General features: G+C 40.7%; 2 protein-coding genes and 3 long non-coding RNA genes across 5 annotated transcripts; all 5 read left to right on the forward strand.

Moving 5' to 3' along the window:
• Positions 1 to 20,279: 20,279 nt before the first annotated feature.
• Positions 20,280 to 22,322, forward strand: LOC146960034 (uncharacterized; the record flags this gene model as incomplete). The annotated part of the gene is made up of 5 exons (XM_085772685.1): positions 20,280 to 20,431; positions 20,517 to 20,789; positions 21,803 to 21,896; positions 22,065 to 22,132; positions 22,224 to 22,322. Coding segments are annotated over exons 1-5 (561 nt in total), but the record flags the coding sequence as incomplete, so codon positions are not given.
• Positions 22,323 to 22,327: 5 nt separating this feature from the next.
• LOC146960035 (uncharacterized) lies at positions 22,328 to 23,133 on the forward strand. Its single transcript, XR_015035536.1, has 3 exons — positions 22,328 to 22,616; positions 22,725 to 22,853; positions 23,081 to 23,133. It is a non-coding gene; the product is annotated as an uncharacterized LOC146960035 (long non-coding RNA).
• A 137-nt stretch (positions 23,134 to 23,270) lies between these two features.
• On the forward strand, positions 23,271 to 31,827 carry LOC146960036 (uncharacterized). The gene is made up of 7 exons (XM_085772686.1): positions 23,271 to 23,367; positions 23,551 to 23,618; positions 23,706 to 23,783; positions 23,866 to 23,949; positions 24,677 to 24,763; positions 29,522 to 30,923; positions 31,268 to 31,827. The coding sequence occupies exons 1-7, from the start codon at positions 23,271 to 23,273 to the stop codon at positions 31,825 to 31,827; spliced, it is 2,376 nt and encodes a 791-aa protein (XP_085628812.1).
• Positions 31,828 to 39,218: 7,391 nt separating this feature from the next.
• On the forward strand, positions 39,219 to 39,995 carry LOC146960037 (uncharacterized). Its single transcript, XR_015035538.1, has 3 exons — positions 39,219 to 39,375; positions 39,472 to 39,542; positions 39,852 to 39,995. It is a non-coding gene; the product is annotated as an uncharacterized LOC146960037 (long non-coding RNA).
• Positions 39,996 to 70,256: 30,261 nt separating this feature from the next.
• Positions 70,257 to 71,964, forward strand: LOC146960038 (uncharacterized). Its single transcript, XR_015035535.1, has 3 exons — positions 70,257 to 70,297; positions 70,429 to 70,467; positions 71,698 to 71,964. It is a non-coding gene; the product is annotated as an uncharacterized LOC146960038 (long non-coding RNA).
• The last annotated feature ends 125 nt before the right edge of the window (positions 71,965 to 72,089 follow it).

Raw genomic sequence — 72,089 nt, forward strand, 5'->3', positions numbered from 1 at the left:
AGAATGATATTTCGCTCATTATCTACTCACCCTCATGTTGACTAAGGGCTGGAAGAATTCTCAGAGTCCACCGTCCCTTCTCTGAGTTACAGGGGGTCTTGGCGTAGCAGTGCATGTCCATATAACGGTTGCAAAGGGACACCAGAGCTCTTCGTAAAAAAACACACACAAAAAAACATCCTGGTCCGTCCAAATCTCGCGTGATTCGCAGTAACCGCACTGACGCTGGCGCAAATCACGCGAGATTTGGACGGACCAGGAAGAGGAGCTTCGAGAAGCTTCCGCTACAAACAAGCTTAAAATATAGACTTATTTAATTTTTTTCGGGACAATTACGCAATTTGGGGCTTCAGCACAAGACGGACATTACATACGAGCATCATGGAGGTATTTGGATGTTTTTTTGTGTGTGTTTTTTTTACGAAGAGCTCTGGTGTCCCTTTGCAACCGTTATATGGACATGCACTGCTACGCCAAGACCCCCTGTAACTCAGAGAAGGGACGGAGGACTCTGAAACTTCTTCCAGCCCTTAGTCAACATGAGGGTGAGTAGATAATGAGCGAAATATCATTCTAGGGTGAACTATCCCTTTAACAGTTTTACTTTCTGCACATGTACACGCAGACAGAGAGACCGTCAGACTCACACACACACACACACACACACAGGTTTTCAGCTCAAATTCATCAGGCTCTCAATTATTTTATACTTTTGATGTAAACATCTCCAACAATTTATATTTTTCTCATGAATTTAAGTTCAGACGTTTAGTCTTTCCAACTCTATTAATAGTAGTACAATTACAGGTGGAGCCTGGGACATAGGATGCAGCTTTTAACATGTGTCCTATCTATCTATCTATCTATCTATCTATCTATCTATCTATCTATCTATCTATCTATCTATCTATCTATCTATCTATCTATCTATCTATCTATCTATCTATCTATCTATACCCCTCCCTATTTTTTAACCCCTCTGTCTCCTTTCTTTCTTTCTTTCTTTCTTTCTTTCTTTCTTTCTTTCTTTCTTTCTTTCTTTCTTTCTTTCTTTCTTTCTTTCTTTCTTTCACTCCTTCATTTGTATTTTACATAACTTTTTATATCCTTCCCTCTCTATCTATCCATCCATCCATCCATCCATCCATCCATCTACCTCTTTCTATCTATCATCCCCCTCTCTCTTTTTCTTCTTTCTTTCTTTCTTTCTTTCTTTCTTTCTTTCTTTCTTTCACTCCATTTCTGTCTTTTTACTTCTTTGTTTGTTTGATTGTTTCTTTCTTTCTTTCTATTCCTTTTCTCTTCCTTTGTTTTTACTCCATTTCTTTCTTTCTTTCTTTCTTTCTTTCACTCCATTTCTGTCTTTTTACTTCTTTGTTTGTTTGATTCTTTCTTTCTTTCTACTCCTTTTCTCTTCCTTTGTTTTTACTCCATTTCTTTCTTTCTTTCTTTCTTTCTTTCTTTCTTTCTTTCTTTCTTTCTTTCTTTCTTTCTTTCTTTCTTTCTGTCCTTTTCTTTTTTCTCTCTTGTTTCAATCTTTCTTTCTTTCAACAATTTCTTCAGCTCATTCAGCATTGCTTCCAGCATTCACACCATTTCCATTCTTGGAAATGTTTTTTCTAGTTATTCTTCGTCCTCTTCCGGACTATTTTCGATTCGCTACTAGTCCTGCAACTCTTCGAGTTGCAGGACATATTATATATCAAAACGTGCGGCTTGATCGGGATCGGTGTGCTATTACTTTTCTCAACAGTTTACGAATTTTTCGCGACATAGTCGCGAAAAACTGCGCAAAATTTTTGCATGTAAGTCAATGGGACGGGCGGAAAAAAAAGACCGAAAAAGACCAATCATTAGAGTTTAACAAACGTCTACTGCTCAGGCATACTTTCACCTAGAGACTCCATTTAAACTTTAAACAGTAGACACAAGTCTTGTGTATTGTCGTATTACTCCACGTTTTGATAGGTCATATAGTTTTTGATCAATCCCTGATCAATGACCATGATCATTTTTGGAGAAATTATGAGTTTATAATGGGTGTGTATTGCATGGAATGTTCGTGTCAGAGTGCGTGACATCATCGGTTAGAGTGGGAGAGAGTGAAGAAACATTCTGTATTTTTTCTGGATAAACTGTCAGCACGGCCACAATTTACACTCTACAGACATAATTTTTTCAGAATTTGTAAGACAAACTTGTTATCTCTCATGTCATGTGCTCAAAATATCAGAGAGACTTACAGAATTGACAGAATCAGCCTCTGAGTGCGGCCACGTCTGTCTCTGCTCCTCATTGAGTCCAATACAAATATTTTCTGAGAGGAGCAGAACGGCCTGATGTTTTAAAACTGCCAGCGTCGCCAAAATATTTACTGTAGAAACACCAAATCGTACCGAAATTTTCAGTAAGTCCTTAGAGCAACGTTGATCTGTGTTTTGTTCTGATAGGAGTTACCGTTTTGTCATGCTAAGCCTAATTGTGAGACCGGTGCAGAGGCAGAAAATGGCTCTTTTTCTCCACGTTTCTGTCTGTCTCAGCCTGCGGGGGCCCCTATCGCCGTGGTAACCTCTTTGATCCTCAGGCCAGAGCTCGTTAACTTCATAAACAATCCACCTGGCGCTCGTTTAAATGTTTATAAACACAGACACAGCTAAATCAGACTGACACAGGATGCAGCTACTAACTAACTATGTGTCAAGTCAGTCACACACACACACACACAGACTCTAGAGCCAGCTTCATGTGATTACAGTTACACACACACACACACACACACACACCTACACACACACACACACACCTACACACACACACACACACACACAGACTCTAGAGCCAGCTTCATGTGATTACAGTCACACACAAACACACACACACTTTCATGTGATTAAAACACAGTTAACGTGCAACAGAATTTAAACTTAAACCATGATTTAATCTGGTTTTAAAGTTAAACCTTGTTGGTGTCTCACACACACACACACACACACACACACACACACACACACACACACACACACACACACACACACACACACACAGTTAACCTAATGTGATTACAGCTCCTCCATATCAGTGCTTATAGAAAGATGATCATGTGTCTGTCTGATCAGCTCTGTCTTGCGCTTAAGATCGTGGGTTTGATTCCCATGTTGACAGAGATGGCAAAATCGGCAGTAGCCCCGCGGCCCATTCAAAATTTCCCGAGAGGAAATTTTCTAGTTATTAGTGTGACTGCTGAAGCAGTCACACTATTGTTCTTCTGTTTGGCCATTTTCTTCCGCCTTTTTACGGTCTTCTTCTAGTCCTTCATACTTTGTGCTATTTCAACAATTCATATATCAAAACGTGCAGCTTTTTTTGAACTTTATCGGCATTACTTTTCTCTTTTTAACTATTTATACTTTTTCAAATATTTAACTTTTTCACAAAAAATCTCACATTCATCAAAGTCTCAACCTCTCTTCTTCACAACTCCACTGTAGTGTAGGGGGTAGGGTAACTGCCTGCCAACCCTAAGGTCACTGGTTCGAATCCAAGGGAAGAACTCTTGTTATGTTATGTTGAATTCTGCTCTCCTCCCCCGCCTTCAATTGGTTACAGGTGTTTGTTATCTCCTTGATTACTCATACCAGTTTGCAGCACATCATCACATTACAATGAATGACAACAGTCTTGAAAGCAGTGTGCTCTCTGTAGCCGAGTGGCAGAGTAAAGGTTTAGTGATCATATGGTCATGGGTTCGATTCCTGCCTCAGTCTTTTCACTTCATTGCTTGACTTTTGATTCCAATTATTCAGCTGTCATTGGACAGTCTTTGATTCCTCATAGTATAAAGCTCATTGTAACTCAGGTTCTCTGTGGCCATATGGTTAGTGCTCAGCCTGAAATTCACAGACATTTTCATTCTAAGTCATTCAAGCTTGACTCTCAAGCTTTCTTGATGTTGACAGTGTGCAGATCATTAACAGACAACAGTCTCTGCAACTGTGTGTGCACTGTGGCCTAGAGGCAGAGTGGAAGTCTAATGACCATGAGGTTGTGGGTTCGATTCTGACCTTGGTCAAACATTTGTATGGTGATCACAGCTTGCACTATTTGCTAATTCTGCAACAGCGTTCAGTTGCTGTCAGCAGTCACACCATTTCCATTCTTGGAAATGCTTTTTCTAGTTAGTGTGACTGCTGAAGCAGTCACACTATTGTTCTTCTGTTTGGCCATTTTCTTCCGCCTTTTTACGGTCTTCTTCTAGTCCTTCATACTTTGTTCTATTTCAACAATTCATATATCAAAACGTGCAGCTTTTTTTGAACTTTATCGGCATTACTTTTCTCTTTTTAACTATTTATACTTTTTCAAATATTTAACTTTTTCACAAAAAATCTCACATTCATCAAAGTCTCAACCTCTCTTCTTCACAACTCCACTGTAGTGTAGGGGTTAGGGTAACTGCCTGCCAACCCTAAGGTCACTGGTTCGAATCCAATGGAAGAACTCTTGTTATGTTATGTTGAATTCTGCTCTCCTCCCCCGCCTTCAATTGGTTACAGGTGTTTGTTATCTCCTTGATTACTCATACCAGTTTGCAGCACATCATCACATTACAATGAATGACAACAGTTTTGAAAGCAGTGTGCTCTCTGTAGCCGAGTGGCAGAGTAAAGGTTTAGTGATCATATGGTCATGGGTTCGATTCCTGCCTCAGTCTTTTCACTTCATTGCTTGACTTTTGATTCCAATTATTCAGCTGTCATTGGACAGTCTTTGATTCCTCATAGTATAAAGCTCATTGTAACTCAGGTTCTCTGTGGCCATATGGTTAGTGCTCAGCCTGAAATTCACAGACATTTTCATTCTAAGTCATTCAAGCTTGACTCTCAAGCTTTCTTGATGTTGACAGTGTGCAGATCATTAACAGACAACAGTCTCTGCAACTGTGTGTGCACCGTGGCCTAGAGGCAGAGTGGAAGTCTAATGACCATGAGGATGTGGGTTCAATTCCGACCTTGGTCAAACATTTGTATGGTGATCACTGCTTGCACTATTTGCTAATTCTGCAACAGCGTTCAGTTGCTGTCAGCAGTCACACCATTTCCATTCTTGGAAATGCTTTTTCTAGTTATTTTTCCACTTCCGGCCAGATTTCGATTCGCTACTAGTCCTGCAACTCGAAGAGTTGCAGGACATATTATATATCAAAACGTGCGGCTTGATCGGGATCGCTGTGCTATTACTTTTCTCAACAGTGTACGAATTTTTCGCGACGTAAGTCGCGATTTACTGCGCAAAATTTTTGCATGTAAGTCAATGGGACGGGCGGAAAAAAAAGACCAATCATTGGAGTTTAACAAACGTCTACTGCTCAGGCATACTTTCACCTAGAGACTCCATTTAAACTTTAAACAGTAGACACAAGTCTTGTGTATTGTCGCATTACTCCACGTTTTGATAGGTCATATAGTTTTTGATCAATCCCTGATCAATGACCATGATCATTTTTGGAGAAATTATGAGATTATAATGGGTGTGTATTGCATAGAATGTTCGTGTCAGAGTGCGTGACATCATCGGTTAGAGTGGGAGAGAGTGAAGAAACATTCTGTATTTTTTCTGGATAAACTGTGAGCACGGCCACAATTTACACTCTACAGACATAATTTTTTCAGAATTTGTAAGACAAACTTGTTATCTCTCATGTCATGTGCTCAAAATATCAGAGAGACTTACAGAACTTACAGAATCAGCCTCTGAGTGCGGCCACGTCTGTCTCTGCTCCTCATTGAGTCCAATACAAATATTTTCTGAGAGGAGCAGAACGGCCTGATGTTTTAAAACTGCCAGCGTCGCCAAAATATTTACTGTAGAAACACCAAATCGTACCGAAATTTTCAGTAAGTCCTTAGAGCAACGCTGATCTGTGTTTTGTTCTGATAGGAGTTACCGTTTTGTCATGCTAAGCCTAATTGTGAGACCGGTTTAGAGGCAGAAAATGGCTCTTTTTGTCCACGTTTCTGTCTGTCTCAGCCTGCGGGGGCCCCTATCCCCGTGGTAACCTCTTTGATCCTCAGGCCAGAGCTCGTTAACTTCATAAACAATCCACCTGGCGCTCGTTTAAATGTTTATAAACACAGACACAGCTAAATCAGACTGACACAGGATGCAGCTACTAACTAACTATGTGTCAAGTCAGTCACACACACACACACACACACACACACACACACACACACACACACCTACACACACACACACACACACACACACACACACACACACACACAGTTAACCTAATGTGGTTACAGCTCCTCCATATCAGTGCTTATAGAAAGATGATCATGTGTCTGTCTGATCAGCTCTGTCTTGACCTTAAGATCGTGGGTTTGATTCCCATGTTGACAGAGATGGCACAACCCGCAGTAGCTCCCGTGGCCCATTCAAAATTTCCCGAGAGGAAATTTTCTAGTTATTAGGGCCGCGGGCAATCGCACCGGGCACTGGTCCCAACAGCTATGAAATAGCTGCAGGGACCAGTGCCCGGGCAAAGCCCGGGCACTACTGTTATTGTGTGGATTTTTTCTTATTATTAGTGTGAATGCTGGAAGCATTCACACTATTGTTATTCAAATCTTTATACTTATTAGTGTGACTGCTGAAGCAGTCACACTATTGTTCTTCTGTTTGGCCATTTTCTTCCGCCTTTTTACGGTCTTCTTCTAGTCCTTCATACTTTGTGCTATTTCAACAATTCATATATCAAAACGTGCAGCTTTTTTTGAACTTTATCGGCATTACTTTTCTCTTTTTAACTATTTATACTTTTTCAAATATTTAACTTTTTCTGATTTTTTTCAGCTTTACAATGAATGACAACAGTCTTGAAAGCAGTGTGCTCGCTGTAGCCGAGTGGCAGAGTAAAGGTTTAGTGATCATATGGTCATGGGTTCGATTCCTGCCTCAGTCATTTCACATCATTGCTTGACTTTTGATTCCAATTATTCAGCTGTCATTGGACAGTCTTTGATTCCTCATAGTATAAAGCTCATTGTAACTCAGGTTCTCTGTGGCCATATGGTTAGTGTGTTAGGTGTTGTGCTATTTCAACAATTCATATATCAAAACGTGCAGCTTTTTTTTTAACTTTATTGGCATTACTTTTCTCTTTTTAACTATTTATACTTTTTAAAATATTTAACTTTTTCTGCAAATTAAACTCTAGACAAATTATTTTCTCCAGTTTTGTAGCCACACTTGTCTTCTGGCTAAAATTCTGGTCAAAAATGCAAAGAGACTTAGATAATAATTTTAAATATTTTTTAAATGCAGCCAGGGAGCTCTCTGCTCTCATTCAGCCCAATGCTGAGAGTTCTCCACAACTCTGTCTGTAGTCCAGTTGGTAAAGTGGCCGCTTACCAACCCCAAGGTCACTAGTTCGAATCCAGGCTGAGCAATCTTGTTATGTGATGTTGAATTCTGCTCCCCTCCCCCACCCTCAATTGGTTACAGGTGTTCGTTAAGAGACACATTAATTGCTTCTGCCACCGTTTGCAGCACATCATCACATTACAATGGCAACATGCTTATGTCTGTGCTCTCTGTGGCGAAGTGGCAGAGTAAAGGTTTATTGATCATGAGGTCATGGGTTCGATTCCTTACTTTTTTTTTTAAGCAGAAGCCAGTGATCCTCTTATCAAAGGTTTTCTTTACCCCTCACATACTGTCTCTGTCTGTAGCCTAGTGGATAGCTTGCTGGTCTGGAGACCTGAAGGTTGCTGGTTCAAATCTTGCCTCAACAACAATTATAGTGAATTATTTTCCCAGTTGTCCTCTGTTGACTTCTGATAACTTGCTTCATGTTGAAACTGCTGCTCTCAGCCTGAAATTCACAGAAATTTTCATTCTAAGTCATTCAAGCTTGACTCTCAAGCTTTCTTGATGTTGACAGTGTGCAGATCATTAACAGACAACAGTCTTTGCAACTGTGTGTGCACTGTGGCGTAGAGGCAGAGTGGAAGTCTAATGACCATGAGGTTGTGGGTTCGATTCCGATCTTGGTCAAACATTTGTATGGTGATCACTGCTTGCGCTATTTGCTAATTCTGCAACAGCGTTCAGTTGCTATCAGCAGTCACACCATTTCCATTCTTGGAAATGCTTTTTCTAGTTATTATTATTAGTGTGAATGCTGGAAGCATTCACAGTATTGTTATTCTGTTCGGCCATTTTGTTTCTTTAAACTTATTATTATTATTCTGAGTCTTCTTCCCTTTTTCTGCGTTTAACTCGTTCTTCATACTTTGTGCTATTTCAACAATTCATATATCAAAACGTGCAGCTTTTTCAGGACATTTATGCTATTATTTTTCTCTTTCATACTATTTATACTTTTTAAAATATTTAACTTTTTGTGCAATTTTTTTCCCATAGGAATACATTGAAACAGTCTTCAAACTCTTCAAATTTTCTGCTTCATTCAGCCTCTAATAGCTTCAGCATACTTTCAGCTACAGACTTCATTCAACTTTTAAACTGTTCACAAACCTTTCAACTATTCAGCTATATCTCAGCTTATTGATATCTTCAACAGTTTCAGATATATGTATAGTTTTAAAATCATTAAAATTTCTGACAAAATTCAGATTTAACATGAAAGTCAATGGGACGGAATGTTCGGACGTTGGCAGTTGGTAGAGTGACAGAGGGTCTAAAAATCCTCTCACATTTTTCTCTCTATCCTGTCAGCACGGCCACAGATTACACTCTACACACATAATTTCGGGCATGCTTGTAGACAAGCTCATCCTCGATCTTTTCATGTGCTCAAAAAACCAGAGAGACGAACACAATTTAAACTGGGAGCCTCTGAGTGTGGCCACTTCCCTCTCTCCTCCCATTGACTCCCATTCAAAAGTAGGCGCTGATTTTCTTAACGTCCCAAAGTTTCCAACCTGCGACACAATCAACAATTTTTACTCTAGAAACACCAAAGTGACATGGACGTGTTCAGCAAGGTCTTATGGTTCGGAAAATGTAAACCTTTTGCTCGTACTAAGTACAGATTTGTCGTACATTAGATCTGTTTGAGGGTGTCACAGAGCAGTTAAAGCCTATGGTTAAAGCTGCCACCATACCTTAAAGCCACCAGCCACCAGTTACATGGTAACCTCAACATGGTAACCTCACCATGGCAACCTCACCATGGTAACCTCACCATGGCAACGTCACCATGGCAACGCACACACATTCTCTCTGTTTGACTGTCTGTCGGTCATACACACACACACACACAAATGGACACACACTAACTACCACACACACACACATCCAACACACACACACACAAATGGACACACACACACAAATGGACACACACTCACCATACACACACATCCAACACACACACACACACACACACACACAAATGGACACACACTCACCATGCATACACATCCAACACACACACACAAATGGACACACACTAACTACTACTACTACACACACACACACACCATACACACACATCCAACACACACACACACACACACAAATGGACACACACACACACACAAATGGACACACACTCACCATACACACACATCCAACACACACACACACACACACACACACAATTGGACACACACTAACTACCACACACACACACACACACACACACACACACACCCAACAAACATACAACCACTTACCAAACACATACACAATTTACACAATTACACACAAACAGACACACATGCACACACAACAAACACACACACAAATGGACACACACTAACCATACACAAACAGACACACACGTCCAACACACACACATTTCATACAGTTGTCAGGTCAGAACTTTTTGTATATCTTCCTCACTCACACACACACACACACACACACACACACACACACACACACACACACACACACACACACACACTTTTGTATATCTTCCTCACTCTCTCTCACACACACACACACACCACACACACACACACACTTTTCCTACAGTTGTCTGACTGTTTTGTATGTACCTCTCTATCTTCCTGTTGTAGTTAATGGACTCGTTGCTGTTAATTTTGTTCTTTAGCTATTTAAACTGAAAATACACATTTCCCCATTTTGGTCATGTTGAACACATTGTTTTACACCAGTGGCGGCTGGTGACTGAAAAAATTGGGGAGGACAGGAGGAAAACCAGTCCACGGTGTCATGTTATTTTAGTCAACTACCTATCTCTACTTTCTTATATTCGATTTAATTTGAGTAATAAAACAATGACGTACAAGACTTCTTTAAAAAAACATTTTATTAAATGATAAAAGTCTGTTGACATCAGGACCATGAGTGGAGGTGAGTGACTTTGACATCAGGACCATGAGAGGAGCAGAGATCCTGTTGACAACATCAGAGGTGCAGAGTGAGCAGAAATCAAACTTTGTCAGTTTCATAGTAATTGGAAAAAACACTGAGGAAAAAAATAATTGAACTATTAAGTACTCACCTTTTCTTTAGAATTTGTAAAGCCACAAGGCAGAGTGACTTTGACATCAGGACCATGAGAGGAGCAGTGACTTTGACATCAGGACCATGACACGGAGCAGAGAGCCAGGTCCGACAGTGCCAGGCTATCCCTCTCTGAAGCAGAGGAGAGGTAGGCTTCACTCCCGTCTGTCTTCACAGAGTCCACAAAGGGTTTCTGATCACAGGGTTTCCAGCGCTGCCGCCTAAACTAACGTGTTAAAAAAAAAAAAAGTAGCGATATTCGCCGCCGCCGCCCCCCTTGGGACGATCGCCTTCATTCATCTCCGCATCCTCACACACACATAGGCTACACACCACAGAGAAACGCGCATGCATAACAGCAGCGCGCGCTATAGGTGCCGGCCTTTCGTGTAAACAAAGCCTGGTCATTATATGACACCCGGCTATTAATTAAATGTTTGAAAAATAAATGCGACTTATAAACCGGGGCGACTTATATATGTTCTTTTCCTCTTCATGACGTATTTTTAGGCAGATGCGACTAATACTCAGGTGCGACATATAGTCCGGAAAATACGGTAATTAGTGGGGCTCGGACCGTCGGACAGTCACCGGCATGCCAGCCATCTGCTCTACCCACTACGCTACCGCAGCAGTTTACAAAGACTGCAGGACAGCACAGCACATCACACAACACTCATTAGTACACTCGCCCAAGACAAAGTGCGTTGCTGTTCCGTATTATGTCCCGCTGTTGTTCCGCTAAATATCTTCTCCTTCCGCGCCTCGACCCCAGGTTACCGTTGTGACAGTCAACGCGAATGCAGCTGTCAGAGTAACTACACGACAGCAGCATATCACAACAAAACAACTCCGTTGCTGCTCCGTATTGTGTCCCGGTCGTGCCGCTAACATTATGTCCTCCAACCGATTCCAATATCGCTGAAAACTCCATATTTCTTGTCCGAGCATAGCTGGTAGTGAAAGTTGTAAAATACATAGCGGTATTTCCTGTTTACAGCTGTATAAATGTGAGAATGAAATTTGGGAACTGTTATTGGACCAACCTGCTGTCAATCTTGTGTTCTGATTGCTGATTGGTACAGAAGAGCCTCCTCCGTCATGACGTCATTTTACGTGTCTTAGCCAATCACAGGTCAGGATGAAGACATCCTAAATGCATTGAGTCAATGGAAGAAGATCCCGCCCCGAGGCCAGTTAGGGAAGTAAAAATCTTGCCACCTCCGTAGAGCCCCCACCTTCCTGCTCCCTGCTCCTCACACAGCCTGCTCTGTCTCCTGAGCCTGCTGGCGGCGCAGTTGAGCCGTTTTAAGTGGATTTTCTTCCAAAAAACAAACTTTTTTTATGATAAAATACATATATAATATTTTATAAATTATACTGAGATTTGGTAATGATTTATTTCAACCAGTTACTCTTTCTTAAATAAAAAATAAATTTTCCTTTTGCCTCTCAAAAATAGAGGAGGACCAACCTCCTCTGCCTCAATGGACCAGCCTCCTCTGTTTTACACGTATCCTAAACTACTGAGGCTCTTCTCAACCATTTCACACCATTAAACCCGCTGTTTACATGTTCTACTCCTCAGCTAATGCTAATGATCTATATTCTTCAACAATGTTCTTCTGCTGTCAGTTTACAATGTATTTCAGTAGGCATTAACTTTTTTCCTAATTCAGAAATTTTTCAAACTCTTCTTTGACAATTCAAGTAATTTCCAGCCATTTCATACAAAGTCTCACATCTTCTACTTTTAAATATATTCTCAGCCATTGCTTCGGCTATGTTAGTGCTGGTTAATCAGTTGTCCTTCCTGTTAGGTTAGCTACAGATTTCAACTATTTAACCATTACATTTAAACATGCAGAATTTCAATGTTTTCTTCTCCCTTTAGCATTTCTACTGCTTTTTACCTTTAAAAAGGCATTCATCTCACACTACAAGTTATATGTTTCAGCTTTTTCCCTCCTAGGGATGAATAAAGTATTCATCTACTCTCTACTCTACTCTACTCTAGCATTAGTCTTTTCAACATTGCTTTAGCAGTTTCGTCAACTAATTTAGCATTGATTCAACAATTTCTTCAGCTCATTCAGCATTGCTTCAGCAACAGCGTTCAGCTGCTTTCAGCATTCACACGCATTTTCTGCAGGAAATGCTATCTTTTTCTAGTTATTAGTGTGAATGCTGGAAGCATTCACACTATTGTTATTCAAATCTTTATACTTATTATTATTATTATTATTATTAGGGCCACGGGCAATCGCACCGGGCACTGATCCCTACAGCTATGAAATAGCTGCAGGGACCAGTGCCCGGGCGAAGCCCGGGCACTACTGTTATTGTGTGGATTTTTTCTTCTTATTAGTGTGAATGCTGGAAGCATTCACACTATTGTTATTCAGTTCGGCCATTTTCTTTATACTTATTATTATTATTCTTACTACTTTCACCCTTTTTCAGACATCTTCTACTCCTTCATACTTTGTGCTATTTTAACCATTCATATATCAAAACGTGTGGCTTTTTCAGGACAAGGGTGCTATGACTTTTCTCTTTTATACTATTTATACTTTTTAAAATATTTAACTTTTTCTGCAAATTTTTTCCCATAGGAATGCATTGAAAACGTCTTCAAACTTTTAAAATCTTCTTACTTCTTTGAACCTCTAAAACTTCAGCATACTTTCTCCCACAGACTCCATTTGTCTTTTAAATTGTAGACAAACTTTTAATCTATTCACATATTACTCAGCTTATTGATATCTTCAACAGTTTTTAGGTATTTGGCCGTTTTAAAATCATTAAAATTTTCGACAAAACCCAACTTTATAATGGTTGTGTATTGCGCTTAACGAGCAGGGCTTAGAGTGAGTGACATCATCGTTAGAGTGAGAGGGATTGAAAAAACATTCAGGATTTTTTCTGGATAAATTGCCAGCACGGCCACAAATTAAACTCTAGACACATGATTTCCTCACCGGTTTGTAGCCACACTTGTCGTGTCTCATTTAATGTGTTCAAAACAGCAGACAGACTTACAGAATTGTCTCAATGAGCCTAATTGTGCAGCTAGACCCGCTCCAGTGGCTCATCCACTTCAATATAAAAGTAGGAGCTGATTTTTTTAGAAAAGCAGAAATGCCCCCCTTTTCTACCTTGCGACCCTGAGAAAAGTTTTTGCCCTACAAACATTTAATGCACATCAATGTGCTCAGGAAGGTCTCCTCTCCCAGTAGTCATGGCCACATTCTGATAAGAGTTACGGTTCTCTTTTACTGGGCTGTTTTGGGAAGCTGCACAGAGCTCAAATCTCTCTGCTCTGCTCTGCTCTGTGTGCAGTTGGTCCAGCTGTAGCGGCCAGCTCGTTATCATGTCTATTAATAGAACAAGTGCAGGTGCAGCCTGGCTGCTCGTTAAGATGTTTTTAAACACAGCCCCACACAGACACATGATAAACCAGACTGACAGAGGATGTCCACGCACAAACACAGGCATCACACTCACACAGACAGACACACACAGACACTCACACACACACAGTCACACATGCACAAACAGACAAACACACAAACACACAAACACAACACTGTTCCACACAGTAAAATGTAAGCATGGTCGTCGCCATGGTAACTTCTGAGGGCATGCTGCCACACAGGTGTAATCAATCAGATCATTAGGGAGAGAGGAGTTTTGTGGCACTTATCAACAGTTTTACTTTCTGCACATTTACACGCAGACAGAGAGACCGTCAGACTCACACACCCAGACACACACACACACACACACACACACACACACACACACACACACACACAGACAGGTTTTCAGCTCAAATTCATCAGGCTCTCAATTATTTTATACTTTTGATGTAAACATCTCCAACAATTTATATTTTTCTCATGAATTTAAGTTCAGACGTTTAGTCTTTCCAACTCTATTAATAGTAGTACAATTACAGGTGGAGCCTGGGATATAGGATGCAGCTTTTAACATGTGTCCTATCTATCTATCTATCTATCTATCTATCTATCTATCTATCTATCTATCTATCTATCTATCTATCTATCTATCTATACCCCTATCTATCTATACCCCTCCCTATTTTTTAACCCCTCTGATCGATCTATCTATCTATCTATCTATCTATCTATAAACCCTTTGTCTCTCTTTTTCTTTCTTTCTTTTACTCCTTCATTTGTATTTTACATAACTTCTTTCTATCTTTCCCTCCCTATCCATCCATCCATCTACCTCTTTCTATCTATCATCCCCCTCTCTCTTTTTCTTCTTTCTTTCTTTCTTTCTTTCTTTCTTTCTTTCTTTCTTTCTTTCTTTCTTTCTTTTTACTTCTTTGTTTCTTTCTGTTTTTCTTTCTACTCCTTTTCTCTTTCTATGTTTCTACCCCATTTCTTTCTTTCTTTCTACTGCTCTCTGTATATCTCTCTCTTTCATTTATCCACCCCAATATCTTTCCTTCTTTCTTACTACTCCTCTGTCTCTTTCATTCATTCTCTATTCTCTTTATGTTCTATTATTCTGCTTTTCTTACCCTTTTCTTTCTCTATCTACCCTTCTCTCTGTGTCTTCTTTCTTTCTGTCCTTTTGTTCTTTCTTTCTTTCTCCATCTACCCTTCCCATTTTCTTTCTTTCCTTCTGTCCTTTTCTTCTTTCTTTCTTTCTTTCTTCAGCTCATTCAGCTTTGTTTCAACAATTTCTTCAGCTCATTCAGCATTGCTTCCAGCATTCACACCATTTCCATTCTTGGAAATGTTTTTTCTAGTTATTTTTCCACTTCCGGCCAACTTTCGATTCGCTACTAGTCCTGCAACTCGAAGAGTTGCAGGCCAAATTATATATCAAAACGTGCGGCTTGATCGGGATCGGTGTGCTATTACTTTTCTCAACAGTGTACGAATTTTTCGCGACGTAAGTCGCGAAAAACTGCGCAAAATTTTTGCATGTAAGTCAATGGGACGGGCGGAAAAAAAAGAGCGAAAAAGACCAATCATTGGAGTTTAACAAACGTCTACTGCTCAGGCATACTTTCACCTAGAGACTCCATTTAAACTTTAAACAGTAGACACAAGTCTTGTGTATTGTCGTATTACTCCACGTTTTGATAGGTCATATAGTTTTTGATCAATCCCTGATCAATGACCATGATCATTTTTGGAGAAATTATGAGTTTATAATGGGTGTGTATTGCATGGAATGTTCGTGTCAGAGTGCGTGACATCATCGGTTAGAGTGGGAGAGAGTGAAGAAACATTCTGTATTTTTTCTGGATAAACTGTCAGCACGGCCACAATTTACACTCTACAGACATAATTTTTTCAGAATTTGTAAGACAAACTTGTTATCTCTCATGTCATGTGCTCAAAATATCAGAGAGACTTACAGAATTGACAGAATCAGCCTCTGAGTGCGGCCACGTCTGTCCCTGCTCCTCATTGAGTCCAATACAAATATTTTCTGAGAGGAGCAGAACGGCCTGATGTTTTAAAACTGCCAGCGTCGCCAAAATATTTACTGTAGAAACACCAAATCGTACCGAAATTTTCATTAAGTCCTTAGAGCAACGTTGATCTGTGTTTTGTTCTGATAGGAGTTACCGTTTTGTCATGCTAAGCCTAATTGTGAGGCCGGTTTAGAGGCAGAAAATGGCTCTTTTTCTCCACGTTTCTGTCTGTCTCAGCCTGCGGGGGCCCCTATCGCCGTGGTAACCTCTTTGATCCTCAGGCCAGGGCTCGTTAACTTCATAAACAATCCACCTGGCGCTCGTTTAAATGTTTATAAACACAGACACAGCTAAATCAGACTGACACAGGATGCAGCTACTAACTAACTATGTGTCAAGTCAGTCACACACACACACACAGACTCTAGAGCCAGCTTCATGTGATTACAGTCACACACACACACACACACACACACACACACACACACACACACACACACACACACACACACACACACACACTATTGAGCTGAGCAGAATCTGTCAATATTCATTGGAGCAGGAGCCTATTAGAATTGAAGAACATTAGGGGCTAAGGAGGAAGGAATAGGGGCTGGAGATTTTTTTTTTTTAATAATACCTAACAATATTTTTTAATTTTTTAATTTGATCAAAGCAATTTCCTTCAGACCTGTTTTTCTAGATCTTTCAGCGTTAGAAATCTACCAGCTTAATACTGGATGGGTCAATGAGATTATGGTCTGTATGCTTCAAACACATGCTAGAAAAAAATGGTGTTGTCCAAAATAGAAGCATATACCTTTAACATGATCAAACGTGCAGCCTCTCATGTAGTGAAGACTAGCTTTGCCTTTAAGCTGAAAAAGCTATGGATATCTATATTGTCCGCGTGCTTGCGCTCTAGCGCGCGCCCGGTGGAAAAGCTTTCATTGATTAGACTGGCAGCCACTGCTGCAGTGACCGGGGATCGAACCGGCGACAGTGCAGCTGATCTGATCACGTCTGTGTCGTTGTTATTTCCCCCCGCTGCTGTCATCTGATGACTCCTATTGGTTATTTTCACTGGCGCGAATTTTTCCGTACTGTTGCTAGGCAGATCTACAGCTCCCCCTCATCTGATTTGACGTGGATACAAGAGGACTCCTGATTGGTCACTTTCGTTTAGCAGGCTCATATAAAAAGCTTCTGCGCTACGGCTGTCGTCCCCTCCGACCCACATCGAAGGTAAGAGCTGTATTTTCTCTTTTTAACATGCTAGCTTGAGAGCATTAGCTTTAACAGATCAGTTGTACACAATAGTGAGATTAAGTTTGACGTTACTCTGTCGTGTTTTGGCTATGATCACCTGAAAAACATTAAAATATGTACAGTTGGTCTCTGATATGAATATTACGGACTTCTTCAACGGCGGGAAAATGTAGAACAATAGGGAACGCCTCAACTTGAACTAGGTTAGAGACTTCTAGGTTCATTTATGCTTTGTGTTTTTTATATTGGTTCAAATAGTCGTTGTATTTGCTTGAGGTGATTGTAAATATGATTTCTACACAGATAAAGTTAAATCATTTTCGATTGTGACTAATAGCTGCAGACTGAGTGATTTAAAATGGCGGTGCAGGGGAGTTGCTTGTCTGTCTGTCTGTCTCTGTCTCAGCTAAGTTAATATAATGCTTTTGTTAATGAGTGTGTTTGACAAACTGTTATTTACGGGGAACACGTCAGTGAAGCTACAGCTTTCAAGAGCTATGAGGCTATGCGTTTAAAAAAAAAACGATATCTTCACGGACCTGTGACAGTGCTTGTGACTGTGTGAGACGATCGTCTGCGTCACCGTGTCAGGTGTGTGTGTGTGTGTGTGTGTGTGTGTGTGTGTGTGTGTGTGTGTGCAGAAACTAGTGTTGTGTGTGTGTGTTGTGTGTGTGTGTGTGTGTGTGTGTGTGTGTGTGTGTGTGTGTGTGTGTGTGTGTGTGTGGCTGCGTTGTTTCACTGCTGTGAGGGAGGGAGGGAGAGGAGAGAGGGGGCTGGTGATTGATATGAGATCATTTTTTACCAAAATGTTATTGTTGTTGACTTATGGATAGTGGAATAATATTGTACTGTGGAGCTATGGTGCTATCATAGTGAGATGTTGATATCATGTTACCTTATTATACTGCAATAAATAACATGGGCTTGTTATTGAGGTATTATTGTGAGATTGTTACATCTCTATAGAGAACAAAGAGCTAAAAAAATAGTGGCATGATACAGTTAATCTACAGTAAACACTCTGATAATCAAGGATTTTATTTTTCTTTGCCGGTAAATGGTAAATGGTCTTAAATGTTAAAGGGATAGTATCTTTTTTTTTCTGTAACAGTGTGTGAGACGATCGTCTGTGTCACCGTGGCGTGTGTGTGTGTGTGGGGCTGACTTAGTGGTGTTTGTTTGCTGCTACAGAAAAAAACTGTGTGTGTGTGTGTGTGTGTGCAGAAACTAGTGTTGTGTGTGTGTGTGTGTGTGTGTGTGGCTGGCTGCGTTGTTTCACTGCTAACTTCCAAGTAGCTGTTGCTGGTGGTGTTTGCTGCTACAGAAACTAGCATTGTGTTGTGTGACAGCAGATAGAGAAGCAGGTATTTATCTAAAGTTAGACATGGGAGGTGAGCCCAGGGAGGGAGGGAGAGGAGGGAGAGGGGGCTGGTGATTGATATGAGATCATTTTTTACCAAAATGTTATTGTTGTTGACTTATGGATAGTGGAATAATATTGTACTGTGGAGCTATGGTGCTATCATAGTGAGATGTTGATATCATGTTACCTTATTATACTGCAATAAATAACATGGGCTTGTTATTGAGGTATTATTGTGAGATTTTGATATTGTTACATCTCTATAGAGAACAAAGAGCTAAAAAATAGTGGCATGATACAGTTAATCTACAGTAAACACTCTGATATTCAAGGATTTTATTTTTCTTTGCCAGTAGGGCCGTGAAATAGGTATCCACTTTTGGTAAATGGTCTTAAAGGGATAGTATCATTTTTTTTAAGTGGGGTTGTATGATCTACAAATAGCCCCTAAGTACTTTAATTGCACTAGAAGACTCTCTGCACTCTTCCCGTTAGCAATGCCAGCCCATAATAGCCCTGCCCAGAGATTTACAACATACAGTGTTGTGAACAGACCCAAAGAAACGGCCTATTTTCACGGCCACACTAAAAAAATGCTACTATCGCTTTAAAAAGACTTGAATTTAACTTGAAGAACCCTGCAGGAACCCTGTAAAAATGAACCTTCTTAGTGTGGTAAATGTAAAGATGTCTAAGATGTGTCCATAACGCCTCCAACTTGTTCTTATTGCAGGTTCTCTTTGGTCACGGTCAGAGATTTTGAAAAGCACTTTGGAGATTGTTCATCGTCATCGTCGTCGTTGAGATTCCTGGATCTTCATCTAAACACCACACACACATCTTTCTCTCTCTCTCACCTCACTTCATCTCTACTCTATCCTTCCTGTTTACATATTTACACTACACCGCACCACATCACACCACAATACATCACACTACACTACACCACATCACACTATACTACATTACACTACACCACATCACACTATACTACATTACACTACACCACATCACACTATACTACATTACAGTACACAACACTACACCACACCACACATATCACAGTACACAACACTACAAATTAACATAAGATTAGATTAAATTAGATTTGGAGTAAGTATTTCAGGTTAGGTCAGGGTCACATTAGATTTAATTTGTTTTAGATTTAATTATTTTTGTAGACAGTTGTTTTTGTGAGTTAGTTGTCTCCAGCAGGATGCCGAGGAAGGGGAGGCGTGTCCAGGCGGCCAAGCAGCGGTGGAGGAAGCCCGACCCCCCAGCCGGTGTGCCCAGAGAGGGGTCCAGGACCAGAGAGACCCAACCCCCCTGCTCCCCATCTCCAGCTAACAACGTATGTTCCCATTACAAGACACACACACACACACACTTGTTTTGAACAACACACTGTGTCAAAACTGAGACTGTCTGAGGTTTAATGTGTTTATTATTATCTGTCCTCAGACCTTTGGAACATCACTCCCAGGTGCTCGTTTCTGGAGATCGGATGATGTGCGTGTCGACTTCCGTCCACGTGAGTGTGCAGCTGTTTTATCTTCAAGTATTAAATAACTACATTAATTAATCATCTATTCATATTCTGTTTTGTTTAAAGCTTTTAAACTGCTGGTGTTTTTTTACTTAAAGAACATTTACATTTATTTTAGATGTTTGCTGTTTTCCTTCATTCATTAATTTTTTAAACCTGTATTTGTTTTGTTTATTTCTAAACAGGCCACGGTACTGGCTACCGTCACAGAGTGAAGTCATGGCCTGTTTCACCCTTCACCGGGCATCGACACCAACTGGTCATGCCACCAGAGTCTCCTGACAAGAAGGTATTATTATTCCTCCAGTTTATGAAGAAAACGGTTGATGTTGGTGAGGACTGTCATGCTAAAGAAATTATGTTTGTTGTTGCAGTTTGTTCTGATTGTCGGAGACTCCCATCTACGTGCCATTGTAGATGGTGTGGTCCGGATGCCAGAGGAACCCTTTTCCTTTGGCTTCATGTCGACCCCAGGGGCTGCTGCCTCTGCACTGCGGACCGAGGTGCTGAACGCTGTGCTTCCTCGGGTCCCTGACGCCGTGTGTCTTCTGGCGCCCTGCAACAACCTCAAAGCCAGCAGGACCATCGACGAGGCTGCCGCCGACTACGCCGAGCTCCTGCTCAGCCTTCACCGCTGCTGTCCCAACGTAAGCTTTTTTCATGTCTTGATTGCTTCTTCATTCTTAATAGTAGTAGTAGTAGTAGTAGTAGTAGTAGTACATTAGCTGGTCTAATTAGATTATATGAGCTTTCAAATAATAATGAATGTATTGTAACTAGTGCTGCACGATTTGATAAAAATGTGCGATTGCAATTATGGTGGAAAATATTGCGATTTGCGATTGCGATTACGATATTGTAAATTAATGCTGTAAGGAGTCTATTTGCTTGATTATCAAGCGCAGCACAGGAAATAACCATATTTTAGGAGTGTATTTCTCAAATAATAAGTGTTTCCTTACAGTATCTTTGTATTAAATAAAAATAGGTAACTTTTTGTGCAGTTTCATAGTCTACTGCGATGCCATCATTTATTACAATGCCTTTCTCCCCCCTCCCTCCTCTCACAGCACACAGGTACACAGGCAACACAGAGACAGACAGACACACACACACATGCACGCGCGCGCGCACACACAGAACGGAGGAGACGAGAGGAGACGGCAAATGAGTGTGGCTGTTACTGTAAAAAATAAATAAAAAAGACAGTTAAAAGAAAACCAAACACCGGAGCTTTCTGGTCGTTCGCTCCAACAGGCATATACCTCCTCGTTTTTTAAACGCACTGCACATGTTGCGGAGGAAAACACAGTTCGCTCCGTGACGCTGCAGCTCCACACCTGCTGTAACCACGGTGACGGTCCTGCAGCACACGGCCGCTGTCTGCCAGCTGGGTAGTCACGTGATCAGACCTGCTGGTCACATGACTACTGACGGAGTCTGCTATGCTGCACACATTAGCGGCTCCGCTCCACACACTACAGGAGTTAAAGTCCCGTTTACAGGCTCACGCGGTCGCACATTCATGTACTTTAAATCGCCAATCGCACTCTTTCGTGCGATTACGTAATCACACGGCGTGACATCGCGATTGCGATTGCGATTAGATTAATCGTGCAGCACTAATTGTAACCTGTATATGACTTTTTGTTTTCTGCAGGTTTTTGTTGTTGACTTCCCTCCCCGCCTGGACTGTGAGGTGTCTTACCAGAACTTCCTTCGCCAGGCATACCGCCGCGTGTCTGCGGATATGCGTACGTAAAAAAGTTCTTAGATTAAATGGAGTTACATTTTAAAATGTTATATGTTTTCTGCAAGCCGTTTGAATAAAAATGTACCTCAATATGTATTGAGGTGTAGTAATGAATAAAAGGTCACAATTACATGTATGGAGATTATAATGGCTGTTTGTTATTTTTTAGATGTGACGTACTTCTCAGCTGAGGAGTACTTCCCCCTCAACCGGCCGCAGCTGTGGGCCAGAGATGGTGTAAGTAGAATGTCCTTGTGTGAAGCTGCAGCTGCTTTTTGTGGCTAAAACTTTGTCTCTGTAAATGAATTTGGTTATGTAATTTCTGCAGATCCATCTGAGCGATGACGAGGGGATGTGGATCCTCGTCCGTGTGCTGTGGTCCGCCGCCATGCAGCAGCTGGAGACACCACCACCAGCACCCCCGGTCTCTCCAAGGCCGTCACCGCCAGCTAGGAACTTCACTCCCAAGCTGGTTGTGACGGGAGAGGTCCCTGCTCGACAGTCACCTGACCCCTTTCAGTGGCAGCAAGTCCGTCATGGCCGCAAGGTAATTGTTACAGTGTGTAATGTGTATGAGACTTTGTGAAAATTAGATTTTTTTTCTCAAGTGTTTTACAATTTGATTAATGCAATGTAATACAACTTTTCATTCCAGACGAGCCAGCCTGGTGAACCCTCCCAGTCCCCGGGTTCAGCACAGCCTGGGATGGCTCAGCAGCAGGTTTGTTACTTACTACAAATACTTTAGGATGTCCTAATTGGTTCTTAATGTATACTTTGTGTATGTGATAAGACATGTTGTCAGTGGATTTTTCTTTTTGTTTCACAGGCGGAGGAGAGCTTCTTTCCACTGAACCCAGTCTGGTTCAGCAGCGCAGCATTACATGCTATGGAGGAAGTTTCTCCTTCTGATCTGTCTTGCCCAGTGGACTACCAGCCCTCTCCAAAGCACAAGAGGGTAATTTGAGTGATTTACATTTATCTATTATTTTAAGGTTTGTTTTAACTGTAACCTGTTTCCCAACAGTCAATAATGCTAATACTTTTCAAAATAAGCATTGATACTAATAATAATGGTAGTTGAACAAACTCAAGCTATTCTCAAACATATTTGTAATTGTAATTCAGTGGGTGACTTGTATAGCTGTAGTGAGTAAAGCTTTTATGTTTTCTTTCATTGTGTAGGCGGCCTCCTCAGCGTCAGCCAGACGACCCAGGGCCACAGCTCGACCCCCCCGTCGACCCCGCCGCCACCGCTCTCCAGTGAACAATGTATGCTACTGTTTCTCACAACTACCACAGACACCATACACTTCCAGAATAGTCACTAGATACACATTACTAGACTGTCCACTCTGTCTGAGATTTGGTTTTCATGTCAACAGCTGGTTGGATCACCCCCAGCCAGAGCGTCCTGGAGTTCGGAGGAGGAGGAGGAGGCCCCTTCCAGCCCAACTTCTTTGCCTCAGATGGTATGTGTTCATCTAATCATTTAGTCTAATTTGTTTTCCAGAAGTAGCTTTCAGAACATTAACAATATTAATTGTTTTTTAATGAACTCAGCTACTGTCATTCTCAATAGTCATACATGTCCAGTGAATGCACTGTGATGACAAAGGTTCAATCGGTCCTTTTCTTTGTGAAGTCTCCGACAGTGTCCCCGGTGAGACGGCCCTGGACCGGGGAAAGGCAGCCCTCGGGCTCCCCACCTCCTGTGGACGATGTATGTTACTTTAATGTGTTTTAACTGAGACATGTCTAGATTATCCACCCTGTCTGGAGTGTAATGTTTTTTGTCATCTGTCAACAGCTGGTTGGATCACCCCCAACCAGATTTCCCTTGAGTTGGGGCGATGCAGAAACCCCCTGCTGCTCACCAGCTGCAAAGGTAAATTTCACTCCACATGAATAAAGTGCATTGTTTCATTAAAGTCTTCAGTTTCACTGAATGTGTTGTAATGTGTTCTCAGATGGCCAAGCTTAAGACACCTTCACCAGTTGCGCCATCCTGGACCATTAGAGATGCAGGCTGCGACCCTCCCTCCCCACCTAAGGTATTTTCTTCCCTCTCCAATCCACACACAAAATGTTTACACAGGGTATTCGCGGGGTCTTGAAAAGTAATAAATGGTGATAGATCAATTTTGGGAAAATTAAGACCCTTAAAAAGTATTAAAAAGTCTTTTCATAACATTATAAAGTCTTACATTTTGAAGGTATTTTTTCTGAATTAGCTGTCCAAGAGTTTGAGTCCTAAAAAACATTGTGAAAGTGTGTGAATTTATTCATTTTATTAAAAAAACTAAGATGAACCGGTACATAAAAAAGAAAAGAAGATTATTGTTTTAGTTTTTTGAGAGTGGAGCAATGTTTTTTTATATAAACTCTGCCTTTGATTTATTATCCTTGAATTATGTTGTATCATAGTGGTCTATAGTCTTTATCACAAACTAAAACTGTTAAGTTAAAAGTGTCACTGATGTAAATGTTTACAGCTTGAAGTGGTGGTGAGGTATTGAAAAATATTGAGAAGGTCTTGAAAAAGTCTTAAAAAGATATTAGAATTAACTTCAAGATTCCTGTATATACCCTGTTACAGTACAATGAGCTACATCTAAATGAAACTATGGTCCATGTTAAATCTCTGAAACCATTATCTTTCTCTGCATTTCACAAATGCCATTGGGTAATTCAAATTGATTTAGTAAACTTTTTTATATCAGCGTAGTCCAATATGTTGCCTTATGTGTAAAGATTCATTGGTATTATCTTTTGTTGTAGACGCCTCAAACACCGACTCCATCATCAGCTGCTTGGCCCTGGTTTATCTCTGATGCACCCTCCACCTCTCATACCCCAGCTAATGAAGTAAGTTTCTCTATTCCCCAGCCAACACACACTGAACATTACATTTGGGTACATCAGGGGTTAAATAAAGTGTCTTTGTGTGTGTGTGGTTTACTTCAACTCAAAAGCACAATAAACAATGAAGGATATGTTTTATCAATGGTCAGTTGAAGAGAGTGTGCAAAACCGCTGTTTAAATGTAAATGTTGAACAATAATAAAGCAAAATATTGTGATCGATAAACTTCGTAACATAATTATTAAAATGTTTTTATGATCACATTCTATTATTAATAATTAAGTAATCAAACAAAGATTTTATGAACATTATTATTTTGGCAAGTATTTCAACTGACCTTGTGTGTTTAAGTATGCAGAGTGGTTGTAAATGTATTGTTTAAAATGTTTATATATTATGTCTGGTTACATCTTTGAGAAAGCCTTTACTGTTTTTGAGTTAGTTGAAATCACATAAATTATACTGCTAGCACTACTGCTACAGCTGCTACTACTGCTGGTGGTAATAATAATAGTGATGTTAAGTAATCAGGGAAATGATAATGCAAATTAGCTAATATTCAGGGGTTTTTGACATAATCTCAGGAATTATTGAAAAATGACATAAGTACAAGTAATGGATCAAAGATTTTATGAACATAGGCCTAATATTATTACTTTTTTATATACAGTATATACCGTAAATTCCGGACTATTAAGCGCACCTGAATATAAGCCGCAGGTTTTTCATGTTGTAACATGAGACACAGAAAGACAGTACACGGAAGATGTGTGGAACTATACAAGTCCGCTCGCTTTCCCGCTGTTTTGGTTACGCTCCTAGCCATGTGCATTTGTTGACAACGAAGCCGGCGAAAAATCAATAAATGGAGCGGTGGATAACGTTACAAAACATACGATGTTGCGCGTGTGTGTTTGTGTAGTACTGTCATGAACAAAAGATTATGGGTTATGGAGCGCGTTTGTGTTGCGGTGTGCAGACGAGAGCTGGGACACGGGGCAGCGACCAGGTGCTGTAGTGATGTTACAAGGTTGGTTTTCAGCCGGGAGACGCCAGGTGAAGACAGAGAGCCTCCGTTGTCACGGTAACAAGTCATGTAGCGAGTTAAACCATCACAATTACTCCGGAGGCACCAACACGGCATCAACACAGCACCAACAGACAGTAGCTAACATGCCTGGTTAGAAAATAAAACTCTGCACCAACACTCAAAACTAGTGTCTTCTTCGGCTCATAATCTTTCCCCACATGTCTGTCTCAGTAGCGCTTCCTGCTAGAGCGCCCCCCGGAGGCCGTTAGCCAGTTAAAGTCTATAAATTAGCCGCATCATTGTACAGGCCGCAGGGTTCAAAGCTTCAGAAAAAAGTATCGGCTTATAGTCCGGAAATTACGGTATCCATATCAGTGGAGGCTGGTCCATAGAGTCAGAGGAGGTTGGTTCTCTATTTTTGACAAGGCAAGGCAAGAGGAAGATCAACATATTTTTAATAAAGAGTAACTGGTTGAAATAAACCATGACCAAATCATTTATAATATATTTTGGTAACACTTTATTTTAAGGGGTCCTTGTTCCTGTGTATCTACCTAATTAATTACAGTGTAATTACCTATGTAACCGTATGTAATAACATGTACTTACATTGTAAATACATAGTGTATTTTGGTGTACTTACAGGTCCTTGTTACACTTGTAATAAGAAATGCTTGTGCAAAGAGAGAGGCCACTTTGGCATTTCTTATTACAAGTGTAACAAGGACCTGTAAGTACACCAAAATACACTATGTATTTACAATGTAAGTACATGTTATTACATACGGTTACATAGGTAATTACACTGTAATTAATTAGGTAGATGCACAGGAACAAGGACCCCTTAAAATAAAGTGTTACCAAAATTTTGTAATCTCTTTTATGGAAGAAAATCCACTAAATCCACTTAACACAGTTCAACAGCGACAGCTGCAGGCGGAGGAGACAGAGCAGTCTGTGTGAGGAGCAGTGAGTGGGAAGGGGGGGGGGGGGGTTAGAGGAGGACGGGGGGCTTCTGTCCTCCGGGGGCAGGATCTCTACCAATCAGCAACCATAACACAATATTAACATCAGGTCGGTCCAATGACAATTCTCCAATCCCCCCTTGGTTACTGTTGCTATGTACACCAAACTTTTACTCCCAGCCGTGCTGCTCATGCTGCTCATAGCTTAAGAAATAGTTAATAGTACAGAGTTTTCAGTGATATTGGCATCGATTGTAAAGGAAATATCAGCAGATTTCTGGATCAAGGAGATCCTGCCCCCGGAGGACAGAAGCCCTCCGTCATCCTCTAGCCCCCCCCCCTTCCTGCTCCCTGCTCTTCTGTCTCCTCCACCTGCAGCTGTCGCTGTTGAACCGTTAAGTGGATTTAGTGGATTTTCTTCCAAAAAAGAGATTAAAAATATATTATAAATGATTTGGTAAAGGTTTATTCAACCAGCTACTCTTTATTAAAACCCTAACCCTTAAGTGTCAATGTGGTGAAGGTAGGTTTTTCAGGGGTTTGTCAACTTTGATCAAGAAGACTTGAATGGATGTCACACAGAAAACTGAAACCAATGTCAGGAACACATTTTAATGATATAAAACATACAGTACAGGCCAAAAGTTTGGACACACTCAATGCATTTCCTTTATTTGCATGACTATTTACATTGTAGATTCTCACTGAAATTCCACTAATGAACCTGACAAGGCTTCACACCACCTGTGAAGTGAAAACCATTTCAGGTCAGGTTCACCTCTTGAAGCTCATCAAGAGAATGCCAAGAGTGTGCAAAGCAGTAATCAGAGCAAAGGGGGGCTACTTTAAAGAAACTAGAATTGGTGGGGGCAGAGATAGAGGAGGAGGAGGAAGAAGGAGAGGAAGAAGAAAAGAAGAAAGAGAAGACAAAGAAGAAAATACATGTTTTCAGTTATTTCACACTTTTTTGTTAATTCCACATGTGTTCATTCATAGTTTTGGTGCCTTCAGTGAGAATAAAGGAAACACATTGAATGAGAAGGTGTGTCCAAAATTTTGGCCTGTACTGTATGTAATAATTTCACATTGATAGGTTATAGTCAAGTATGCAGTGTCAATTCTACTGGTGGTACTACTACTACTAATAATAATAATAATAACAATAATCATCATTGTGTGGAAGGTTCCTTTATGTAATTATCTTCAAATGACACAGATGTGTGTTTAAGCAAAGTAATTGTCAAATATGATGTTAAATATACATTTTAAAGTGATAGTTAAGCTTTTTTGAAGTGGGGTTGGATGAGGTATAAATTGCCATCAAGTGTAATATCTGGCCCCCGACTGAGAAGCACTGGTGCATCATGCTGCACCAAGACACAGGTAGTAACTGTTGTGAATGAGGGACAATTAATCAGCATGTTTTTCACTGCATACGATAAGTCTCAAAACATACAACAGTGTAAGAGTATCGTATAAAGTAAAAAATTCCAATGCATCAGCTGGTTGGATTTTTTTTTTTTTTGTATTTGAAACTAGCCATCTCACCTGCAACTCACTCAGTACTCACTCCAATGAGTGATACAGCTCATTGTGGAGCCTGCCTGTGTGTAGGAGTACTGAGTGAGTTGCAGGTGAGATGGCTAGTTTCAAATACAACAACAACAAAAAAAAAAATTCTGATGCATTGCAATTTTTGTACTTCAGATCGTACTCCTGAACAGGTGTAATATTTTGAGACAGGACTTCTCATAGGTGGCGAAAAATATGCTGATTAATTGTGCAACATTCATAGTACTGCCTGTTAGAGGCTGACACGGGAGTGTTTTTTCAATCCCCTGCCGTCCCGCTCCCGCAAAAAAATTCCAGTCCCGTCCCGGTCCCGCGACAAAGTAAAAAAAAAATCCTGTCCCGTTCAAATCCCGAATAAATCACTCCCGATCCCGTCCTGTTCCCGTTTTTTTCTATTAACACAGTCATCATGTAAACGATTGTGTTGACAGGTACGGATCTGCAGGGCAGGCTGAGTGACAGACAAAACAAGACGGTAGATGTGTTGACGCCACATCTACCGTCTTGTTTTGTTATTTCAATTAGCGATAAAGAACGCCCTCCTCGTCCTTTCTCTCTCCCTCTCTCTCTTCTTCTTTATTTATTTTTTGCTTGTGTGCATCAGCTGTTTAATGCGAGGTGGAGATTACACCGCCACCGCATCAGCTGACTCCTCTGACTGGCGGAAAACGTTTAATTGCCTACCGGTATGTTGATTTACACAGGTTATACACCGCTAGGGAGCCACGACAGTGTGACTGAGGGTGTGAAGTGTACATCAGTCCACACACTGAACTTTTGGACCGTTTTGAGTGCACCGTCCGGGTTCTTAACGTAGCCTACTGCCTGGCTTGTGCTTCATTGAATGTCGCGCTTTGACTCCCGGTCCCGTTCACTCCCGTTTACATTTTTTCCCGTCACGTCCCAATCACGTGATTAAAAATAAATTGACTCCCGAATCGGGAATCCCGAGAAAATGTCAGCCTCTACTGCCTGTGTCACGGTGCAGCGCGATGCAGCTGTGTTTCTCAGCAGATATTACACTTCATGGCCAGTACCTCATATAACCCCACTTAGAAGAAAGCTGAACTGTCCACCTAACTGCATTATTTATACTTACAGCACTATTATTATTATTATAATAATAATAATGGCAATGCTAATGTGAAACAGAGTAATGCTAATGGTAACAATCCTTTTATAACATAATTTCAGGTTCCGGCCAGGACAGAGCAGCAACGTGTTGAAACTGTGAGGGCCAGTCATAGTCAGAGAGCCAAGAGATACAAAAGATTCTCCAGAAATAAACAGTGCACCTGCATGTCTCTGACGTTCCTGGCATACCAGAATGAGGGCAGTCAGTTCAACAGGACTGCCCTCGACAAAGTGATGGCACAGGGAGACTCACTCTATGTTGGAATTAAAGAGCAGCTAATTCTGGACAAAACATTCCAAAATGACCACCTGACATTAGAGGAAATGCCAAAACAGGTGCTGACAGACACAAATATGTACAATGTCAACATGTCCTTTGCCAGACTAGGCCCCCTTAAAGACCAACCACCCACCCCAGGAGGAACTGAGCAGTTTGGGCGATCCCTTGCCACACAGCTAGAGTGTCTGTCAGCAGAAGTCAGCCAGGCTTTACTCATGATAACTCCAGAGTGCATTGCAGTTTTCCGTGACAAATCAGGGAGGTATGGAGTCTTTGATTCACACACAAGAAATGCAGCAGGCTTACCACACCACTATGGAACTGCAATCATGATGACCTTCTCTGAGCTCAGTGACCTGGCTGACCACCTGCACAAACTGTTTAAAAATCGTGGACCTCATGCCAGCTACGAGTTTGTGCCCATTTCATTTGACGCTGTCAGTCCCAGTGAACAGCCTGAACAATCAGCTGCCCCAACCAATGACACCCAGTCTGAAACTGTCCCCTGCCCAACACAAGCAGAGGTTCCAGCAGCTCACATCAACACTTCCTCAGCAATCCCACAAGTTGTCCCACAAACAGCAAATTCCTCCAAGCTGAGTAGGGAGCGACGACAAAAAGCCAGGCGGAAAGTAAGTGACGGCAAAGACGAACATGCACCGTTGTCTCATGAGCTGAAGAGGAAAAGAAAGACAGAAACTGAAAAAAACAAGTATGCCACCTGTCCAGAATTTAGAATGAAAAAGATTCAGGCTGCAAAAATTAAACTTGCTCAAGACAGTCACCATCAGCAACAACGTCATAAGCGTCATTATGCAGATCCCCAAGTTCAAAGCAAAAAGAAGGAAAAACTCAACCGAAAATACGCAACAGATCCTGCTTTCCGCAGCAGACAGAAAAAAAACATAACTGAGAGGTATAAGGCAGATCCTGCTTTCCGCAGCAGACAGAAAAAAAACATAACTGAGAGGTACAAGGCAGATCCTGCTTTCCGGAGCAGACAGAAAAAATACATGTCCCAGACATACATGAATCCTGAAGTCGGAGCAAAGAAGAAAATGTACATGACAACCAAATACGCATCCAACCAGAGCCACAGGCAAAAGAAAAAGGAAAATCTGAACACCAGATACCGTAATGACCCAGAGTTTAGACTACGCTGCATACAACGTGTTAGCCAGCGTAGAGTAACCCAACTGGCCACAAATGCTGCCTTTTGCATTCATCACAAGATACAAAAAGCACTTAGAATTAGAAAAAAATACAGAAACATTGTTAGCCAGGGACCTCCCCAGCCCCTGATGGATCCTGTGATGGAAGCAGCCATAGCGTCCTTCCGTGAAACCATTAGACATGGCCCTACATATGTCTGTACAATCTGTAACAGAACGATGTTCCCCAATCAGGTCAAGCCATGCAAGAGAGGCAAATATAGCAAACACAGTAAAATGGCAGCCGCATGCTTGACAGGAAACTATGTTCATTTCTGTGACAATGACTGCTCTTCCCCTGCTCTGTTCCACAAGAGAGACTTCAGGAGTGGATCTGCCACACCTGTGACAACCACCTGAGCAGAGGCAGAATGCCACCCATTGCAGTAGCAAACAATCTAGAGTTAGCACCCATCCCCCCAGAATTGGCTATACTTAATGTGCTTGAAAGGCAGCTCATTGCTAAAATCCTGCCTTTTGCTAAAATAATCGCTCTGCCAAAAGGACAACAGAGAGCTGTACACGGCGCTGTTGTGTGTGTTCCATCAGAGATGGAAACAGTTGTAAACAGTCTCCCAAGGCCCAACACTGAAGCACAGCTACTGCAAGTAAAACTAAAAAGACGCATTAAATACAAAGGCCACCAATACTTCTACACCGTCAACATGAAGGATGTGCTAGCTGGCCTGGCTAAACTCAAACAGCTACATTCTGAGTATAAAAATGTGTCTATTGATGACAGTGCCACTTACGAGAGTCTACAAGACGATGAGTCAGCCGACGAAGAAGACTCACAGCACAACACTGCAGTTGCTGCGCAGCCAGAGCAGCACAGCACCCAGAGCAGCACAGCGACCCAGAGGAGACTGAAATAGACCTAGAAGAGGTGTTCAACAGCCAAAATGAGCCAGACCAGTCCAATGCAGCAGCACAGACAGAGCAGAGTGACAAAGAAAAAGAGGAGCTGAGACCTGGTCTGGCTCTGGACACCTGCATGCAGCCCCCGGACATTGCACAGGAAATCCTTTCGTATGGTGATGGAATTTTCAGCATTGCACCCGCCCAAGGTAACAAACCAGTAGGTTTCTTCTCCATACCAAAATTAGAAGCCATGGCCTTTCCTGTGCAGTTTCCAACAGGACAGAACACTTTAGATGAAGCCAGAACCATCAAACTGTCCCCAGCATGTACTTTAATGCCAGGCTATTTGCTGCAGATACACGGTTTGCCAGTGACCAAAGCTACCTTTTCTTTGCGCAGTTTGTCACAGAGACACACTTGGCCACCAACAGTATGTCAATTCAAATGCGCAAAGGAAAATCCAAAAGCAAGGACGGCCGCAGAGTTACCAACTCGATGCTGCAAGACAAAGAAGAGCTGGAGAGACTTATCATGGACAAGGATGCAACACGATTCATGCAACCCCTCAGAGGCACTCCAGCTTATTGGGAGAGAACACTGAGAGATGTCCACGCAATGGTCAGGCAGATTGGCAAACCGACGTTCTTCCTGACGTTTTTCTGCTGCTGAGATGAGATGGCCTGAAGTCGTGCAGGTCATTAAAGCTCAGCAGGGTGAACTAGGGGACTTTTCAGAGCTCGATTGGAACGCCAAATGTGACATTCTGCGCAGCAACCCCATCACAGTTATGCGCATGTTTGAAAAGAGAGTAGACGCTCTGATGACCAGCCTCATTCTCTCAGCAGCAAAACCCATTGGTGAAATAGAGGATTACTTCTACCGTGTGGAGTTTCAAGCCAGAGGAAGCCCACACATTCACATGCTGGTCTGGATCAAAGATGCACCCAGATTTGAAGAGGATCTTGACAGCCGCGTCACCAGCTTCATCGACAAGTACATATCGTGCAAGATGCCTGACCCCAAGAGAGACCCAGAGCTTCACAAAATTGTATCCGAGGTTCAGGTGCACAGCAGGAAACATTCAAAATCTTGCAAAAAAGGCAATGTTTCCTGCAGATTTGGCTTCCCTAAACTGCCCATGGAAGAAACGATGATCACTAGGCCACCCAATGAAGACAGCAACTCAGATGAAAACCCAGATCCAGCTGCACAATTGAAGGCGCAGAAGAGACAGCTATCAATGATGCAAAGGGAAGCCAAGTCCAAGCTTAAGCCGCTAAGAGAGATGCTCATGCAACCAGACACGTCATTCAGCAGCTTCTCCGACATGCTCCGCCAATGCAACATGACAGAACAAGAGTACCTGCACAACGTCTTCCATCTGACAAGCAGCTATGTCGTGATGCTGAAGCGTGATCCAAATGATTGTTGGGTCAACAACTACAATCCGACCTGCTACGAGCCTGGAACGCCAATATGGACATTCAATACGTGGTTGATGACTTCAGCTGCATAATGTACATGATGTCCTATGTTTCCAAGCCAGAGCACGAGATGACCGAATTCCTCAACTCGGTCATCAAAAACGTCAAAAAATCCAAGGTCAATGAGCGCGATGAGATGAAGCAGATCATGCAGGCGTACGCAAAGCACAGAGAGGTCAGCGCTCAAGAAGCTGCAGCTCGCACTTGCAGCTTACCCTTGAAGAAGTGCTCTCGTTCCGTTGTATTCCTTCAGACTGATGAGGACGGTCTGAAAATGAGTCATCCCATCAACAGGCTCCAAAACATGGAACCAGGTTCGGAGGAGGTGTGGATGTCAGGAGTGCCTGAAAAGTACTTAGACCGACCTGTCGGACGACCGTTCGAAGGTATGTGTCTGGCTGAGTTTGCATCAGAGTACAGGGTAGTGTATGGCCAGCAAACTGAAAGCAAAAGTGCCATTCGTCTCCAAAATGAGAAAGGGTTCATTCAGAAGAGAACTGTAGGCAAACCAAGCATCATCAGATTTGCTCGCTTCTCAGAAAAGAAAACACCAGAGAAGTTCTACAGGCGGCTGCTGAAGCTTTATCTCCCGCACAGATCTGATGATGAGCTGACTGATGCACAATACCCCACTTACGAAGAGTTTTACAAGTGCGCCAAAAGGGGTGATAGGGACATCAGACGTATCGTAGACGCCAACAAGAAACGATACGAAGGAGGAGGCAAAAAAATCGACGCGGCACTCCAACAGTTTCAGCAGTGTGGTCCAGTTCTCAATGCTTGGAACACCTTTGCACCCGAGATGGAACTGGACCGCTTGGAGTGTCTCGCCGAGCGCGAACCCTTGGAGACAGAGCATGAAGAAAACGAAGACATCCCCGACTATGAAGTCAACAACGATAGGAGGGGCTTCATGCCGATAATAGACGCACCAGAGTTGAGTCCAGACTACATGAGAAAGATGTATCAGAGTCTGAATGAGACACAGGCATCGATATTCTACAGCGTGCGTCAGTGGTGCTTTAAACGTGTCTGGGGCCATGATCCAGACCCGTTTTATTACTTTATGACGGGAGGAGCTGGCTGTGGCAAATCCCATGTCATCAAGTGCATTCATCAGGAGGCAACAAGGATTCTGCGTGAGCTCCCCAGATTCCGGGACAAGGCCGACATGTCCCAGCCTGCAGTGCTGCTGACTGCATTCACTGGCACAGCAGCCTTCAACATCTCAGGCAAAACGTTGCACTCCATCCTGAAGCTCCCAAGGTCCTTGAAGCCACCATATCAGGGCCTTGGAAATGCACTAGACGACGTCAGAGCGGCACTGGCCAATGCCGAGATTCTCATCATCGACGAGATATCGATGGTTTCCAAAGAGCTGTTTGCCTACGTCCACTGGCGACTTCAGCAGATCAAAGGTAACAGGAAACCATTTGGAGGAATGTCTGTCCTCGCTGTAGGTGACTTTTACCAACTGCCGCCCCTCGGCAGAGCCAAGCCACTGTGTGTGTATGAGGAGAATGAGTTCGATCTCTGGAAGGATTACTTCACAATGGTCAACCTGACAGAGATCATGAGACAGAAAGACGATCGAGCTTTTGCTGAACTCCTGAACCGCCTTCGAGTAAAGCTGAAGGGAGATCGTCTGAGCGATGAAGACCGGCAGTTGCTCACACAGGCAGTGGCTGATGGCAAGGATTGTCCAGCAGACGGGCTACACATCTACGCCACAAACAAAGAAGTCGACAATCACAATGTTGGTACCGTAGCCGCCCTCCACAAGAATGTTGTCGACATTGCAGCCCAAGACTACAGAAAAGACCCGAGAACAGGCTGCATGGTGAACTTGTTCGACAACTTCAAAGGAAGCAAAAGAGACTTGCCTGACAACATAATGGCTGCTCAAGGAGTACGCGTTATGCTGACCAGGAATCTCGACGTGGAGGATGGGCTTGTTAATGGGACATTTGGAACAATCGAGCACATTGTGATGGGTAAAAGTGGCCCAGAAGCTGCGAAGCTGATTGGGCTGCGGCTGGACAATCCTACAGCAGGACAGAGGTTCCGTAAAAAGATCCTGGGTCCCTCAGACGACTTGGTGTACATCGAGAGATTTGAGGAGAGCACGAGCAAGAAGGGAGTCACTCGACGTCAGTTTCCGATGAAGTTGGCCTTTGCATGTACTTCCCACAAAGTGCAAGGCATGACCATGACGTCGGCAGTCGTGTCCCTCAAACGTGTTTTCGAACCAGGAATGGCTTACGTCGCTCTGAGCCGAACAACTTCCCTTCAAGGTCTCACCATTACAGACTTTGATGAGAAAAAGATATATGCTGACCCCGAAATCAAGACAGCTCTGGAAAGTATGACTCATGCATCTTTCCAGAGTGCTAGACCCCTGTTGACTCTTTGTAAATCAATGGACCAAACTCTAAAGACTTTGACAATCATCCACCACAACACACAAGGACTTCCATCTCACATTGTGGACCTGAAAGCACATCATGAACTCAGACTTGCAGATGTGTTGTGCCTCACAGAGACACATCTGTCAGGGTCCTCTGTGTCCCCAGTTTTCCAGCTGGAGGGATACGACATGTTCACACGCAGCAGACAGGTGTCTTACAACACCTGTGTGGACATGGCAAAAAAAGATGGAGGTGGAGTTGCAGTGTACTGCAAAAGCGATGTTCAAGCAGAGCCTCGCAGATACATGCAAGATGTCACTGATTTAGAGTTTGTTGTTGTGAAAATCGAGGCTCCAGTCAAAGTGCTATTGGCGACTGTTTACAAACCACCAAATTTCAGTTTGGGAAAATTTCTGCCAAACATGAAAAGCCTCTTGGACTCACTGGAATTACTTAATCACGAGCCCATTGTTGTTTGTGGGGACTTTAATGAGGATCTCTTGTCAAAAGGAAAGAAAAGCATCAGAGATTTGTTCCAGTCCAGAGGTTACACTCAGTTGATCACAGACTCCACAACTGAAAAGAACACCCTGATTGATCACATTTATATTTCACATCCGGATAAGTGTCTTCAGTCAGGTGTTCTAGAAACATATTACAGTTATCACAGTCCAGTTTATTGTACTTTGACTGGGTAAAGCCTCTCCAGCCAACACATTCTGCCAAAAAAGTGCTAATTATGTCTTATGTGAAACAAAAATGTCATAATTTAACATTTCATTCAATGGTTTTATTTATACTATTTATTTATTTATTGATCAATCAATCAATCAATCAATCAATCAATCAATCAATCAATCAATCAATCAATCAATCAATCAATCAATCAATCAATCACAAATCATGCTGTGATTGTACATTGAATGTATTTTAACTTTATTTATTTCATGTTATTTATTAATCTATTTATCAATCACATATGTTGTGATTAACTTTATTTAATGTTATTTATTCCAGCCAAGTGCTGGCTTTTTATCTCATATCTACTGGCTCTGGGTACAAAAAAAATGGCTGTCTCTGGGTGCATAATAATGCTGTCATCATTCTGGGTGCATTTCATTTAGTCTGTCTGAAAAAAGCAATCTCTGGGTGCATGATCTATTTATACTATTTATGTATTTATACTATTTATTGATCAATCAATCAATCACAAATCATGCTGTGATTATACATTGAATGTATTTTAACTTTATTTATTTCATGTTATTTATTAATCTATTTATCAATCACATATGTTGTGATTAACTTTATTTAATGTTATTTATTCCAGCCAAGTGCTGGCTTTTTATCTCATATCTACTGGCTCTGGGTACAAAAAAAAATGGCTGTCTCTGGGTGCATAATAATGCTGTCATCATTCTGGGTGCATTTCATTTAGTCTGTCTGAAAAAAATAATCTCTGGGTGCATGTTCTATTTATACTATTTATGTATTTATACTATTTATTTATTTATTGATCAATCAATCACAAATCATGCTGTGATTGTACATTGAATGTATTTTAACTTTATTTATTTCATGTTATTTATTAATCTATTTATCAATCACATGCTGTGATTAACTTTATTTAATGTTATTTATTCCAGCCAAGAGCTGACTTTTGATCTCTTTGTATCTACTGGCTCTGGGTACAAAAAAAAATGGCTGTCTCTGGGTGCATAATAATGCTGTCATCATTCTGGGTGCATTTCATTTAGTCTGTCTGAAAAATCTAATCACTTGTATATATTTGGGTGCATTTTGTTTCATGGTTTGTGTAATTGTTTTCATATACATGTTGTGTCTAGGCATGTTCCCATCGAGCAGGCTCCATGGGTGCATGCTGTCTTCATTTTAATTGTTAAGTGTGTAAACCAAATCTAAGTTACTCTACACACTAATTATGGTGTTATGTGTTGGCTGGAAATTGTCAGGTCACATGATAATGATCATTCTAATCAAGTCCAAGTCTGTATATATTTATGTATCTATTTATATATCTATTTATGTACAAATGTATCTGTTTATATCTATTTATTCAACTATTTATGTAACTATTTATTCATCTATTTAAATGTGTATTTATTTATTTATTTATTTATACGGGGTCAGCAATATCTGAGACATTGAGATGATGAGAAGGACAGTGCCAGTGTATTAATTCACATGTAAGACAGGGAGCTCAAGACAGGAAGCTGCAGCTGCAGCAGCAGCTTTCTACACAGCTAAAAGAGGCAGACTGAGTAGGGACAGCAGTGGAGGAGGGACGAGGACCAGGTAAAGGGAAACACAAGATTAAGTTTGATGTGAAACATGATGTTAATGTTAATCAACTTGCACTAGACCAATTGATTTTCTTTTTTCCCCCAAGTGGATGATGTCAGTTCCCACTGTGAAGATGCAGACCAAGCTGCTGGTGCAACCTCCTCCATCACAAAGTAAGTCTCTCTTTTTCTCTAAAACAATTAAAATGCAAATTAAGTTACCTTTATCATGTTTGTCTATCTATCAAGGAACCACAGACCGAGAAGGAAGACCTCCAGAGGACCACAGCTGAGGACGGTGCTACCCAGCAGACAGGTAAGTAGTCTTTAGCACTGTGTGACAAAACTACTGTGATAATGTCCAATGTAATATAATGTCTGTTGTAATAACTTATTTTTTGTCTTCATGAATACTCAGGTATTTAATGCCCTGTACTATTGCCACGCCTCCTCCTGCCACGTATGCCTGCATGTCTGAGGGGAAGCCGTAACAATGAAGCTGCAGATGCCAAAGATGACAGCTGATCCAGGAAGAAGACCTCCAGAGGACTGCAGGGGACTCTCACCAGTAACAACAACAACAACAACAACAAACAAGGGAGGGATATTTCATTATTTTGTTAATTGACAGCAATTTTATTTTTTCCAGTTTATGATCAAATGTTTGCACAATGCTTTGAAACCTGTAACTTACTTGTGCCTTTTATGTTTCTGTAAAAGTGACAAAAGATCGAGGCAGAAAAATGCAAGAGGACCACAGTAGAGATGCCAAAGATGACAGCTGATCTAGGAAGAAGACCTCCAGAGGACTGCAGGGGACTCTCACCAGTAACAACAACTCAACAACAACAACAAGGGAGGGATATTTCATTATTTTGTTAATTGACTGCAATTTTATTTTTTCCAGTTTATTATCAAATGTTTGCACAATGCTTTGAAACCTGTAACTTACTTGTGCCTTTGCCTTTTATGTTTCTGTAAAAGTGACAAAAGATCGAGGCAGAAAAATGCAAGAGGACCACAGTAGAGATGCCAAAGACAGCTGATCTCAGGAAGAAGACCAGGACTGCAGGGGACTCTCACCAGTAACAACAACTCAACAACAAAAACAACAACAACAACAGGGGAGGGATATTTCATTATTTTGTAATTTAATTGCAATTTTATTCTTTAAGTTTCACACGCCGTGAGAAGTCTACTTCTGTGATCAAATGTTTACACAATGATTTGAAACCTGTAACTAATTTATGCCTTTGCCCTTTATGTTCCTGTAAGAGTGACGAAAGATCCAGGCAGAAGAATGCAAGAGGACCACAGCAGATTTCCAGAGGACTCCCCAGAGGAAAGAACATCCCAACAGATGATGAGTGAGCAACACTTTCCAATGTGTTTTACTGACTGTAGTGTGATCAAATGATCAAGCAAGATTTGATTTAACTGTAACTTGTGCTTTATTAATCTAGAGAGGATGGCCACAGATCCAGGAAGAAGACCTCCAGAGGACCAGAGCTAAAGACAGCAACCCAACAGACAAGTAAGAGACATTTACCCGTGCATTGTCATTGATTTCATGACAATTGTCAATGTAGGTTGTGTCTGTGTATCTGTGAATAAATTCTTAAACATTTTGATAACTGTTACTGGACAATGTGTTAAATATTTTAGGGAGGATGACAACAGATCTTGGAAGATGAGGACCAAATACCAAGACAGCGAGCCAGCAGAAGAAAAGTAAGAGACATTTACCCACGAGTACAAAACTGTACTGTATCTTGATTACTTTAAATTGACTTGATTCATGTTGGTGTCTTACAGATGTTTTTTTGTGTTTGTGTATTTGCAGACAACATGGAAGATCATCACTGCCCTCTCGCTTAACTCAACTCTGCCTGCACCCCTTTTTCATCATTTTTTGTGACTTTGTCACCCACACATTTGAGGTTGAAAGGGCATAGGTTGCTGTATAAATAAATACTTGAAAAAGGAACGTTTGTTGTAGGTGTGCTCCTTTTACAGTATATAATGTCATAAGGTTACTAGTATTAATTGTTTAAAATCTCTGAAGAATCTCATCATAATGTACACACTCCGGCAGTAGCCCCGTGGCCCTTTTAAAATTTCCCGAGAGGAAATTTTCTAGTTATTAGTGTGAATGCTGGAAGCATTCACACTATTGTTATTCAAATCTTTATACTTATTATTAGTGTGAATGCTGGAAGCATTCACACTATTGTTATTCAAATCTTTATACTTATTATTATTATTATTATTATTAGTGTGAATGCTGGAAGCATTCACACTATTGTTATTCAAATCTTTATACTTATTATTATTATTATTATTATTATTCTTACTTCTTCTTCCCTTTTTCAGCAGTTTTCTGCTCCTTCATACTTTGTGCTATTTCAACAATTCATATATCAAAACGTGCAGCTTTTTCAGGACAATATTGCTATTATTTTTCTCTTTCATACTATTTATACTTTTTAAAATATTTAACTTTTTCTGCAATTTTTCTCTCATAGGAAATGAATTGAAACAGTCTTCAAACTCTTCAAATCTTCTGCTTCATTCAGCCTCTAATAGCTTCAGCATACTTTCAGCTACAGACTTCATTCAACTTTTAAACTGTTCACAAACCTTTCAACTATTCAGCTATATCTCAGCTTATTGATATCTTCAACAGTTTCAGATATATGTATAGTTTTAAAATCATTAAAATTTCTGACAAAATTCAGATTTAACATGAAAGTCAATGGGACGGAATGTTCGGACGTTGGCAGTTGGTAGAGTGACAGAGGGTCTAAAAATCCTCTCACATTTTTCTCTCTATCCTGTCAGTACGGCCACAGATTACACTCTACACACATAATTTCGGGCATGCTTGTAGACAAGCTCATCCTTGATCTCTTCATGTGCTCAAAAAACCAGAGAGACGAACACAATTTAAACTGGGAGCCTCCGAGTGCAGCCAGATCCCTCTCTCCTCTCATTGACTCCCATTCAAAAGTAGGCGCTGATTTTCTAAACGTCCCAAAGTTTCCAACCTGCGACACAATCAACAATTTTTACTCTAGAAACACCAAAGTGACACGGACGCGTTCAGCAAGGTCTTATGGTTCGGAAAATGTAAACCTTTTGCTCGTACTAAGTACAGATTTGTCGTACATTAGATCTGTTTGAGGGTGTCACAGAGCAGTTAAAGCCTATGGTTAAAGCTGCCACCATGCCTTAAAGCCACCAGCCAACAGTTACATGGTAACCTCAACATGGCAACCTCACCATGGTAACCTCACCATGGCAACGTCACCATGGCAACGCACACATTCTCTCTGTCTGACTGTCTGTCGGTCATATACACACACACACAAATGGACACACACTAACTACCACACACACACACACACACACACACATCCAACACACACATACACACACACAAATGGACACACACACACACACACACACACAAATGAACACACACTCACCATACACACACATCCAACACACACACACACACACACACACAAATGGACACACACTCACCATGCATACACATCCAACACACACACACAAATGGACACACACTAACTACTACGCACACACACACACACACACACACACACACACCATACACACACACACACACACACACACACACACGCACACACACCATACACACACACACACACTACACACACATCCAACACACACACACACACACACACACACACACACACACACAAATGGACACACACTAACTACCACACACACACACACACACACACACACACACACACACACACACACACACCCAACAAACATACAACCACTTACCAAACACATACACAATTTACACAATTACACACAAACAGACACACATGCACACACAACAAACACACACACAAATGGACACACACTAACCATACACAAACAGACACACACGTCCAACACACACACATTTCATACAGTTGTCAGGTCAGAACTTTTTGTATATCTTCCTCACTCACTCACACACACACACACACACACACACACACACACACTTTTCCTACAGTTGTCTGACTGTTTTGTATGTACCTCTCTATCTTCCTGTTGTAGTTAATGGACTCGTTGCTGTTAATTTTGTTCTTTAGCTATTTAAACTGAAAATACACATTTCCCCATTTTGGTCATGTTGAACACATTGTTTTACACGTATCCTAAACTACTGAGGCTCTTCTCAACCATTTCACACCATTAAACCTGCTGTTTACATGTTCTACTCCTCAGCTAATGCTCCATCTATATTCTTCAACAATGTTCTTCTGCTGTCAGTTTACAATGTATTTCAGTAGGCATTAACTTTTTTCCTAATTCAGGAATTTTTCAAACTCTTCTTTGACAATTCAAGTAATTTCCAGCCATTTCATACAAAGTCTCACATCTTCTACTTTTAAATATATTCTCAGCCATTGCTTCAGCTATGTTAGTGCTGGTTCATCAGTTGTCCTTCCTGTCAGGTTAGCTGCAGATTTCAACTATTTAACCATTACATTTAAACATGCAGAATTTCAATGTTTTCTTCTCCCTTTAGCATTTCTACTGCTTTTTACCTTTAAAAAGGCATTCATCTCACACTACAAGTTATATGTTTCAGCTTTTTCCCTCCTAGGGATGAATAAAGTATTCCTCTACTCTCTACTCTACTCTACTCTACTCTAGCATTAGTCTTTTCAACATTGCTTTAGCAGTTTCGTCAACTAATTTAGCATTGATTCAACAATTTCTTCAGCTCATTCAGCATTGCTTCAGCAACAGCGTTCAGCTGCTTTCAGCATTCACACGCATTTTCTGCAGGAAATGCTATCTTTTTCTAGTTATTATTATTATTCTTACTTCTTCTTCCCTTTTTCTGTGTTTAACTACTTCTTCATACTTTGTGCTATTTCAACAATTCATATATCAAAACGTGCAGCTTATTCAGGACATTTATGCTATTATTTTTCTCTTTCATACTATTTATACTTTTTAAAATATTTAACTTTTTGTGCAATTTTTCTCTCATAGGAAATACATTGAAACAGTCTTCAAACTCTTCAAATCTTCTGCTTCATTCAGCCTCTAATAGCTTCAGCATACTTTCAGCTACAGACTTCATTCAACTTTTAAACTGTTCACAAACCTTTCAACTATTCAGCTATATCTCAGCTTATTGATATCTTCAACAGTTTCAGATATATGTATAGTTTTAAAATCATTAAAATTTCTGACAAAATTCAGATTTAACATGAAAGTCAATGGGACGGAATGTTCGGACGTTGGCAGTTGGCAGAGTGACAGAGGGTCTAAAAATCCTCTCACATTTTTCTCTCTATCCTGTCAGTACGGCCACAGATTACACTTTACACACATAATTTCGGGCATGCTTGTAGACAAGCTCATCCTTGATCTCTTCATGTGCTCAAAAAACCAGAGAGACGAACACAATTTAAACTGGGAGCCTCCGAGTGCAGCCATTTCCCTCTCCCCTCTCATTGACTCCCATTCAAAAGTAGGCGCTGATTTTCTAAACGTCCCAAAGTTTCCAACCTGCGACACAATCAACAATTTTTACTCTAGAAACACCAAAGTGACACGGACACGTTCAGCAAGGTCTTATGGTTCGGAAAATGTAAACCTTTTGCTCGTACTAAGTACAGATTTGTCGTACATTAGATCTGTTTGAGGGTGTCACAGAGCAGTTAAAGCCTATGGTTAAAGCTGCCACCATGCCTTAAAGCCACCAGCCAACAGTTACATGGTAACCTCAACATGGCAACCTCACCATGGTAACCTCACCATGGCAACGTCACCATGGCAACGCACACACATTCTCTCTGTCTGACTGTCTGTCGGTCATACACACACACACACACACACACACATCCAACACACACACAAATGGACACACACACACAAATGGACACACACTCACCATACACACACACCCAACACACACACACACACACACAAATGGACACACACTCACCATGCATACACATCCAACACACACACACACAAATGGACACACACTAACTACTACACACACACACACACACACACACACACACACCATACACACACATCCAACACACACACACACACACACACACAAATGGACACACACTAACTACCACACACACACACACACACACACACACACACACACACAAATGGACACACACACACACACACACAAATGGACACACACTCACCATACACACACATCCAACACACACACACACACACAAATGGACACACACTCACCATGCATACACATCCAACACACACACACAAATGGACACACACTAACTACTACAAACACACACACACACACACACACACACACACACACCATACACACAAATGGAGACACACACACAAATGGACACACACTCACCATACACACACATCCAACACACACACAAATGGACACACACTAACTACCACACACACACAAACACACACACCTACACACACACACACACACACACCCAACAAACATACAACCACTTACCAAACACATACACAATTTACACAATTACACACAAACAGACACACATGCACACACAACAAACACACACACAAATGGACACACACTAACCATACACAAACAGACACACACGTCCAACACACACACATTTCATACAGTTGTCAGGTCAGAACTTTATGTATATCTTCCTCACTCACTCACACACACACACACACACACACACACACACACACACACACACACACACACACACACACACACACACACACACACACACACTTTTCCTACAGTTGTCTGACTGTTTTGTGTACCTCTCTATCTTCCTGTTGTAGTTAATGGACTCGTTGCTGTTAATTTTGTTCTTTAGCTATTTAAACTGAAAATACACATTTCCCCATTTTGGTCATGTTGAACACATTGTTTTACACGTATCCTAAACTACTGAGGCTCTTCTCAACCATTTCACACCATTAAACCCGCTGTTTACATGTTCTACTCCTCAGCTAATGCTCCATCTATATTCTTCAACAATGTTCTTCTGCTGTCAGTTTACAATGTATTTCAGTAGGCATTAACTTTTTTCCTAATTCAGGAATTTTTCAAACTCTTCTTTGACAATTCAAGTAATTTCCAGCCATTTCATACAAAGTCTCACATCTTCTACTTTTAAATATATTCTCAGCCATTGCTTCGGGCTATGTTAGTGCTGGTTCATCAGTTGTCCTTCCTGTCAGGTTAGCTGCAGATTTCAACTATTTAACCATTACATTTAAACATGCAGAATTTCAATGTTTTCTTCTCCCTTTAGCATTTCTACTGCTTTTTACCTTTAAAAAAGGCATTCATCTCACACTACAAGTTATATGTTTCAGCTTTTTCCCTCCTAGGGATGAATAAAGTATTCCTCTACTCTCTACTCTACTCTACTCTACTCTACTCTACTCTACTCTACTCTAGCATTAGTCTTTTCAACATTGCTTTAGCAGTTTCGTCAACTAATTTAGCATTGATTCAACAATTTCTTCAGCTCATTCAGCATTGCTTCAGCAACAGCGTTCAGCTGCTTTCAGCATTCACACGCATTTTCTGCAGGAAATGCTATCTTTTTCTAGTTATTATTCTTACTTCTTTCACCCTTTTTCTGCGTTTAACTCCTTCTTCATACTTTGTGCTATTTCAACAATTCATATATCAAAACGTGCAGCTTTTTCAGGACATTTATGCTATTATTTTTCTCTTTCATACTATTTATACTTTTTAAAATATTTAACTTTTTGTGCAATTTTTTTCTCATAGGAAATACATTGAAACAGTCTTCAAACTCTTCAAATCTTCTGCTTCATTCAGCCTCTAATAGCTTCAGCATACTTTCAGCTACAGACTTCATTCAACTTTTAAACTGTTCACAAACCTTTCAACTATTCAGCTATATCTCAGCTTATTGATATCTTCAACAGTTTCAGATATATGTATAGTTTTAAAATCATTAAAATTTCTGACAAAATTCAGATTTAACATGAAAGTCAATGGGACGGAATGTTCGGACGTTGGCAGTTGGTAGAGTGACAGAGGGTCTAAAAATCCTCTCACATTTTTCTCTCTATCCTGTCAGCACGGCCACAGATTAAACTCTACACACATAATTTCGGCCACGTTTGTAGACAAGCTCATCCTTGATCTCTTCATGTGCTCAAAAAACCAGAGAGACGAACACAATTTAAACTAGGAGCCTCTGAGTGTGGCCATTTCCCTCTCTCCTCTCATTGACTCCCATTCAAAAGTAGGAGCTGATTTTCTAAACGTCCCAAAGTTTCCAACCTGCGACACAATCAACAATTTTGACTCTAGAAACACCAAAGTGACATGGACGCGTTCAGCAAGGTCTTATGGTTCGGAAAATGTAAACCTTTTGCTCGTACTAAGTACAGATTTGTCGTACATTAGATCTGTTTGAGGGTGTCACAGAGCAGTTAAAGCCTATGGTTAAAGCTGCCACCATGCCTTAAAGCCACCAGTTACATGTTACATACGCACACACACACACACACAAATGAACACACATTAACTACCACACACACTCACACACACTCTCACACACACACACACACACACACACACAAATGAACACACATTAACTACCACACACACTCACACACACACACACACACACACACACACACACACACACACACACAAATGAACACACATTAACTACCACACACACTCACACACACACACACACACACACACACACACACACACAAATGGACACACTCACCATGCATACACATCCAACACACACAAATGGACACACACTAACTACTACACACACACACACAAATGGACACACACACACACAAATCCAATACACACACACAAATGGACACACACTAACTACCACACACACACACACACACACACAACAAACATACAACCACTTACCGAACACATACACAATTTACACAATTACACACACACAGACACACACGCACACACAACAAACACACACACAAATGGACACACACTAACCATGCACAAACACACACACACACGTCCAACACACACACATTTCATACAGTTGTCAGGTCAGAACTTTTTGTATATCTTTCTCACTCTCTCTCACACACACACACACACACACACACACACACACACACACACACACGCACACACACACACACACACACACACACTTTTCCTACAGTTGTCTGACTGTTTTGTATGTACCTCTCTATCTTCCTGTTGTAGTTAATGGACTTGTTGCTGTTAATTTTGTTCTTTAGCTATTTAAACTGAAAATACACATTTCCCCATTTTGGTCATGTTGAACACATTGTTTTACACGTATCCTAAACTACTGAGGCTCTTCTCAACCATTTCACACCATTAAACCCGCTGTTTACATGTTCTACTCCTCAGCTAATGCTCGATCTATATTCTTCAACAATGTTCTTCTTCTGTCAGTTTACAATGTATTTCAGTAGGCATTAACTTTTTTCCTAATTCAGGAATTTTTCAAACTCTTCTTTGACAATTCAAGTAATTTCCAGCCATTTCATACAAAGTCTCACATCTTCTACTTTTAAATATATTCTCAGCCATTGCTTCAGCTATGTTAGTGCTGGTTCATCAGTTGTCCTTCCTGTCAGGTTAGCTACAGATTTCAACTATTTAACCATTACATTTAAACATGCAGAATTTCAATGTTTTCTTCTCCCTTTAGCATTTCTACTGCTTTTTACCTTTAAAAAGACATTCATCTCACACTACAAGTTATATGTTTCAGCTTTTTCCCTCCTAGGGATGAATAAAGTATTCATATACTCTCTACTCTACTCTAGCATTAGTCTTTTCAACATTGCTTTAGCAGTTTCGTCAACTAATTTAGCATTGATTCAACAATTTCTTCAGCTCATTCAGCATTGCTTCAGCAACAGCGTTCAGCTGCTTTCAGCATTCACACGCATTTTCTGCAGGAAATGCTATCTTTTTCTAGTTAGGGCCACGGGCAATCGCACCGGGCACTGGTCCCAACAGCTATGAAATAGCTGCAGGGACCAGTGCCCGGGCGAAGCCCGGGCACTACTGTTATTGTGTGGATTTTTTCCTAGTTTTTATTATTTTTCATCTTCCGGACGATTTTCGATTCGCTACTAGTCCTGCAACTCTTCGAGTTGCAGGACAAATTATATATCAAAACGTGCGCTTTGATCGGGATCGGGGTGCTATTACTTTTCTCAACAGTTTACGAATTTTTCGCGACGTAGTCGCGAAAAACTGCGCAAAAAATTTGCATGTAAGTCAATGGGACGGGCGAAAAAAAAAAGAGCGAAAAAGACCAATCATTGGAGTTTAACAAAAGTCTACTGCTCAGGCATATTTTCACCTAGAGACTCCATTTAAACTTTAAACAGTAGACACAAGTCTTGTGTATTGTCGTATTACTCCACGTTTTGATAGGTCATATAGTTTTTGATCAATCCCTGATCAATGACCATGATCATTTTTGGAGAAATTATGAGTTTATAATGGGTGTGTATTGCATGGAATGTTCGTGTCAGAGTGCGTGACATCATCGGTTAGAGTGGGAGAGAGTGAAGAAACATTCTGTATTTTTTCTGGATAAATTGCCACCACGGCCACAATTTACACTCTACAGACATAATTTTTTCAGAATTTGTAAGACAAACTTGTTATCTCTCATGTCATGTGCTCAAAATATCAGAGAGACTTACAGAACTTACAGAATCAGCCTCTGAGTGCGGCCACGTCTGTCCCTGCTCCTCATTGAGTCCAATACAAATATTTTCTGAGAGGAGCAGAACGGCCTGATGTTTTAAAACTGCCAGCGTCGCCAAAATATTTACTGTAGAAACACCAAATCGTACCGAAATTTTCAGTAAGTCCTTAGAGCAACGTTGATCTGTGTTTTGTTCTGATAGGAGTTACCGTTTTGTCATGCTAAGCCTAATTGTGAGGCCGGTTTAGAGGCAGAAAATGGCTGTTTTTCTCCACGTTTCTGTCTGTCTCAGCCTGCGGGGGCCCCTATCGCCGTGGTAACCTCTTTGATCCTCAGGCCAGAGCTCGTTAACTTCATAAACAATCCACCTGGCGCTCGTTTAAATGTTTATAAACACAGACACAGCTAAATCAGACTGACACAGGATGCAGCTACTAACTAACTATGTGACAAGTCAGTCACACACACACACACACACAGACTCTAGAGCCAGCTTCATGTGATTACAGTCACACACACACACACACACACACACACAGACTCTAGAGCCAGCTTCATGTGATTACAGTCACACACACACACACACACACACAAACACACACACACCTTCATGTGATTAAAACACAGTTAACTTGCAACAGAATTTAAACTTAAACCATGATTTAATCTGGTTTTAAAGTTAAACCTTGTTGGTGTCACACACACACACACACACACACACACACACACACACACACACACACACACACACACACACACACACACACACACACACACACACACACACACACACACAGTTAACCTAATGTGGTTACAGCTCCTCCATATCAGTGCTTATAGAAAGATGATCATGTGTCTGTCTGATCAGCTCTGTCTTGACCTTAAGATCGTGGGTTTGATTCCCATGTTGACAGAGATGGCACAACCCGCAGTAGCTCCCGTGGCCCATTCAAAATTTCCCGAGAGGAAATTTTCTAGTTATTATTATTATTATTCTTACTTCTTCTTCCCTTTTTCAGCAGTTTTCTGCTCCTTCATACTTTGTGCTATTTCAACAATTCATATATCAAAACGTGCAGCTTTTTCTGGACAATTCTGCTATTATTTTTCTCTTTCATACTATTTATACTTTTTAAAATATTTAACTTTTTGTGCAATTTTTCTCCCATAGGAAATGAATTGAAACAGTCTTCAAACTCTTCAAATCTTCTGCTTCATTCAGCCTCTAATAGCTTCAGCATACTTTCAGCTACAGACTTCATTCAACTTTTAAACTGTTCACAAACCTTTCAACTATTCAGCTATATCTCAGCTTATTGATATCTTCAACAGTTTCAGATATATGTATAGTTTTAAAATCATTAAAATTTCTGACAAAATTCAGATTTAACATGAAAGTCAATGGGACGGAATGTTCGGACGTTGGCAGTTGGTAGAGTGACAGAGGGTCTAAAAATCCTCTCACATTTTTCTCTCTATCCTGTCAGCACGGCCACAGATTACACTCTACACACATAATTTCGGGCATGCTTGTAGACAAGCTCATCCTTGATCTCTTCATGTCCTCAAAAAACCAGAGAGACGAGCACAATTTAAACTGGGAGCCTCTGAGTGCAGCCAATTCCCTCTCTCCTCTCATTGACTCCCATTCAAAAGTAGGCGCTGATTTTCTAAACGTCCCAAAGTTTCCAACCTGCGACACAATCAACAATTTTTACTCTAGAAACACCAAAGTGACATGGACGCGTTCAGCAAGGTCTTATGGTTCGGAAAATGTAAACCTTTTGCTCGTACTAAGTACAGATTTGTCGTACATTAGATCTGTTTGAGGGTGTCACAGAGCAGTTAAAGCCTATGGTTAAAGCTGCCACCATGCCTTAAAGCCACCAGCCAACAGTTACATGGTAACCTCAACATGGCAACCTCACCATGGTAACCTCACCATGGCAACGTCACCATGGCAACGCACACACATTCTCTCTATTTGACTGTCTGTCGGTCACACACACAAATGGACACACACTGACCATACACACATATCCAACACACACACACACACACACACACACACACACACACACACACACACACATCCAACACACACACACACACACACACACAAATGGACACACACACACACACACACATTCTTGTACTTGCTGCATAGTGAGGACCGAGTGAATTTCCTGCAAAGTGAGGACCGGCATTTCTAGACCTCATGTCAACACAGGAAACATATGTCTGAACACTAGGGGGAACCAACAAACTATACATTCGTTCAGATTGTGTGAAAAACAAAGTTTCAGGAAAAAAGTTTTTAACCATCAGAGTGAGGACCGATTTGAACTTTTCACCTTGCGCTCTGATTGGCTGCTGTTGATGGGCCATTAATTAGCAGAGGCCCCAGCTTCTGCTTCTCCAGCAGCTCTCAACAACTCTGTTACTGCTCTGCCTTTCTGATGAAGGCTGACCCTAACACCTGAACATATTTTCACAGTTCCAACAAGTGCATTCTCAAAAAACCCTCATATACATTTTGTGTACATATTCATAAATATGAATAAAAATATAATGAGTGTATTTTTTTTATATTTTTTTTCCCACATTCAGTCTTGATCATAAAATAATCTCCATCATCATAAACAGGATTTTAACCCTTCAAATGACAGATGGAAATTCCCTAAAATCAAAGGTGACAAGATGTGTGCATATTGCTCTCTCAGGATAACAAAACTTTTCTTCTTAAAATAAGATTTATCTTGTTATCATGAGGAAACAGAACACACTTGGCCAGCGATGGCCGGCGATGGCCGCAATGACGGCGGGGTAGCTATCCATGGCTACTTAACCAAAAGTCTTTGAACTATCAAACAAACAAGTGAACTATGGACTATGGAAGCTTGAATGGCCAAAATATGAAGTTATGACGTGAACCATATGTTGCGGTGTGTAAAAAAAAAAAAAAAAAGGCAGTTGATTCGGTGGAAACCCTGCTTACAAAACTGGCAATCAAAGATGATGTGGAAATTATGATTTAATAAATATGAAAAATAACATGAATTAACTCTGTAGCTACAGACTTTCCAGATCTCAGTCTGTTATTATCTCTTGGAGACTGTGGACCCACTTGTAGTGCTCCACCACCATAACACGAGCTACATGATATGATAAACCTCTGTTAAAGTTAATTCCAGTATCTGTAACTTTCTCTGATGTTCTTTTGTGACATACTGTTTGAGTTCACTATTCTGTCTGTCTGATATACTTTCAGCAAAAGTCTCAAATGAGATTCCCAGAGTAAATAAAATTTTGTGTTATTGAGGAGAAAATCTTGAGGGGATAGTTATCTGTCCTGTACAGTTCCATATACTGTAAAGATGATCTGTATATTGATTTTCCTCCTCCTTGCACTCTTAGCATATAACTCTTAGAATCTAAGAAAATTAGACCTCAGCCATCTCTCTAGCTGAACCGTTCTTCAGGAGCTGTATTAGGATGGGTAAATTTGAATCAGATGGAGGAAGAAAATGCATCAATACTTTACATTTCCTGAAAATTTCCAAATCAAAATTTCATAGTCCTTTGAATTAATATGAGCCTCCATCATTGTTTTTATATAATGAAATTGCAGTCTTTTAAATTTCTCCATCTGTCTCTTTAACAGGTGAGAGGCAGCCAGTGTCACTCAGCCGGTGAACTCTTCACCTTGCACAGAGTGCTCTGGCTGCTGAGTTGATGGGTCGTTAATTAGCAGAGCCCCAGTCCTGCTTCTGCTTCTCCAGCACCTCACTAAAACCCTGTTAACCCTTTCAGTATTTTGCCTTACTGAAGACGTTTGACCATAAAACACAAACATATTTTCACACAATTCCTTTAACTGGATAAAGTCTAAATTAAAAAAAAAGTGCATCACTTTTTATGCCTTTAGATATATTTTCTTTTTCACATTAAGGGCTCTAATTTCGTAGCTCTCTCCCAGTCTCTGTCGTGTTTAGGCACACTTTGCAATTTTCGTCCACCACGCACCCTACTGCAAATCCTCCTCTTTCCCACCTCCGTCCCTCCAACCAGCGCAAGTGGGAAATAGAGAAGGCGTGAGAGGGTTTAGAACAGCTGATTCAAATCTACACCAAATAATTCACTAACGCTTTAAGCTAGGAGGCAGACATTTGAGTTTGTGTATCAGGAAGTGAGGCCCATCAACTGTGTGGAGTTCCGTGCGACCCTCAGACGTGTCAAAGGTCACCGTGTGTTTGTCGTTCTTGTTCCTCTCAAGGACACACAACAACACTGTCCCTTCGGACTCCTTGGTTTGTGTTTCAAGACGAGTCAAGTGCAGCAGACCCCTGGCACCTATTATGTGGGCCGATCCCCACCATGGCGACTGTCGTCTGTCTTTTTTTTTTAAGTAGCCTATATACAGTATTTTTGGCTTTTCATACCTTTATTTGATAGGACAGTTCAGAGTGTGAAAGGAAATGGGAGGCAGAGAGAGGGGGGAATGACATACAGGAAAGGGCCGTAATGTTCACTGTTGACTTTAAATCATGTTGTTTGTGCTGTGAAAACTAATGAAAGCTCAAGTCCCATTGTCATGGGCATGATGTGCATGTAAAAAAATGTGTAAAAATGCTCTGCTATGACTATTTTTTGATAAAAAAAAGTTGTTTAAAATAAATCTCCAAAGACACTAACAACACGTCCATATTTCTCCCTCATTGAAAAATTCACATCTTATTAATATGCATGATTTGCTTGGTCAGGGTTGCTAGGTAACGGCGGTGCGCGCAGTGTTGCCAACTGGCGACTTTCCAAACCCTCTTGGCGACTTCTTTTGTAAAAAGCGACTAGCGACAAATCTAGTGACTTTTTCCAGAGATATTACAAATGTTTCAGGACCTGAAATCACGTTATTACAGCTGTATTCAACGAGCAGCGGCGCTGCCGCGAGCACTCATTGGCTGCCCCCCCCCCCCCCCCCCCCGCGTCAATGCGTCAGGGGCAAGGAAGACAGACAGGTGATTTGAAAACACGAAGCTCACGTCAGGTTTCAAGTGCAAGCTTGTGTTTCCTCTGGGGAGTCTTTGTATTAAAATGCAAATTTGAATGTAAACCGAAAAGTGAATGAAGTTTAAAGACAGAGAAAGAAAATGGATCACAGGATTCGAACCCAAGTCTACAGATTATAAGTCAGCGACATTACCACATTGCCACCGCTGCCACACATAATTTTGTGGTGCATCCAGCTGTTATGTAGGAGTGAAGTGCCGCTATCGCGGTGAATTACTACAACAAACAGCGGCATGAGCTCCTGAGCCGCCGCTGCTGTGAATTATAAAGTTCTTTAGGTGCTCGCATCCAGAGGCCACGCCCACAGTCTCTGAGCTACTGGTAACAGGCTGGTATCACCGTCCTTAACCGCTCCTCACCGAGCACAGAGCAACGTCGCCGTCATCGCTGTTTAACGTACGTTACTCCAGCTTTACACCCTGTGGGTAATTTATATAATGAGATGGGGGGGAAATCAACGGGATTGGTTGCTATAGTTTCGTGACGCACGAAAACGGACTCCAATTTGAAAAATTGAATTCAGTTTTTTCAGACTCTGGTACTAAAACTGCATTTTCAAGTCTAAAATGCTCAGTTATTGCGTGGATTAGCAATTTTGCTCCTGAAATGCCTTGTAGCAGAGCCCATACACTAAATTGACATGTTAATTATTTTAAAAAGACGATTTTTGGTTTAGGGAATCTTTAAGTATTTATATTATATTAATAAATAAAGAATATAGTACTCAACTAGGTAATGATTGAAAAAGATAAAATATCAAATTTTCCTTGCCACATATTTATGGCCATGTCATGTCTTTGTATCAGCCAAAACTATTAAAATGAATAATCATTATAAAACCGTGAATTATCAACATTTTCCTGAAGTCAGACCACTTCACATATTAAAACAGATATCAGCGATCCGGTGGTTTTGTCTAATGCTGCGTTCCAGGCTTTTGAAACCGTAAGTTACAGCTTTGTTACGACTTTGTAGCGTTCCAACCCGTAGCTCGTGTTTTTACCGTCCTGTTGCCTGTGAAAGTCACTATAACGGCCACTCGTAACTTCCGACCCGTGAACTCGTACCAGATCGAACTGGTATGACTTCACAGGAAGGAAAAACACAAGTTACGAGTTTCCTTGAACGCACCATGAGTTAGCAGCCCCCGCCCTCGTCAGGCATCTATTGGTCCTCGTCCCTACGTCACCACATTCATGCGCATCCCTTGGCTGCACACACAGCCCTTCATGCCGTTCTCTCTCCTCATTGGATAACACTTGTATCCTACAAGGAAAGTTTTCTCCTGGTTTACAGCAGAGCAGAGTGACGGAGAGACCAAACACTCTATGGAAGTGATGCTGACAGAAAATAGGACTATTTAGGACTTATATTAACAAAAACATTCACCTGATATCTGCTTTAAAGGCGACTGGAAGATAGGCCTAACTATAATGAGCCATTAACTGCCCTCTTTAAAAAAAAAAGTCATTAGTTTCCGCATGCAGCAGGTAGAGTCATGGATGACATTGAGGATGGCTTCTGGTCCACAGCCTCTGATGTAGAGGGGAAACTGTAGGGTAACAAACAGTGGTCCTCTCATTGTTGCTCATCTGTTGTGATGGCACGCCATACATTGTAAAAGTAAGGAATGCCTCACCACCACTGTGCTTTATTTATGATAATGAAAAAAAAAAGACATTTTAATTGTTTTTTCCCCCAGATGTAGACCACATAGACCAGTAGTGCTCATGCAAGAAGATGATTTGTCCAAAAAGACAGTATTTAATCTAGTACCTAGTTACTAGTTGCCTCTGTATGGTGATTTTGGATATGGACCTGGTCCAACGTGGTCTACGTGTCAAACAGAAAACTGTTCTTACTGAACTATAAAACTAGAAAAAAAGCTTTCACTATTTCGGACATGAATGGTCTAGACGTGGAAAAAAGAAAAACAGCAAAATGTCTCTTTATTGCATTTTCATAAATAGAATAAAGGTTTTATATAACTAAAAATTGGTAGGTCTCCAGCTTCTGTCATGATCTAGTAATGTAACTAATGATCTGTCTTGTCTAAGTAGAGTAGTTTTGGATCTGGACCATGTAAAATGAAGTCTAAACGACAATAAAAGTTTCACAAATATGACAGTGGGTTTTGGACAGCACTTAGCCTTAATTTGCTTATTATTATTATTATTATTATTATTAATAATAATAATAATAATAATAACATTTTAAATGTTAATCCTTTTAAATTTAAACAAATCACATGGAAAAATATTGTCATAGCACAAATTCAATAATTATCCATTGAATTAATTAAAACAATTTTCAAAAAATCATAAATGGCCATGCAAAACAAAACAAACATGATTTCTAGTAATGTCTTAGTACAGCAGCAGGAGATTAGTCCTATATGCCTAAGCGTTTGGTGAATATTTGGGTGCAGTACCAAATTTCACCAGTAGGCGGAGCAGAGAGCAAAAAGTGTGTGAAATTCTGGCGAAAAATTCTTAACTTACTATCAAACTGAGGACCCTCTGTGAAAAACAGAGGGGAGCTTATTTATAGCATTTAGAGCTAATTTAAAGCTTGACAAAGTGAGGACCGGCCAAAATGTCCTCACATCCCAAAAGTGTCCTCACAGTGTTGGTTAAAAACTCTCGCCGGTCCTCACAATGTAGTATGTACAAGAACACACACACACACACACACAAATGGACACACACTCACCATACACACACGTCCAACACACACACACACACATAAATGGACACACACTCACCATGCATACACATCCAACACACACACACAAATGGACACACACTAACTACTACACACACACACACACACACACACACACACCATACACACACACAAATGGACACACACACACAAATGGACACACACTCACCATACACACACATCCAACACACACACACACACACACACACACACAAATGGACACACACTAACTACCACACACACCCAACAAACATACAACCACTTACCAAACACATACACAATTTACACAATTACACACAAACAGACACACATGCACACACAACAAACACACACACAAATGGACACACACTAACCATACACAAACAGACACACACGTCCAACACACACACATTTCATACAGTTGTCAGGTCAGAACTTTATGTATATCTTCCTCACTCACACACACACACACACACACACACACACACACACACACACACACTTTTCCTACAGTTGTCTGACTGTTTTGTGTACCTCTCTATCTTCCTGTTGTAGTTAATGGACTCGTTGCTGTTAATTTTGTTCTTTAGCTATTTAAACTGAAAATACACATTTCCCCATTTTGGTCATGTTGAACACATTGTTTTACACGTATCCTAAACTACTGAGGCTCTTCTCAACCATTTCACACCATTAAACCCGCTGTTTACATGTTCTACTCCTCAGCTAATGCTCCATCTATATTCTTCAACAATGTTCTTCTGCTGTCAGTTTACAATGTATTTCAGTAGGCATTAACTTTTTTCCAAATTCAGGAATGTTTCAAACTCTTCTTTGACAATTCAAGTAACTTCCAGCCATTTCATACAAAGTCTCACATCTTCTACTTTTAAATATATTCTCAGCCATTGCTTCAGCTATGTTAGTGCTGGTTCATCAGTTGTCCTTCCTGTCAGGTTAGCTGCAGATTTCAACTATTTAACCATTACATTTAAACATGCAGAATTTCAATGTTTTCTTCTCCCTTTAGCATTTCTACTGCTTTTTACCTTTAAAAAGGCATTCATCTCACACTACAAGTTATATGTTTCAGCTTTTTCCCTCCTAGGGATGAATAAAGTATTCCTCTACTCTCTACTCTACTCTACTCTAGCATTAGTCTTTTCAACATTGCTTTAGCAGTTTTGTCAACTAATTTAGCATTAATTCAACAATTTCTTCAGCTCATTCAGCATTGCTTCAGCAACAGCGTTCAGCTGCTTTCAGCATTCACACGCATTTTCTGCAGGAAATGCTATCTTTTTCTAGTTAGGGCCACGGGCAATCGCACCGGGCACTGGTCCCAACAGCTATGAAATAGCTGCAGGGACCAGTGCCCGGGCGAAGCCCGGGCACTACTGTTATTGTGTGGATTTTTTCCTAGTTTTTATTATTTTTCATCTTCCGGCCAGATTTCGATGCGCTACTAGTCCTGCAACTCGAAGAGTTGCAGGACAAATTATATATCAAAACGTGCGTCTTGATCGGGATCGCTGTGCTATTACTTTTCTCAACAGTTTACGAATTTTTCGCGACGTAGTCGCGAAAAACTGCGCAAAAATTTTGCATGTAAGTCAATGGGACGGGCGAAAAAAAAAAGACCGAAAAAGACCAATCATTGGAGTTTAACAAAAGTCTACTGTTCAGGCATACTTTCACCTAGAGACTCCATTTAAACTTTAAACAGTAGACACAAGTCTTGTGTATTGTCGTATTACTCCACGTTTTGATAGGTCATATAGTTTTTGATCAATCCCTGATCAATGACCATGATCATTTTTGGAGAAATTATGAGTTTATAATGGGTGTGTATTGCATGGAATGTTCGTGTCAGAGTGCGTGACATCATCGGTTAGAGTGGGAGAGAGTGAAGAAACATTCTGTATTTTTTCTGGATAAATTGCCACCACGGCCACAATTTACACTCTACAGACATAATTTTTTCAGAATTTGTAAGACAAACTTGTTATCTCTCATGTCATGTGCTCAAAATATCAGAGAGACTTACAGAACTTACAGAATCAGCCTCTGAGTGCGGCCACGTCTGTCCCTGCTCCTCATTGAGTCCAATACAAATATTTTCTGAGAGGAGCAGAACGGCCTGATGTTTTAAAACTGCCAGCGTCGCCAAAATATTTACTGTAGAAACACCAAATCGTACCGAAATTTTCAGTAAGTCCTTAGAGCAACGTTGATCTGTGTTTTGTTCTGATAGGAGTTACCGTTTTGTCATGCTAAGCCTAATTGTGAGACCGGTTTAGAGGCAGAAAATGGCTGTTTTTCTCCACGTTTCTGTCTGTCTCAGCCTGCGGGGGCCCCTATCGCCGTGGTAACCTCTTTGATCCTCAGGCCAGGGCTCGTTAACTTCATAAACAATCCACCTGGCGCTCGTTTAAATGTTTATAAACACAGACACAGCTAAATCAGACTGACACAGGATGCAGCTACTAACTAACTATGTGACAAGTCAGTCACACACACACACACAGACTCTAGAGCCAGCTTCATGTGATTACAGTCACACACACACACACACACACACACACACACACACACACACACAGCACACAGGTAACCTAATGTGGTTACAGCTCCTCCATATCAGTGCTTATAGAAAGATGATCATGTGTCTGTCTGATCAGCTCTGTCTTGACCTTAAGATCGTGGGTTTGATTCCCATGTTGACAGAGATGGCACAACCCGCAGTAGCTCCCGTGGCCCATTCAAAATTTCCCGAGAGGAAATTTTCTAGTTATTAGTGTGAATGCTGGAAGCATTCACACTATTGTTATTCAAATCTTTATACTTATTATTATTATTATTATTATTATTCTTACTTCTTCTTCCCTTTTTCAGCAGTTTTCTGCTCCTTCATACTTTGTGCTATTTCAACAATTCATATATCAAAACGTGCAGCTTTTTCTGGACAATTCTGCTATTATTTTACTCTTTTCAACTATTTATACTTTTTAAAATATTTAACTTTTTCTGCAATTTTTCTCCCATAGGAATACATTGAAACAGTCTTCAAACTCTTCAAATTTTCTGCTTCATTCAGCCTCTAATAGCTTCAGCATACTTTCAGCTACAGACTTCATTCAACTTTTAAACTGTTCACAAACCTTTCAACTATTCAGCTATATCTCAGCTTATTGATATCTTCAACAGTTTCAGATATATGTATAGTTTTAAAATCATTAAAATTTCTGACAAAATTCAGATTTAACATGAAAGTCAATGGGACGGAATGTTCGGACGTTGGCAGTTGGTAGAGTGACAGAGGGTCTAAAAATCCTCTCACATTTTTCTCTCTATCCTGTCAGCACGGCCACAGATTACACTCTACACACATAATTTCGGCCACGGTTGTAGACAAGCTCATCCTTGATCTCTTCATGTGCTCAAAAAACCAGAGAGACGAACACAATTTAAACTGGGAGCCTCTGAGTGCGGCCAGTTCCCCCTCTCCTCTCATTGACTCCCATTCAAAAGTAGGCGCTGATTTTCTAAACGTCCCAAAGTTTCCAACCTGCGACACAATCAACAATTTTTACTCTAGAAACACCAAAGTGACACGGACGCGTTCAGCAAGGTCTTATGGTTCGGAAAATGTAAACCTTTTGCTCGTACTAAGTACAGATAAGTCTCACATTAGATCTGTTTGAGGGTGTCACAGAGCAGTTAAAGCCTATGGTTAAAGCTGCCACCATACCTTAAAGCCACCAGTTACATGTTACATAGGCACACACACACACACACACACACACAAATGAACACACATTAACTACCACACACACTCACACACACACACACACACACACACACACACACACACACACACACACACACACACACACACACACACACACACATTAACTACCACACACACTCACACACACACACACACACACACACACATTAACTACCACACACACTCACACACACACACACACACACACACACACACACACTCTCTCACACACACACACACAAATGAACACACATTAACTACCACACACACTCTCACACACACACACACACACACACACACACACACACACACACACACACACACACACACACACACTCACACACTCACACACTCAACACACACATTTTTTCAGTAGGTAGGCTATATACATTTTTGTACACTTATCTTACACATTTCTGATATTTTTTCCTCCATTTCATGTCATTCAGCCTCCTTCATACAAGTTCTACTCTTCAGATATTGCTTCATCTATTGTAGAAATTACCCTACAGCAGATTTCAACACTTCATGCTCTTCAACTGTTACACTTGTTGCAATCTTCAACAATTCAAATAATTTCCAACCACCTACATATTGTTTAATCTATATTAGTAATTGTCCAACAATGTATTCATGCTATCATTTTTAAAAATATTTGAGTAGACTTCAGCTTTTCAATTTATTCATGCTAATCTTCAACAATATAAGTAATTTCCAATCATTTCATACAAAATAAACCTCCTTCTTACAGGTTCCATTTGTTAATCTATTTTCACTTAGTGCTTTAGCCATGTTAGCACTTGTTTATCTGTTTTCTGTAGCAGTGCTTTTTGCAGCTGACTGCAGACTCCTCAACTGTTAGACTTAATAATGCAGGATTTTCCAACACATTCCTCTGCCTTTTCAACATTTCTACTGCTTTTTGACTAAAAACATATTTATTACACTTAAACCTAAACAATTCAGGATTTTTTCCACCATGTCATGTCATTCAGCTTCCTGCTTACATGTTCCTTCTTTTTAATCTATTCTCACTTGTTGCTTCAGCTATGTAACTGTACGTTCACACCAAAAGCTTCCAAAGCATCAATGACGCCGGAAGTCAATTCATTTTCAATGAGAGCCCGGCGACACCGAGCGTCCAAAGCGTCAACAGGCGTCGCCGCGCTTCCAAAGCGTCCAAAGCTTCCAAAGCGTCCAAAGCGTCACCAGAGGAGAAGTTGAGCCAGGTTTAACTTTAGGGTAATGAGCTATGACGCGGTTAAGCGGCAACCGGCGGCAGCCTGTCAGAATAGAGATGTCCGTCGGCTGCCTTTTTTTTTTCTTTTTTTGTATTTCGGCTCCCCAATGACCAGCGCGATCGAACGTTGACGTCAGTCACGTGACGAGCGGCCAAAGCGGCTGAAAATATTTGCCGTTTTGGGAGCTGTCTTGTCTGACGCCCACCCTTGAGCGTTTTTGACGCTTTGGAAGCTTTTGGTGTGAACGCACAGTTACTGCTGGTTCAACACGTTCTCACTCCCAGTGCGTCAACAGCCTGACGAACGGTCACTGTCCCTCCTCGTCACATGCCTGACTCATTAGGTGCCCGTTTTTCGTCAGGTTTTGACGCGCTCGGCTTTCAGTTGATTCCAATGCAGTTCCCTTCGCGGCGATATGTGACGCTCAGAGCAAGTGATCCAGCCAAGCCGGCTGCGGCACTGAAAGACGCTGTGAGTAGAGGAAAACTTTTTTTTTTTTTTTTTTTTTTAACTTTTCCTTAAAGCTTTATTGAACCTGATGCTGCTGTGTCTGACGTAGCTTTCGGCAAGGACGTCCTTTCGGTTATCTATTTATTTATTTATTTAGTGATCATGGTGTTTGGTGCAGAATAATAAATAAATAAATAAATAAATTAGGTCGGAAGCTACGTCAGACGGGGGGGGGGGGGGGGGTTGTGGATTCTACAGGTGAAGACCACTTCCGCGTTCAAAAAGCTGCTCTGTTTAATCAATATTCTGAAGAAAGATCTGATTATTAGCCATAATGCTGTAACCATCCAAGGAAGACTGTGTAACAATATTATGTGCTTCTGCTGAGTCCAAAAGCCCTGTGTAATATCAACTTTATTTTAAGAAAACACGCTTTGTTTCCAATGTCATATCACGGAGAAGCACTACATTACCCATAATCCTCATATTTATCAGCGACGTGTCTAATTGGTTGAGCTTGCTGTTACCAGCAAATGAAAAAATAAAACAAATTGAGCTTATATTATTTTCTTAGTAACTAAAAGGTCTTAACATCTTTTTTGTTTACTACATTGAATAAAAAAACGGTGCTATATTGTTAAAATTCAACAATAAAGTGCATAAAAGTTGGCTTGACTTCTTTCTTTTTTTTCATAATTTTCACCAGCATCTTTCTGGTCCACATCACATCACATTTATTGTAATTTTTAATTCAATGAGTGAAATGAGTGAAATTTTATTTTTTATCTGAAAAACATTATTATGAATTCAAGGGTCAGAGGTAACTGATTAGTGTTAAATTTAACCTTTTTGACCCTGTTTCCTTGAATAAATCACTAAGACTTTGATGCGGGAAGCTGAGATTTTGATAGGTTGTCCAGAATGTCTAGTAGATTGTGTGTGCAAAGATTCAGAGCTCTGTGACATTCAGAAGGGTCACAAATAGCCAAAAAGACTCTCTCTGACCTCTTATTAAAGGAGAAATCTTTATGATTATTATCTTTAATCTTTGTCCGGCCTCCCTCATGCTCATACCATGGACAAGAACATGGTCAATCACAGTAGCTCTGATTTCATCAGATATTACTGTTCTTTGTCTTCGCTGACCACCTCGACCACCTCGACCACCTCGACCACCTCGACCTCCTCTCACACGAACTCTTCCTCCCAGATTTCTATCCATTGTAGTGCCTCACAAACCAGTGCTCTCTGAACTGGCTTTATATATCCCCTCACATCATTAGCCACAAGTGTGATCAATTTTGAGTTGTTGTGTTCAAGTGGCGACACCTGTGCTTTAATTGTGTTTGACTTTTGCCACCTGTGCTCACCATTATGCAGCACAGGTGTATCACAATGAAAATGTGTTGGAAAGTTGTGTCTAAACAGGTGAAAAGTGCTCATGGTTTTGCCAAAAGAGTGATTGATTCAATCAGTGGGTTCAGGCAACTGAGAAATTGGTTCAGACAACAGGGTTTAGTGTTTTAGCAATTGAGAAAAACTGTAAATACTACTACTGGTTATATGAGGCCACAACAGTTTCACAGAGACTTCTGGAGGGGGTGCGGTTATACTACAACTTAGGCCAGTACTAGGAAGTTCATTGCACTTTTAATAGTGAAGAATAGGGTCAAAAGGGGTAACCCTTCCTTTTACAGTCTGGTAATTACCAGGTGATTACAGGTAATAAGATGTATTTACTAAGTAATAGCAGGTAATTAAATGTACTTACCTTGTAATTACTACCAGGTAATTACCCAGTATTTACAAGATGGTAAGATGTAGCTACCACCTATTTACCTGGTAGTTACCTGATATTGGCCTGCTAATTACCAACAAAATACTGGGTAATTACCTGGTAAGTACTTAGTAATTACAAGGTAATTACATTTAATTACCTGTTAGTAAATAAATATAATTGAAATTACTTCACAATCCATTGTAGCCTACAGGTCCTATTGGTCTTAAGCCAAGTGAAGTCAGGAGTTTTCAGTAGGTTCCCGTAACCGGGCAACCACCACCCCCCAACCCCCCCCGCCCCCCCCCCCCCCGCCCCCCCCCCCCCCCCCCCACCACCACCACCTCCCCCCCACCAGTTGCTGCTCTGTTGCTGTGGTCCCCCTCTCCCCTAATCCCCCATTGGCTGCACACGCAGCCAATGGGAGGCTTTTCCTCACCATGACGACATCACTCTGATTGGTCGGTTGACTGGTTGTTTTGTCTTTAATACTCTTAACTCCCTCCCATATTCCTTTTCCATCATCATCATCCAGGTAAGAGGCCCTTACATTTTTTTTCTTTCTAAAAACTAGCTTGATTTCTGATTAAAATTTTTACCATTTAAAATTAGGGGTAACTGTATAAAATCAATTTAATTTATTAATTTATTAATTTAATTTAATTTAACCATTGTTTAACTTACATTTCACTTGGGAAAATATTGTCAATTGCCGAAAACATGACATCTTTCCCCTTTTTTCCCTCCATCCCATCACACTAACAATAAAGAAAAGAACCCTAACAAAAGAGAAAGGTAAGAAAAAAATTTAACACCTTGATTTTTCAATGTTTATTTCAGATATAACATTATTATGATTTTTGTGTGCGTGAATAAAGGGATGATGATGATGAAAAATATTATTTGGCACTAATAAACCATAAAATATGTGAACTAAAATCTCTATGTAGTTAGTAACATGAATCTAAATTGGGCAGCAATGACCTTGTCAGTGTCACTGATCATTTTTATACGTTTTTTGTAATTTATTTTATCAGAGAGGTTGTGACAGAGAAGCCATAGTGATAGTGCAGTTTTTCAGAGTTTCCCGCCAATCGCCAGACGCGCGAATGAGTTGGTGACGTCACACTGGGTTTTTTTTTTTTCCGCTGTGACCTAGCAACAGATTTTGGTCCTAGTGCGTCAGACGTCTGCTACGTTAATCCCTCTCTATTGATTTATTCATTGTCCTCCCTGCTATTACTAATAACACTCTTAGTTAACTTTGATTTATTTAGGTAAATATAATTAAAAAACGAGTATACCAGAATGTAAGCATATTTATGTATCATTTATTTTATAAGTAATCCTAAATGGAGTTATCGTATTCTGAATGTTTGAGGTTTTTTTTTAATCCAATAATAACGCACTAAATTTTATATAGTGTAAATACGACTAGTATACCATGCCTGTGACGATGGTCTAGTGGTTAAGCATTCTGCCTAGTAATATTTTTACTCCATTGGATGCAAGTTCGATTCCCGGCCCCGGCACCTTAAACAAATCCACAAAAACAAGAAGCTACGTTTGCCCCTTTTACCAAGTGCTAAAATAAATCAGAAAACCCAACACCAAAATGATGACTTGCATATTTAGTCCGAGTTTGTGGCGGAGACAACTGCAGTGAGGCCGAAGATGACAGGCATAGTGACAGTGACATTGCGCGGAAGTTGATTTGAAGCTTTTCAAAATAAAAGCGAATAAACCGGAAGCACACGTATTGTTCGTTCCTCATGTAAATATACTTTATGTCTTGGGGATTTATTTTATATATACTGTATATATGAATATAAAACGCCAGCATATTTATGTATAATACATTTTATAAGTAATCCTAAAAAGAGTTATCATAGTTTAGATTCTTTTTTTAGTTTTATATATATATAAAAAAAAAAAATAATAATAATAATAAAAAACTGAAACTACATAAAAACTAATAATGCATCAAAATCCGTTTTGTTTTGTTTTTTTAATGCATGTTTTTGCTTTTTGCTTTCAGAATGAAACGCATAAAGGATGTCACCGAAAAGAGGCCGGACAGCCCCTTCTCTAGACCCCCACCACTCCATATAAAAGTAGTGGGGGTCAAAGAGAAGGCGAAAGTCCTCAGGTGGACATTTGGGGAGGGGGAGGCTGTCCCCAACGTAACGAAGCACAACATGCTAGTAGCCATATCCGATGGCTGGACAGTCAAAAAAATTACCTTCTTTGAGGAATTGAAACATCAAGTGAAGGATGACACTTCCTACATAATAAAGGGATACTCACTCCGGGGAGACGGGCCCCCGTACGATATTAACATAACGAGGGCCACAACATTCTATGCAGGCACTGCCAATCTGGCAGTGCCTGAAGACCATTATAAAAGAGGCAAGGAGCTCCTGGACCCCCCCTCCACTGTGACCCCACTGGATGGGGTGAGGGGGTCCATGGGGCTCCTAACCCTTGTTGGGGAGGTAGTGGAGGTTAGTTATTTAATTTCTGAAATTTCTGACTTACAGTTTAGGCCTGCCTGCCTGTTGTAGCTATAATAATTTCCTCTTGTCATTCAGTTGGGACAGATCAAACCCATGCGTGTTGGGAGGGAGGAGGTGCCCCTCCGTATAGTGACACTGCGCCAGGTAAGCAATTAATTTTATTTATGAAATGATAAAGTGAATGCATTATGTTCTACGAATGAACAAGATAAAGTATTTTTTCTTGTCTACCTTTTCAGGAGAAAGCAGAGGTTGAGATAAACCTGTGGAGGGAGCTGGCAGTGACCCCGTTGGCAACTGGCCAGTGGGTGACTGTCACCCACCTCCGGAGGACGGACTCATCCTATGGGTTAAGGATCCACAGCACCACATTCAGCACAGCTGAGGTAGGTGAATTCAGAAGAAAGGGGGCGGGAGGGGTGTTAGATGATGAGTAATATTTTTCTGTGAAAATAATGATGTTGATCATGTTATGTTTTTTCCATTTAAAAAAAAAATCTTTGTCTCTTTAGATCAACCAAGAGGAGAAAGAGGAGGAGGTCGGCATTCTGGGGGCCAATCCCAAAGGGGAGCATCAATTTGAGGTCATCCTCGAAAATGGAGACTTGATGCTCCTCGAGAAAGACCTGTGGCTTCCCCTTCTTGAGAAGCTCGTGACGCCTCCACTGAGCGTGCTGATAAAAAGACGGGGCCAAAAAATAATTGCGGCCACACCCCTGTAACACATACACACACACATATTCACACACTACACACACACACATACTTGTGAAAGTGATAGTGGGTATAAAAAAAATAGATGTAACAGGTAGTGAAAGAGGAGAAGAAAAAGGAGGGGAGGGGAAGGAGGGAGGGGATGGGGGGTATTAGAGAAGTAAGAAGAGTTGGAAAAAACGACACGTTGTTAAGTATGTTGTTAAATGAAATATTGTTTAATAAAATGTTATTTAATTGAACAATGGCTCTCTTTGCATGGTTAACTGGGGATCGAATCCCTGCAGGTGTTGAATGTATTTTTTTTTTTTTTTTTTTTGGTATGTCTATGTATTAAACATTATTATGTACATTATTATCATTACACACACACACACACACTATATATGTTCAGTTTTTAGAATTACACAATGGCTGTCTCTATTTAATTATTCTCAGACAGGTCAGCAAGGATATTATGGTTTAATGTTTTGTGTAGTTTCTTTGTTTTCTTTGTCTACAGTCTCAGCTTGACTCGGTCACAGACAGGTGAGCACAGACACTCACAATAACTCTCAGGTCACAGACACACAGACAGGTGACCTCTAGTATCTCAGCTTGATTCTCAGGTCACAGACACACAGACAGATTACCTCTACTGTGTGTGTGTGTGTGTGTGTGTGTGTGTGTGTGTGTGTGTGTGTGTGTGTGTGTGTGTGTGTGTGTGTGTGTGTGTATGTGACCTGAGAGTCAAGCTGAGACACGAGAGGTCACCTATAACCTCTACAGTCTCAGCCTGACCACAATACTGATGTAAATTACTAATATGGGCAGGAAAACTGTAAATTAGCTCTAGGCTGGATTAGCTCACAGAGGTTAATTATAAATATAATATAATATAATATAATATAATATAATATAATATAAATAATTGTTTATCTTAAAGTTTTTGCTGAGGAGGGTCCAGTCCTGCTCGATGCGAATTTGTGAAGATTGTGATTAGATAGCTTTATTGTAGTGGGTATACTGAAATATTACAGTAATGCATACTGAGTAAGTATCACTAATGACTAATAGGCAGGGAATATAGAAATGACAGAATAAATAAGTTAATAAATTAAATAAATAAATATATCTAATTAAATAAATAAATTATAAAAAGGAGATTTAAAAAAAAAAAGCATGTTATAAGCAAGTTAAAATGGCAGACAACTTCACTGAATGAAATCTGAATAGAAACTATGCAGGACTTTTATGTATAATATTCAAAGTTAAAACAATTTTCAAAATAAAACACCGCCATTGACAAATACTATGAAAACACAGTGACGCCGAGAAAAGATACTGAGCTCATCGACTTTGTGATGCAAATGTCAAATATGCAGGAAGACTAAAGTTATTAACTTGTGATATAGCTCAGTGGGTTGAGTAACCCCCCATCTGATCTTATGCTTTTGCTGAGCGAGATCGAATCCAGGTCGGTGCAATTTTGGGAAGACTCTTCACTTTCCTTTTTTTGTGTGGTTGGTAACTTTGGACGCCATCGTACGTACTAATCATATAACATCCATGATACAAATTCAATAAAAAACTTCTGGAATCGTTTTTATTATTATGATTAAATCGTCTGTAACAGTCATGAACAGGTCAGATCAAATCAAAACGTTACCAGGGTAATGATGAAAATGACAAAGAGGCAAGGAGACCCACTCATGTCAATGTTCTGTTCTGGCGTAGTGGTTAGTACTTGTGCTTTGTAATGTTTTCATTATGGCTGCCCGAGATCGCGTCCCACTCGAAGCGATTCTCTTATGATATTTTCCTCACTACGACTAGATCATTCTAATGTTTATGATTATATTGTCTTCAACAGTGATAACATTTTGATGTTTCAAACCTAAAGAAGCGAAATGCGCAGCGTGTCTCACTTTTCCCAGTAACAGAGTTTGGAATTTCCGAGTACGTTTAAACGCATCATCCAGTCCTCCCGAGAACTAACGTCATTCGGCTGTGAGGTTTGTAACGGTAGGTAGCAGAGAATGAAAGTGCCCCAACGGACAGCTGTGAAACTTTATAAATGCACTTTTTTCGTTTCACCATTGGCCTCAAACTTAAACGGACTTGAAAGAAGTCGAAGGGCGAGACATTTCCACAGTAAAAACCGTGTTAGCAACGTGCTAACACCGGCTATGCTAACGCGAATGTAGCCGTTTTGCTAACCGCTAGCGGAAGTTAGCATCGAGCTAGTTCACAAAAACGGCCGGCTGTGCTAACGGCTATGCTACTTTTACCAGTCGAGGCTTTGTTTATCAGTAATGACCGCGTATCTGTCCGCGACTCGGGTGCCTCGGACTGCATTTAAGCAATCTCACACGAGAGGGCGTGGTGTGGTACTGTATATCAGCACGGCTGTGATTCGGTCGTAGCTAATCAATATAAACACAGTTGAAGCTAGTAGCTGAGTTACGTGGCTAACAACAGCTAACGCTAATATCAAAACACATCGCCGTCAAAACGTAGTTGCCCCTGCGGCGATTTTTTTCCAGCCGGGTTTAGTAGAGATTTATCTCCAATTAGACGGACCAGGTCAGGTCCAGGTTTTAATGTTCAGGTCCGTTTATAACTGTAGCAGCAGCAGCAGCAGCAGCAGCAGCAGCAGAGAGATGGTTTAATGTTCAGGTTTCTAACTGTAGTAGCAGCAGAGAGATGGTTTAATGTTCAGGTTTCTAACTGTAGCAGCAGCAGAGAGATGGTTTAATGTTCAGGTTTCTAACTGTAGCAGCAGCAGAGAGATGGTTTAATGTTCAGGTTTCTAACTGTAGCAGCAGAGAGATGGTTTAATGTTCAGGTTTCTAACTGTAGCAGCAGCAGAGAGATGGAGCAGCTCCTGTATGGGGAGCCTGGCTCTGACTTAGCTCCTGTCCAGCTGAACAGCGGAGTGATTATGTCTGTGAAAAGTCCCAGTGCTGTTATACTGTATATCAGCACTATGGAACGTCTCTTGTCCAATCAAATTGCTCGGTTGGGACCGGTCGGAACTAACTGTTGTGTAATTATTTTTATATCTAATGTAAATAATATTTTTCTCTCTGGCCACCCTTTTCGTCCTGGCAAATGCAGGCCCTAAATTCACACACATTGTAAGTTATGTCAGCTCTGAAGTTGAAGTGATCTGTGAGGAATTTCTTGTCTGAAATTGAAATTAAAATCTCCCTCTTCCTCCTTCCCCTCCATTCCCCTGTGCCCCCACCTTTGTCTCCCACTGTTGCTGGTCCAGGCTGTCACAGACTGAAAGGTAAGGTGACACATGAATTTTGTGTTTCCTCTGATTAAATTAAAATGACATTATAATCAGATACTGAAACTCTAGCTTATTCTCTCTTCTCCCTCCTTCCGATTGCCATATTTCTCTGTCTCTGACTGCAGATCAGAGCTATTGCTGGTGGCTCCCTGGAACCAAACAACGTAAGTTCCTTCCTAACATGAACATGAAGCTCCCCTTTTATTCAAACAAACCAAAGTGACATACAGGGCTGTATATTGATTGAATTGGATTGATTCGATTTCGATACCTAAGATTCTAAATCGCTGAATCACGTTTCGATTTGATTCACTTTAATTAGAATCGATTCAATCCCCTCTTAAAAAATGAAAATGGCTCAACTCTGTTAAAAAATACAATGTTCTTGATTTTTTTCTTTTCACCATAAACAACAGTTTTTAAGTGGAAACTTGTAAATTTGACAGAAAGGAATTGCAAGTGAAAGTGAACTTGAACTGCAACATTCCTGCGAATTGCATTAATTAATTAATTTATAATTAAGGCATTGTTTCTTTAAGTGAAAAATATTAATGGTAAACAAAACAAAAAAAAACTAAACGTAAACTTCAGTCTCAAGTCAAGTCTGCAGCAGCTAAAGCTCCCTCCCTCCCTCCCTCGTTTCCAGGAAATGTGTAGAAACGGAGCCCATGGTAAATAAAGTGACAGTGAATTTGTGGAGCGGTTCATGAGACTGGCCCAGTCAGGTCGCCTATCTCCAGAGTCTGGGCGTCATGTGTTATGATCCAACGGTCATAAAGTGGAGAAAAGTCCTACTGAAAACACGGAGCTGCTTGTCCTTTATTCTGCGGTAACACGTATCATATGTTGACTCACCTGCGGCTTGAAGAACATGCAGTTTCTGTAGATGTCTGTGTGTGTGTGTCAGCGCTGCACCGTCGCCACACACACACACACACACAGCGTCGGAGAAACAATAACCTGCAGATCACCTGAGCTGACATGAACTCTGCTCGTAGTTTTGTTTTGTTTTGGTATTTATTCATATCAAACACAGCAATACATTGGACAGTCACAAAGAGGAAGAAAGAAACTCAGCTTGTAGTTAATGTGAGTCAGAGTGTCAGACGTAACCGCGCTGCTACTTCACTGCCGGGGGAAAAAATCGATCTCATGCCCTGTGAATCGATATAACAGAATTTAAATGAAATCGATCCTAAATGGCACCACAGCAGGATTTAAAACAGCTTTTAGCCTGCTTGGTGGGAGTAAAATGTATTCTGGGACACTTGTATACTGCTTACTGCACAGTAGTAGTAGGAGGCTGTTTCGAAAACAGCCTCACACTTTCACATTTGAAGTAATGTTTACTATTGAAACAGGTGACTAATTAGGGGTTTTGTTTTGTCTTGCAGGTGTCGTTGTGTCCCTCTATCATCCTCCTCCACCTCTCCCAACCCTCCCGATCCCTCTGCTCATATAGAGGCCTCACTATCCCCAAAGAGATTTCACAACTCTCCCCTCTCATCTACAAACTCACCACTAATTTATGAATCTTCTATCTCTCCTATCCATCTACCCATTTCTATCTAATTGAAGGTGTTCTGTCTTGTATCCCTCTCTGTCCCGCTCTATCTCGTTGGAATTTTGAGAACTTTTGAAAAACCCTTGAAAAACCCTTGAAAAACAACTTGATCTTTCTGTTTTTGAACCTGTGAGTTTCTCCACTTACACCCCCTCTATCTGTCTCTCCTCTGTCTTTTGTTATGTTATATTGATTTTCACACATCTATAGTCTAAACATTAT

The sequence above is a fragment of the Trachurus japonicus genome, unplaced genomic scaffold (assembly GCF_045865225.1).
Source record: "Trachurus japonicus isolate A0001 unplaced genomic scaffold, Traja_1.0 AP030756.1".
Taxonomy (NCBI): domain Eukaryota; kingdom Metazoa; phylum Chordata; class Actinopteri; order Carangiformes; family Carangidae; genus Trachurus; species Trachurus japonicus.

Excerpts from the sequence above, each read along its gene's own strand:
- LOC146960036 (XM_085772686.1), top strand. The coding sequence starts at position 23,271 with ATGTCAACAGCTGGTTGGATCACCCCCAGCCAGAGCGTCCTGGAGTTC. Across the intron at positions 23,368-23,550 it reads CAACTTCTTTGCCTCAGATG|TGTCCCCGGTGAGACGGCCC; the intron begins GTATGTGTTCAT and ends AGTCTCCGACAG. Across the intron at positions 23,619-23,705 it reads CCCCACCTCCTGTGGACGAT|CTGGTTGGATCACCCCCAAC; the intron begins GTATGTTACTTT and ends ATCTGTCAACAG.